The following is a 64,060-nucleotide window of genomic DNA, read 5'->3' on the forward strand; positions in this document are numbered from 1 at the left end:
TTTTCTTTTCTTTTCTTTCTTTTCATCTTTAGACCTCTGCCCCAAGGGTGAAGATCCAGAGCTGTCATAATCCCTGCCTGTCTCTGCCACCTAGACAGTGGGCACTCAATCAATGTCTGTTGACTGACTGAATATATGTTGTATATATTTATGCAAATAAAGCTACAGGATCAAAAAGAAAGGACAAAAGAGTGTCAAACACAAATTGCACTGGAGAGACAGACGGGAAGATGGAGTTTAAGATCAGTCTTGACTCATAGCAAGAGAAACCCTAAAAAAATGACCTTCACATGAAAAAAATTAAAAAGTTAAAACCAATAAATAGAAAATGCCATCTCTCATGTCAAGGGCAGAGCCTTCCCTGTATACACTGACATTACTAGGCCCCTCCTCCCTCTTGGCACCTGGCAGGACCTTGCACTGTCCTGGCATGCAGCTGGGACATCCCTGCCCCTAAGCCAGGCTATGGGGGGACACCCAGACACAGCCTGGAGACACTGGGGAACAATGAGTCATGAGAGATGACACAAGGTGGAAATCAACCAGACACAATTACCCTGAGTGGCTGTGGGGACATCTTCAGATGTGTGGGTGTGGCCTTATAGGGGCGGAGCCTGGGGCAGGTGCCTGAGGGACTGGATGTCTTGAGAGAAAGCTTGGGGGAGGGTGTCTGAGGTCAGATGTAGGGTGGGAGGGGCGTGGCCCAAGAGGAGTGGGTCTTGGGGCTCAGTCACAGGTCAGAGGCCTCCTGCAGGTGTGAGAGGGAAGCTACATCCCTAACCCTAGGTGGACAGAGCTTATGGGGCTCCCCAACCCAGCCATGCCACATACTGAAGTCAGGGAGGGCGGTGGTGAGGTGTGGGAGAACTCCAGGCTGGGGACCAGGGACTTGGTGGGACATGCACTCCTGGGACCCCTCTAGTTGGGTAAGGTCAGAATTCCTGTGCCGAAATCCCCCACCTCCACACTTAACTGGCTCACAGACAGGCCTGAGAGAGGGAGAGACCCCATCTGGGTCCCCTAGGGAGCGTCCACCCTAGACTCTCCTGAACCCATGGAAGGAAAATGGAGGCCTAGAAACCAAGGAGAGAAGGTTCTTTTGGCCTTATGTGCAGTGTGGCCAATGGGAGGGACGCTGGGCAGTGGAGATGCCCCACAGCCTTTGCAGGTGGAGAAGCTGAGGCCCCAGGGGTCGATAGGATGGGGCCAGGATCATGGAGCTGATGATGGAGGGTAAAGCATGATGAAGCCAAGACACTCATGGTCCCTTCCCTGCAATGCTGGCCCCCACTGTCCTTTCTCCATCATTGCATTTGGGGAGCTAAAATTCTACCCCAGTTTTACTCCCACAATGGGCCCAACTCCTTGGGATGAAAGAATCTTCCAGCACACCTTTAATCCCAGCACAGGGGCAGGTGGATCTTTGAGTTTGAGGCCAGCCTGGTTTACAGAGTGAGTTCTAAGACAGCCAGGAGGACTACACAGAGAAGCCCTGTCTCAACAAAACAAAAATAAAACAGATCCAAACTATGTCTAGTTGGGCTAGCCTCTTCTCCCAGGGAGAGAGATGGTTGATTTTCCTGGTGGGACTCAGTTTACCCATCTGTACCACAGGCTAGACCTACTTGATAGTTGACTAAGGAAGAATGGATCATTCCCCAGGCTCCATGTGGGGACCCTGTTAATGGGTTGTGGGTGGGGTAGGCTTTGGAGATGCCAGCCACGGGGGATTCCAGCTCTCACCTAGCACCTGGTATCCTCCAGGCCAGTTTGAGGAGCTCAGTGTTGTGGGACAGCTTTCAAGGGTCATTTCTCCAGCAGGAATGGGAGCCTGTAGTCCCTGTGGGATAGCCAGGGAGTCTGGAGTGTTTGGAGACCCCGCTGGTGGTTCTGGTTGGGTTGGGGGCTGCATGTATTCCTGTAGCAGCTCCACCACCACCACTCCCAAGCTAAAGTTAAGGTCATATCTCACTCACTCCTGCCCTATATCAATGACAGCTGGGCCCCCACACACTGGGGTGATATTAGTGTCATTTATCACACATAAACAGGACAGTGGCTCAGCAGTCATGTCTGACTATATGGGAAAACTGAGGAACAGAGAAGTCTGGTGGCACCCAGACAGAGGCCATACTTTTAGGGACTAGATAAACCTGGCTTCCAGCACCTTCCTTAACTACCTACCCATCATGGATCATGGCCCTGCCCATCTAACAGTTTCATTTTGTTGATCAGGATGATGGCTGAGGAAACAGAGGGTTCCTTTGTGAGCTGTGTGGCAGGCCTGAACCAAGGGGTCCTAGTGTCTAACACACAGCCAGCCCCCTTCCAGGAACACTTACTGAGTGTCCCAAGGAGCCTTATGGGTAGACTGAATCCGCTGGGGAAGGCTGGAGGCACTGGCCTCCTTTTCCATTGTTCACTCATCCATTGGAAGACAGGGATGGTGCTGTAACAGGCGGGGGGGGGGGGGCGCTCCACAGGAGCCAGCGGTGCTGGCTGGCAGATCTTTAAATTAAAATACATATATACACCGGATAAATAACCTGGGCCCATATCCTGGTGACAGGCAGAATTAAGTTGCCTGGTTGGGGATCCAGCAGGAGAGGACAAGGAGACATCACCCGTTCTCATGGCCCCCTGGCTGTCCCCAGTTCTATTCTGCCAGCCTTCCCACACACATCCTCCCTCCTGCCTGCTGTGGATAGATGCTGAGGGAACCAGAGTGAGATTCCTGAGCTTAAGACCCCAGATTCTGGCTCCCAAGTTCTCCAAGAGAAAGGAGGCATTAGGCAGATCACCAATCCTCAGGAGCTGCCACAGTCTGTCCCCTGGCTCACACAGGCCCAAGGAAGCCCCCAAGGGGCCCCTGCACAACTGCAGGGTCCTCCCAGCCCCAGAGCCCACAGAGAGGGGGTGGAGGGCGTCGGGAGGGGATTTTTCAATTAGGAATCAGCTAATCACTAGAAAGGGCTGCTCTGGGGCCCACTGAATCTTTTCTGAAAACCCTGTACAATGTTAATGACCTGGACAATCCTGGGATTAGGCCACTGGGAGAGGAAACCAAGGTGCGAGAGCCTGGCTGGGGGATTAGCAGATAGGAGGCTGTGGGGGTGGGCTCTGGAGGACTTCAGGCAGAGCAGTCCCAGAAGATCCATTTTCTCATTGAAGATGCCAATTTTATAGCTGGGGAAACTGAGGCCCAGATTGTGGGGGCAGGGGTCCCTCCAGGAGCAACTTCCCCAAGGCAGTCAGGGGATGTTAATTAGCTGTTCCTCCCTCGATTTCCATAAAGATAGACCCTACAGAGCAGCATGGAGTTCCAAGGACTTTGCTCTCAGGGTCCCTGAACCCCGGTTATGTCCATGTGGTCCTTCACTGTGTTCTGGTTTCCTTGAAGCTATTGCTGCTTCTTCATGGTATTGATTACGTGAAAGATCTCATACTGCTGGTGTTCGACAGGGCCAGGTGCTGAATTGGCTAACTGATGAGGGGTAGCTGTAAGCCTCATTTGGGTCCTGTGGGAACCATCAAAGATGAGTACTGGCTGTGGAGGTCCTTTCCCCAAGGCCATGGGAATGGGCAGAAGCTGAACAGACAGCGGGAGGGACCACTGCAGAGTGGTTGGCTAGAGGGAGACTAGAGGGAAGAGAAGGGTGTTTTGTGGATTTCGCTCTCTCTCTCTTTTTTTTTTTTTTTTTTTTTTTTTTTTGGTTTTTCAAGACAGGGCTTTTCTGTGTAGCTTTGGAGCCTATCCAGGCACTTGCTTTGTAGACCAGGCTGGCCTCGAACTCACAGAGATCCGCCTGCCTCTGCCTCTCAAGTGCTGGGATAAAGGCATGTGCCACCAACACCTGACTCTTTTCTTTTATATTTTGTTGTTGTTGTTGTGGTTTGGTTTGGTTTGTTTGTTTTTTGAGAGAGGATCTTATGCAGCCCAGGCTGGCCCCAAACTTACTATGTAGCTGAAGATGACCTTGAACTCCTGATTCTCCTGCCTCAGCCTTCCAAGTGCTGGGATGACATGTGTGTCACCAAGCTTGGTTTATGGGGTGCTGGGGAAGGATCCCAGGGCTTCATGCATTGCTAGGCAAGCTACAGCCTTTCTTTCCATTTATTATTATTATTATTATTATTATTATTATTATTTTTAATTATTATTTTGTCTTTTTTGAGACAGGAGGTTTCTCTGTGTAGCCCTGGCTGTCTGTCATGGAACTTGCTTTGTAGAGGCTGACCTCATATATTTATTTGTTTTTTGGAACAAGGTCTCACTCTGTAAGTCCAGGCTGGCCCAGAACTCACAACAACCCTCCTATCTTAGTGCTGGGATGACTGGTGTGTGTTAACATGCCCTGCTTCTCCTACTGAGGCTACTGGAGGGTTTTTGATCTTTAAATGGCTCTGGCATTTCTCCCGGAATTCTCTGACCCCAAGGCTTTGGGGGGGGAGGCTCTGGGTCCTGTACCCACCCCCCATCCAACCATGGCTGTAAAGTGGCCTACGGTCCTCCAGAGGGTCCCTACCTCACTGGATACATAGAGAATTGGAAGGGGTAGACCGTTTTTTGACATTCAAGAGCTGCTTGGAGCACCTGAGGAAACTGAGGTCAGTTGAGAATTCTATCTCCCGGCCTCTTGTGGGGCCTGACTTCTGGCCCAGGCCCAAACACCTGCAGGTGCAGAGAAAATGAACAGGGAGGGTGAGTGAGGGCCAGGAGCTAGCCAGGCCCAGGATGCAATGTCTCAGGTGGCACTCCCACAATGACCTCTGCGTCCAGGCCTAGGTGGGCTCCGTTTCCCTATATCACTTCTCCATGCTGTTCCCAGCATGTGGGGGTGGTGGGAGTGGAGAGAGGCTTCAGGGTGTCGGGGGCTCTGGGCCTTCCCACCCCCAGCTGTCAGTCAGGCCCACCGGGCCCCCTTCAAGTCGTCACGGCCCAGCAGTGGCCCAGGGAGGGATTATTCTGGCCTGTCCAGGGTGGATTCAAGTGGAACAGGCGCTGACGAGCGGAACGCGCCCCCGCGGGCCGGGCCGCCGCCTTTGTCCACCGGCTGGAACGGCGGCCACCTCCGCCTGAGGCTGGGTGCATTGTGCGACCTTGTCCTCGGTCACTTAGCTGAGGTCCCCGCTGGGCAGCTCCCCAGCCTCGGTTTCCCCGCCTGCAGTGTGGACAGCCCCCCTGTGTCACATGGGCGGAGGAGACTGTGGGAATGTCCCCGAGCGCCTGGGCGTCCCCAGGGCTCACCATCTGTCCTCACCGGCCCTCGGCGTGGCTTTTGTTCGGGAAATTCGTGATGGCAGGGAGAACCGATCCCCTCACAGTCTGAATGGAGCCGAGGCAAATGCTGTTGACCCCTGGCCCCGGCTCCCTAATCCCAGAGTGGAAGCTGTCCCCCAGGAGGGATCCCAGGAGATGATCTGGGACTTGACCCTCGGCCCAGGCACCGGGGGGAGGCTTCCGGGTCGGGTCGGCGTCTGCGGGCCTTCAGGGACATGGCTGCCCCCTGGCCACGTGCCTGGCCACCAGAGCTCGGAGGCTGCCCGGGAAACTGAGGTACGGAGGACAGCTGGAGCCCACAGAAGGCGCTTATTCTGTGGCCCATTGCTGCTTGAGGGTTGTGTGTCACAGCCCCAATGGCTTCCCTTCTCTGAATCATCCTGGTGACTTTCCTGTGTCACACACACTCACTGCTGGGAATAATCCAGAAGCCACCCTGAGCAGAGAGAGGAGACCCTCCCCTACAACAAGGAAGAGTTTAGCCGGGCGTTGGTGGTGCACGCCTTTGATTCCAGCTCTCAGAGGGAGAGCAGGCAGATCTCTGTGAGTTTGAGACCAGCCTGGTTTCCAGAGCGAGTTCCAGGACAGCCTCCAAGGCTACAGAGAAACCTTGTCTTGAAAAACAAAAACAAACCCTGTAAGAAAGAGCTTGCCAGCCGGGCATTGGTGGCATATGCCTTTAATCCCAGCACTTGGGAGGTAGAGGCAGGTGGATCTCTGTGAGTTCGAGACCAGCCTGGTCTACACGAGCTAGTTCCAGGACAGCCTCCAAAGCCACAGGGAAACCCTGTCTCAAAAAACAAAACAACAACAACAAAAAAACAAAACAAAACAAAACAAAGAAAGAAAGAGCTTGCCACTCTGATTGTCCCCTTTGCTGTGGATTCTCTCCATTCCGTGGACAGCCATGGACTAGGCCCAGAGCAGGATAGCTGGCTCAGCAGTTAGAGCACCGGGCTGGCTCTGCTGAGAACCAGCTCCAGTGCCTACATGGTGGCTTAGAAACACCTGTGACTACAGCTTCAGCAGACCTGACACCCCTTTCTGGCTTCCATGGAAACACACACACTCATTTTTAAAAAGTTAGGTGTGGTGGTGCACACCTTTAATGCCAGCACTCAGGAGGCAGAGGTAGGTGGAGTCCTGTGAGTTCGAGGCCAACTCTGGTCTATAGAGTGAGTTCCAGGGCAGCCAGGGCTACACAGAAAAACCCTGTCTCAAAAATAAATAAATAATTTAATATAACACACACACACACACACACACACACACACACACACACACACACAAGGTAGAGGGTTCCTGGGAGCCACAGGGCCACACACACAGACCATCATTTCCTTATTTCTGGAATGAATGAGTGAGTGAATGAGTGAGTGCTGGGAGGGGTGTCCTCCCCTCTTCCAGCAGCAGACACCCTGCTCCCTGCCCTCTGGGTCCTGGGAGGACTCTGTTAGCAGTCCCCCACCCCCTACGCTCCTCCACCATAGGCGAGAGTGTTCGCATGCTCTGATGGCCCCATGCTCCCCGGCGGTCTCATGTCTGTTCCACCCTGCTGAGCTGTTCCCCACGATCAATTTCAATTTGGCCTGGTCTCTGCCTTGAAGCCAGACCCTTCCCTGTAGGGCAGCAAGGGGGGAGGTAGGTTCACGCTTCTCTGGACAGTGGGGCGGGGAACTCTTCTGTTGCTGAGATGCTATGGGCCTCAGTTTCCCTGGATAGGCAGTCCCAGAGCCAGCCTGCTGTCACTCAGTGTTACAGCTTTAAATTTTTGTTCATTTATTCATTTTGTGACAGGGTCTCTATGTACACCCCTGGCTGTCCTGGAACTCACTCTGCGGCCCAGGCTGGTCTCAAACTTAGAGATCCGCCTGCCTCTGCTTCCTGAGTGTTGGGATTAAAGGTGTGCACCACCACTACCTGGCTTCCTCCTGTACTTACTATATGCCTGTGGTATGCTTGATTTTGTGCAGACGGCAAAGGTGGTAATCACACTGTGAAAACTGAAGGGAAAGGTGTTCAGGGAGATAGGAACAGGACATGCAAAGGTCCTGAGGCACCTGAGAGGCAGGGAGGAGCTTAGTGCTCTCAGAGAGAGGACAGAAGAACAAGGAGGTGAGAGCCAGCACCACGTGTGGCAGGGGAGACTGGAGCATGGTAAAGCTCGGTGGTAATGGTATTACTCAATATTAGTCAATAGCCAACATTGATGGAGTGCCTATTGGATGAAACATTCAACTGTCTTCATCTTATTGGGCCCACACAGCTATCTGGTTTTGTATACCCACTTTACAAAGGGGGAAGCCGAGGCCACAGTGGAAGAATGTCCCTGGAGAAGGTCAGTGCCTCAGTTTCCCAGACAAGAATCTGGAAGTAAAGTGGGACAGAGGTGTCCTCTCTGTCCCGGCCTGTGTGTGGCCCGCAGCTCCAGTGGCCACTAGGTGGAGCGAAGAGGTCAATACAGATCCAGCAGTGGTGAGCTACTGAAGAAGCCTCCAGAGCACCAGTTCAGAGAGTGGCCAGGCCGCTGGGCTCAGGTTCCCCCAGGGAAGCAAACGCCCCACCATGACACCCATCTGGCAGCCTGTGTCAGCCCGCTGCTGACACAGCAGCCCAAACGCTGCTGAGCCAAGCATGGCCAACATCCATGCTGTATGGGGAAACTGAGCCTGAATTGAGTGAGAACATCGGAGCCCTGGGTGCTGTGCTCAGTGGTGAGTGTGGAATGGAGGGGCCGGATCTACACAGACACCCTGAGGGGAGACCAAGGCCATGGTTACTTCCTCAGGCATTCATTTGGGCAACATTTATTTGGCCCAAATGTAGGCCCCTCTCAGAAATGTGGCCAATGGAAACACACTTTTGAGATACCTTAACAGTTGCAGGGAGCTGTCTATTTCTCAATAAATGTCGGAAAAAGAGAAAGAGGGGAAGGAAGGGGCAGCCGAAAGAAACTGCAGGGCCTCCTGTGTAATTAGCATGTCTGAGTCCCCTCTATGTAATTAACACCCGGTTCTCTTCCCTGTGTTAGAATGTATGTGTCCTCCTTTGTCACTGGCACATGGAGGTTTCCTGCTAGTATTAGCACCCATGGCATCCCTGCTGTGTAGTTAGCACACGGGTTTCCCTGCTTTCTGACCCCAGAACCCCACTGCATCATAGCATCAAGACAAAGTTGTCCCTGTCCCCAGGCCTTTGCATAGGTGTCTCCCCCATGCATCACCCTTTGAGTGCTGGGGCTAAGGGCTGCAATGTCAGGTTCTATCATGCTCCAGAGTGAGGTGGAATACATGCCTGTGCACACATGCAGGCCAGAAGACAGCTTTGCAAGTCACCAGAGTCTCCACGTGGGATGTTTCCAGGATTCCTCTACCCAGCCTCAGTCAGCGGAGGAATGGTGTTCTCTTCTAGTAGGCTGCTCTCCGCCCCAACCCCCACTCGCCCACCGTAATAGGATTGCCACTTTTGAAGTTAATAGGAAATGAGAGAGAAGCTCCCACTTCGAGAATATGGGGTGTAGGGATGTATGCAGGGGCTTAGGGAGCCCTTGTGAGCTGGGCTGGGCTCCTTCCAGCCACAGGCTGCTGTGATGAAAGGGCCATGAAATCTGAGGTGTCAGGACAGCCCCTGCGAGACGGGGTCTGAAAAGAAAGGGGGTAAATTGCAGAGTGTGCATCTGGGTGTGTTACTGAGCCCTGGCCCAGCAGGGGGTCTTCTCAGAGGAACACTGCTGCTCAGGCCCCTCCAGACCCCCAAGTGAAGTAGCAGCTAAGAGTTTGGGGGATTACTAAGAGTGATGATTGGGGGCCAGCCCTTGCTACCCAGAGCTTCCATACTGCCCCACAGGGCCAGAATCTCTAGACAAGGCCTCTGTTGGCCAGGGGACACAGACGAGAGCACAGGAGGGAATATGTGTGTTTGTTCATTTTAGACTCAAATGACTCATTTTCAAGGATTTATCTTGATTTCATCTAGTTTTAAACTTTTTTGTTTGGTTGGGGTTTTTTTGTTGCTTTGTTTTTTTCAAGACAGGGTTTCTCTGTGGCTTTGGAGGCTATCCTGGAACTTGCTCTGTAGACCAGGCTGGCTTTAAACTCGCAGAGATTCCCCTGCCTCTGCCTCCCGAGTGCTGGGATGAAAGGCGTGCGCCACCACCCAGCTATCCTCCACTTTATCATTTGTGACCTGGTCTCTCACCCTGAACCCTGCACTTTTTGGCTCCCATGGAATGGTTGCAAGGGAGCTCCAGCATCAGCCTGACTCCACCTCCCCAGTGTTGGGCTTCCAGGCCCATGTCACCTCTCCCACCTCTTCACTTGGGTGTTGCAGACAGAAACTCACACCCTCATGCTTGCATGGCAAACATTAGACCCACCAGCTGTCTCCCCAGCAAAGCTGATGAACTTTAAATTCATGTTTCAGTGACTAGGGAAGTAGCCTGGACTCGAGGCCTTAGTCACTGGCCCTGATCCGTGTGCCAGTGTGTGACATTCCCACCCTGCAGTGGGAGTGACACACATTCATAGAAATGTCCTTCTGCTTTCGGGACCTCGCTCTGCTCCATTGATGTCTTACTTGGGTACCTGGATCCGGTCCAGGCCGACTCACTGACACAAGTCCCCATACTTTGGTGGCCAGAATTCACTGTTCTATTGGAATGTTTACAGCAGCGACACACTCCCTACCTTGTCTTCATTTTCTTTTGATTTTATGATACATGCTGTCCTCTGGGGGAGCCTGGAACTCACAGCCATCCTCCTGCCTCAGTTTCCAGAGTGCTAGAATTACATTGTCCAAAAGCACACCTGGTTATTTATCGTCTCTCTTTTCTTCATTTAAAAACATATTTGCTTTCTTTTTTAACTGTTTTTTTTTTTTTTTTTTTTTTTTTTTTTTTTTTTTTTTTGAGCCAGGCAGTGGTGGTACACGCCTTTAGTCTGGCCACTTGGAAGGCAGAGACAGGCGGATCTCTGTGAGTTCGAGGCCAGCCTGGTCTACAAGAGCTAGTTCCTGGACAGTCTCCAAAGCCACAGAGAAAACCTATCTCTAAAAACCAAAAAAGAAAAAAGAAAAAAGAAAAGTATTATTTGCTTTATTTTATGTATATATGTGTGTGCCTGAGTGCATATATGTGAACCATGCTGTACAGGAGCCCACGTGAATCAAAGGCGGCCACTACAGACCCCAGCCCAGTGTTTTGGTTTTTGTTTTTTCGAGACAGGGTTTCTCTGTAGCTTTGGATCTACACCGCCCAGCCTGGGGTCACTTTTCAATCGACCCCTCCTCTGCCGTGTGTCCAGATCTGAGGTGTCTGTCTAGATAGGAGATAGAGGGGTGACTTGAAGGGAGGGGACAGGAGAAACTGAGTCTCTCTGAGACCCTGCTTATCCTCCCAGTGTCACCGGTCGGCCTGGTCCCCAAGCCCTCCATCCCAGTCCCGTCTGCTCTGAGCTCACTGCTTACCTTTCACAGTGATAGCTGCCGCTCACAGTAACTAGAATAGGGCTGCAGACTGGGCACAGATTCTTTTCCTGAACCCCATATTCCCTCCAGGATCCCCCACACAGTGATCAAAGTGCCCAAGATCCCCATCAGGCCCACCCAGGGCATCTTCTCAAGGGGGTTGGAGGTTTCCTCCTAAAACCCTCATCTTTAAGCCTGAAGTCACCTTGGCAACAGTATGAGGCTGACCTTTGTGCAGGAAAAGAAAAAGTGACCTTCCCCTAACTCCCCCAAGCCATGTCCCCTCCCATCCCCCCACCCCGGGTTGAAAGCTGCTATCTAAACAATGAACTAAGGATTTTGGAGCTGCCCAGCACAGAGGAAGAACTTCAGTAAAATCCTCGGCATCTGCTCCTGAACTTGAAACACTGAGTGACAGTGATGAAGTGCATCACCAATCAAACACACACACACCACACCACACACACCACACACACACACACACACACACACACACACACACACACACACACACACACACACACACACACACACACACACCACACACACACACACACACACACACACACACACACACACACACACACACACACACACACACACACACACACACACACACACACACACACACACACACACACACACACACACACACACACACACACACACACACACCACACACACACACACCACACACACACACCACACACACACACACACACACACACACACACACACACACACACACACACACACACACACACACACACACACACACACACACACACACACACACACACACACACACACACACACACACACACACACACACACACACACACACACACACACACACACCACACACACACACACACACACACACACACCACACACACACACACACACACACAATACACACAGAGAGAGACACATACACACACATAATACACACACACTCGCACACATATAATACACACACAGACACACACACAATACATACACAATACACATACTCACACACATAATACACACACACACAGACACATACACACACATAATACACACACTAGCACACATACAATACACACACACACACACACACATGATACACACACAATACATACACAATACACACACACATAATACACACACAGAGAGACACATACACATAATACACACACTCACACACATACAATACACACACACACACACACACACACACACACACACCACACACACACACACACCACACACACACACCACACACACACACACACACACACAATACACACAGAGAGAGACACATACACACACATAATACACACACACTCGCACACATATAATACACACACAGACACACACACAATACATACACAATACACATACTCACACACATAATACACACACACACAGACACATACACACACATAATACACACACTAGCACACATACAATACACACACACACACACACACATGATACACACACAATACATACACAATACACACACACATAATACACACACAGAGAGACACATACACATAATACACACACTCACACACATACAATACACACACACACACACACACACACACACACACACACACACACACACACCCTGGGCCTGGCAACCCGAGGGCATTGGGATCCCCACCCCAGCTGTGTCCACAGAGACCCTCAGGTTCCCCAATCTGTGAGGTGGGCCCAAAGTAAGAGGATCTCACCACCACCAAGGGCACAGGGATGGCTGGGAGTGAGAGTAAGGTCCCCTGTGGGGAGGGGCACACAGGTGAGGAGGGAACTCAACCAGGTTTAAAGCAGTCAGCTGCACCTGGCACCGCTAGGTCAGGGTCACCTGCAGCAGTGTGGGAAGCAGGAGGCTACCTTGGACTTTATCCACACCCAGGCCCCAGAAGCCCCAGGGGCCCCAGGCCCAACACACTCCTATCCAGTCTTGGTAGGAGAGAGGCACACACAGAAAGCCAGGCAAGACCTTGGTGGCTCAGGCCTGCCATCCCAGCACTCTCTGATGGAGAGTTAACTGGAGGCCAGACTAAGCTGTGTTGAGACCCCATGACAGGAAGGCTGCAGGGAAGGGAGGAAGGGCAAACTCAAAACAGAAAACTGCTGGTGTCTGAGCTCAGGAAGTTGTGTAAGTGAGCTGTCTGTCCGTCCGCCCTCGATCTGTCTTGGAAGACTCTGGCAGAGCAAACAGTTCATAGGAACTGAAAAGGCAGAGAGCCAGATCTCCTGAGGGTGTGGAGACTCTGGGGCAGGACCTGTGGTGGGTGGAGCTGGGGTCCTGCTGCTGCTCTGAGCCACTACTGTCCTGAGGGCCATGGGGGCCACAGCAGGCATGTGAGTAGCAGAGACCCAGCATGAGATGTATCCACACAGGCAGGGCAGGCAAGGACGACTGCCAGAAGACTAAGGAACACTCCAAACTCTTGAGGCCCCCTGAGGGCCCTGCTGTGCCCAGAGTGAGAAGCTGAGGTGAGGGTTCAGGGACTTCTTTTGCTGCTATCCCGTGATGTCAGGGTCTCCTGACATTGACGGGACCTCTTCTCAGTTCTTCCAAGTCATAACTCCTAAGGTGACATTCCCAGGTCCCAGGGGTAACACCAGGTGCCACCCCAGTAGCTCATGCATGAGACAGTGGGAATATCGTGAGAGCAGGCCCTGCCCTGGGCCTGAGCTATATAGGCTAGGTGGCACCCAGCGGCTGGAGGCTAGTGACACCAGGGAAGGGCAGAGTGCTGACACACAAGGCTGAACACCTCGGGGGCCTCAAGTCCTCACCTGGCTGGTGTCAGTACAGTCATTAAGCTGGAGTGCAGGTCAATCTCAGGGGACCATGTCTATATGTCCATCCCTATGTCAGTTTGTCTTTATCTTTCCGTATTTCTCTTTGTCTCTCTGTCTTGTCTCTTTATGTCTTTGTCTATTTCTGTCTCTTTATCTCTGTGCCTTTGTCCCCCCATCTCCGTGTCCCTGTCCCCATCTTCGTGTCCCTTTCCCTATGTCTACCTCTGTCTCTACGCTTGTCACAAGACCAGAGCTCCCAGGTCCCCAAGTTCCTACTTCCCTCCTGTGGATGGCAGTCTCCCTGGAGGCAGTCTGTTGTGAAGATTAAAGGTGTGGATGACAAACCAGCGGTTTTCAAGAACAACACCCAGGCTGCCAGACACAGCACAGGTGTAGAATCTTCCCAAGAGGACAAGCCACAGTTGTGTGCAGCCACAGGTGGATCGCACGATGGTACTGGGAACCAACTCAGCCCTCTGGGAAGGAAACAAGTGCTCTTGACTGCTGAGTTGTCTCTCCAGCCCCAGCACACGTAAAGGAGATAAATAAAAGTTGGGTGGAGCCAGGCGTTGGTGGCACATGCCCTTAATCCCAGCGCTCAGGAGGCAGAGGCAGGTGGACTTCTATGAGTTTGAGGTGAGCCTGAGAGTGAGTTCTAGGATAGCAAGGGCTACACAGTGAAACCCTGTCTCCAAAAACCAAAATCTCATCGATGTCTCATGTAGTCTAGGTTGCTCTAGAATTCACTACTGGCCTCCACCTTCCGGTGACAACTGTGCACCAGCATGCCCGGATTAGGCTGGGCTAGGGATGGGCTCCAGGCTTTGTGCATGCTAGGCCAGCATCTCTCAATTCTGTGTCCTACAGAGGCCACCCTCTTCCTCTTCCTGGCCTTATGAAACCTGTTGTGAAATGCTGCACTTAGGTGTGCCCTGGAGGCCCTAAGGACCTCTCTGTTGGGGACAGTTCCCTACAATGGGGGTCTAGGATATTGGTGACTCTTTGGGACCTTCAGTGCAGCACTGTTGGGAGTCTGGAGTCTCACAGAGCTGTGCTGGGATAACCTGAATTCTTTTTTTTTTTTTTTTTTTTTTTTTTAATCCTGAGTGCTGGGATTAAAGGCTTGTGCCGCCACCACCCAGTGATAACCTGAATTCTTCTATGATTTGACAGACCCAAAAGTTTGTTGGTATTTAAACAATTTGAGATATTTGTTTTTCCAGGGAGTTGTAGTTGTGTGTTTTTTTTTTTTTTTTTTTTTTTTTGTAGTTGTCTTTTCTTTCTGTCCACCACCAGATACTTGGTGTGTTTTGTGCCCTGTTTCCTACCTGGAACCTTGTGGGTCTTTTTGTGGACTTTTTGGTCCAGTTTAAGGGACAGAAACAAGACAGTCTGGGAGTTTTTCTTCCAAGTGCTTTTTAGGGCTGTCAGAAACTTCTAGGTCCCAGACTGACCCTGCCCAGCTTTGGGAAACTGTCCCCCAAAGTCCCCATGTAGATGGCTGTTGGGGTAGTATGGCCCCAGGAGCCAGGGAGGGGCTGTGATGAGCCAAGGGGACATGGGGAAAGAGCTCACAAAAGACCCCTTGAGTTTTTGTTTGTATTTGGAGTCTCCCCAAATCAGACTGACATGGCTGCAGATATCCTTAGACTCTCAGACTGGGGGCACAATGTCTCCTGTCGACCCGAGTTTTCTGCCATCCCTGCCCCTGTTGTCCTCTGTCTGCCCCTAGGCAGCCATGGAAACTAGAGCTGAGCCTCCTCCAGGCAGGCTGTCTTTGTTGGGGTTTTGTGTCCTCGTTGGGAGACAGTTGGGTGAGCTTTCTTTCTACCCACCCTCCCTCCACAAGGCCAGGGTGACAGCTCTCAACAGGGAGCAGTCACGCTTGATCTGTATGCTTCTGACAGCTGGGCTGGAGGACTTGAAGAGGAGGGTGTGGTGAGGTCCCTCTTCTGGAAAGGCTACCCTCCCTTTCCTCCCCCAAGAGAGCAATCTGAGCTGTGACCACAAGTGTTGCTGTTGTTTGAGACAGTTTGACTCTGTAAACCAGGCTAGCCTCAATTTGTAGACCAAGCTAGTTTCTCCTGTGCTGGTATTAAAAGCTTGTGCCAGCGCCGGGCGGTGGTAGCACACACCTTAAGTCCCAGCACTCGGGAGACAGAGGCAGGCAGATCTCTAAGTTCAATGCCAACCTGGTCTATAGAACAAATTCCAGGACAGCCTGGGCTAAACAGAGAAACCCTGTCTTTTTTTTTTTTTTTTTTTTTTTTTAAAATACCAATATCGTTCTTCACAGACATAGTGTCCTGCCTTTTTTTTTTTTTTTTTTTTTTTTTTTTTCGAGACAGGGTTTCTCTGTGTAGCTTTGGAGCCTATCCTGGCACTCGCTCTGGAGACCAGGCTGGCCTCAAACTCACAGAGATCCACCTGCCTCTGCCTCCCGAGTGCTGGGATTAAAGGCATGCGCCACCAATGCCTGACTTTTTTTTAAAGATTTTATTTATTTATTTATTATGTATACAACATGCTGCTTCCATCTATATATCTGCACACCAGAAGATGGCACCAGATCTCAAAGAGGGCACCAGATCGCATAACGGATGGTTGTGAGCCACCATATGTTTGCTGGGAATTGAACTCAGGACCTCTGCAAGAGCAGTCAGTCTGCTGAGCCATCTCTCCAGCCCCGAAACCCTGTCTTGAAGAAAACAAAAACAAAACAAAACAAAAAAACAGAATCATATGCCACCATACTCGACCAATGTGGAGTTTATCACCACCAAATACATAAGGAATCAAGGCATGTGTCATATACATATTAAAATTATTTATTTACTTATTTTTTTTGTGTGAGTGTTCTGTGCCCTTGGAGGACAATAGATGATGTCAGAACCCCAGGAGCTGGAGTTACAGTTGGTTGTGAGCCTGAGTGCTGGAAACCAAATTCTGACCCTCTGAGATCAGCCAGTGTTCTTAACCACTGAGTCGTCTCTCATATTATTATTTTTTTATTTTTTTGGTTTTTTGAGACAGGGTTTCTTTGTGGCTTTGGAGGCTGTCCTGGAACTAGCTCTTGTAGACCAGGCTGGTCTTGAACTCACAGAGATCCGCCTGCCTCTGCCTCCCAAGTGCTGGGATTAAATGCGTGCGCCACCAATGCCCGGCTCATATTATTTTTTAAATATAAAATATCTTATATTAGCTGAGCAGTGGTGGTGCATGTCTTTAATCCAAGCACTCAGGAGGCAGAGGTAGGCAAATCTCTGTGTGTTCGATGCCAGCCTGGGCTACAGACAGAATTCCAAGACAGACAAGGATAGATACACAGAGAAGCCTGTCTTAAATATATATATATATATATATATATATATATGCTCACTTGGAGCTCTTTCTGGAAGTTTTCAGGTTTTGTCTGTGTTCCATCAAGACCCTAGAGTTGTGTGTGGTTCCCAGGCCTACATGGTGTTTACATCCATTTCCAACCTCTGCGGTGTGGACAGCAGGGAACTGCCACTTTGCACCCTGTACATTCAGGCCTAGGTCTCCCTGCTAAAAACCGGTAATGGTTCCAGGGAGCCCAACTCCATGAATAAAACAGGAGGCCTGCAGTGGGCTGTCCTCTCCTGCAGTGAATGCATAATCAGGAGATAGATGAGGCCTCTCAGAGGTGCTCCAGCATCGATCAATGATCCATTGCTCTTCAGCTAATTGCTGGGGTGCATCAGACTGCAATGACCCACTCGAGATGGGCATTATGTACCTGTTGGCCCCGGAAGGCCTCTTGAGACTCTCTGGGTCTCATCTGTCATGTCACCCAACAGAGACCTGGGCAAAGCCTGGCTCAGGGCAGAGATCTGATGTCTGGGCTGTGAAGATGATGGAGACAAAAATCCCCTGATCACCCCACTGCCTGTCTGGGAACCTGGGGGAGTCCCCTGCAGTCCCCAGGTGTGTGTCTACCACTGTCATGGTGGGACCTGACAAGAGGTATCAGGTGTCCCTGATCCTGTTCCAGCTCCAGGGTGCTGGGAACAGAACCCTAGTCTTCAGCAAGAACAACAAATGTTCTTGTTTGTTTTGTTTCAGTTTTTTAAAGACAGAGTTTCTCTGTGTAACCCTGGCTATCCTTGAACTCACAGAGATCTCCCTGCCTCTGCCTCCCGAGTACTTGGATTGAAGGGACCAGCTTCCCTTTTGGCAGCCATAACGGCCAAACACGTGCTTCTGTGACCTTGTCCTAGACACTAAAAAGTCAGATGCCTGACTCGGGACAAGGAGCCAATCAGAAGTTAGCTGGTGGCGCTATGCTTTATGGCTCTGGGTGTGCTTTAATGACAAGCCCACAGCAATGATGTAGAGAGCATAGCAACCACCCTGGGAGGGCCTATGGGCCATAACAACCAGTTGACCAATCAACACAGGGCAAACCCTCCAAGCCTGGAGGCACGCCAATCCTGAGTCTGTGCATACCCCTAGATACTCCCCTTATGCTGCCCTATAAAGATCTGTGAGCAGCGGCTTCAAACTGTCTTTGCTAGCCATCCGCCATGGTGGGTGGGTCGTTAAACTACAATAAAGCCTCATGCAATTTGCATCAAGTTTTCGCCTCCATTCTGTGATTGGGGTGGCCGCGGTTCTGGGCTAAGATTCTGGAAGCCTCAGCTTTCCAAGGGTCTTTCACAGGCGAGACACTCGGAGTGCAAACTGCTCCTGCAGCATGGCGGGCGGCCGAGGCCCGAGGCTATGGAACCCGGCCGGTCCTCGGGTACTTCCAGGCGCTAGCACAGCTTACAACAAATGTTTTTTTTTTTTTTTTTTAATGAATTTGCTTTATTTATTTATTTATTATGTATACAACATTCTGCTTCCATGTATATCTGCACACCAGAAGGGGGCACCAGATCTCATAACGGATGGTTGTGAGCCACCATGTGGTTGCTGGGAATTGAACTCAGGACCTCTGGAAGAGCAGTCGGCACTCTTAACCTCTGAGCCATCTCTCCAGACCCCACAACAAATGTTCTTAACCACTAAGCCTACAGTGATGTTTTATAAGCTTAGTAGCCAGAAATATCTAGCAGTTTCTTGCCCAGAGCAGGGGGTCCTTCCTGCTCCGCACTCTTTCATTTCCTCCAGGATCAGGCTGCTCTGGAAGGGAACCTGGTCCCTGAAGCTCTGCTTGGGGTGGACAGGTGGTAGTAGAAACCATTCACAGGCGAGACGCTCCGCTCCGGAGTGCAAACTGCTCCTGCAGCATGGCGGGCGGCCGAGGCCCGAGGCCCGGGGCTATGGAACCCGGCCGGTCCTCGGGTACTTCCAGGCGCAGCAAAACCTGTCTCTTGTGAAGATGCCTGAACAAATGTTTTCCAAATTAAGGAATGTGATTTAAACAAGCCACAGGACTACAGTTGCTAGCAACATGGTACAATGCTAAGCATGTAGGTAGCTGCAGCTTCAGTAGCTGTGATGTTTACAAACACTTCAATGTTTTGGGTGCTGAACACATTTTGGATGTAAAATGAAGAATTGGTCAAGAAACCATGAACAGAAGCAAATGATGAGAATTAGTATTTTATTTGATACTAATAAATAATAAATTATGTAGAAAAAAAAAAGAAACCATTCACAGGTTGGGGCTTGCAGAAGTAACAGGAGGAATCTAAAAACTTGTTTAGGAAACTGGGTGTAGTGAGATGCACCTTTAATCCTAGCACTCAGAGGCAGGGACAGTTGGATCTCTGTGAGTTGGAGGCCAGCCTGGTCTACACAGAAACCTGTTTCAAAAAAAAAAAAAAAAAGAAGGAAAAGTGTGAGAAGCTGTCAAACAGCAGAGGAAAAGGGAGCAGGGCAGAAAAGCAAATTCCGGTGTTTACAAAACATTTACAGTTGTGTTGTACTAAAAAAAAAAAAAAGAAAGAGAAAAATCTGCTTGCTCAGGATCTTTGATTTGGGGAGACAGGATATGGAGAAAGGTGCAGCTGAGCTCCTTAGGGGGAAGATTCCCAAACCCTGTATGTTGTGGGGGTGGGGGGAGGTCACACACCAGGAGAGCAGAGGTAGGAGGGGCTGCCCAGCACATGTCACCTTTGCTGGCACCACTTTAGGGAAATTTAGCTCCTCTCAACAGAGTCCTGCTGAGACCTTGACAGCCTCTCCAGCTCAGCAGTGGGGCTTAAGCCCCTCACCGGAATTGTAGGTGGGGTTTCACCCTGACAAAACCTCAGCCCCTCACTTGGGAATCCTAGGCGGGGCTCCACAGATAGTTAAAGACCATCCTGGGCAACTTAGTAAAAGGCTGTCTCAGAATCAAGAGTAAAAGAGGCTTGGTGCTGAGGCTTTTCAGCACTGAACAAGGTTTTCACTTCAAAACAAAACAAAACAAAATAGAAAAACTCTGCTGGCCGAGCAGTGGTGGTGCACACCCTTAATCCCAGCACTCAGGAAGCAGAGACAGGGGGATCTCTGTGAGTTCCAGACCAGCCTGGTCTCCAGAGCGAGTTCCAGGACAGCCTCCAAAGCCACAGAGAAACCCTGCCTCAAAAAAACCAAAAGAAAAAGAAAAGAAAAGAAAAACTCTGATGTCTAGTGTCTTTTCTTATAGAATACAATTGGGATTTGGAGTGCTGAGAATTTTGTGTTTTCCAAGCTGATACTGTCATGGAAAGTCACTTGGAGCTTTTGGGGAAGACAGAAGAGAGGCCTGGCTGAAGGTGGAGGAAGCCTGGAGGGAGCTCCCAACAAATAGGAACTGTGTGAGCTGGTGTGGTAGGGGACCTTGAAGGAAACACAGCCACAGTAGATGAGGAAGTCTCAGGGAAGAACAAGGCGGCAGGAAGAAAAAAAAAATGAAAAAAATGAAAAACAAATCCTAGCTAGAGAGGTTTTTTTTTTGTTTTTTTGAAATGTAAATGACACTCCCAGAATTGCCTAATAGTGAAAATGAAAGACTTAAAAAAAAAAAAAATCAAAGGCAAAAGGGATGAAAACTGTATGGGGCCTAATCTTTAACTGTGCTGGGGCGGCTCTGAGGTGCTGCTGGGGCTGGGGACCTGGATGGGCTCTTCTCCATCAGAGGACGCTTCCAGAATCACAGAGTTACCAAGGCCTTCAAAGGGAGCCTTGGTGGCCAGGGTCATTTTCTGAGCGTCCCTCTCATGCCCAACGCTCAGTCCCATTCTGGTCCTCCTGCCGTTCCACACATACTGAGGGAGAATGTTTGGCTCACATGGGGGTGTTTTTCACAGGCCTTTGTTAGAAACACTGCCAAGCTGGGAATCTGCCTTAGTTAATACAGGTGCATTGCAAACATACAGTAGGACTGGCGAAATGAGGGTGTTTGTCTTTATTGCTGTCTACATGTATAATTTTTTCTGTTTGTTTGGTTTTTCAAGACAGGGTTTCTCTGTGTAGCTCTAGCTGTCCTGGCACTCGCTCTAGAGACCAACCTGGCCTCGAACTCATAGAGATCCTCCTGCTTCTGCCTTCCGAGTGCTGGGATTAAAGGCATGTGCCACCACCAACTGACTAATTTGTTTTCCTTTGAGACTGGGTAGTGTATCCCAGGCTGGCCTAGAGCTTGCTATATTGCTGAGGCTAACCTTGAAACTCCTAAGTCTCCTGCTTCCACCACCTGAGTGTCTAACTGATAACTGAGCACTCAAGTCCTGCAAAGTGAAAACTTACCCTCCTCCTCAGCCTCTGGCCTGTTCGCCCTTCCTCCTCCATGGGCTGGAATTTGTTGCCTACAGCTGCTCTTTGTGGCTTGGGAATATCCTGAGCCTTGTCACCCTGACTGCACTGGGTGGTTCTGTCCCTCAGGACTCAGGACACCTGCTCTATCCCTGTCATGCGGCAGGCATCCCCTGGCTGTTAGGTAAGGTCCAGGGGCCCAGGGTCAGGTGACAGAGGGTGGACAATGCTATCTTCTACACACTTGTGAAAATGACCATGACAGATAGATGAGCAGGGTCTTCAACAAGAAGCCAAGGCTCTCTGTGTTTGTTTATTTATTTATTTATGGCCAGGCATGGTCGTGCATACCTTGAATCTCAGGGCTAGGGAAGCAGAGGCAGGAGGATCTCGTTGCTCACACAGAGGTTCTACTGATAAGGTAGGCCCACTCCTCACTCCCCTGACATTGTAATGGGTTAAACTGTGTCCTCAAAAAGATATATCCAAAACTGGGTGTGATGGTACCTGTCTTTAATCCCAGTACTGGGAGGCTGAGGCCTGTGAGTTTGAGGCCAGCCTAGTCTACACAGAGAATTCCAGGCGAGCCAGGGCTACATAGTGAGACTCTGTATAGAAAACAAAAAAGAGGCTGGGCATTACTGGTGCACACCTTTAATCACAGCACTCCGGAGACAGAGGCAGGCAGATCTCTGAGTTGGAGTTCAGCCTAGTGTACAGAGCAAGTGCCAGGACAGCCAGAGCTACACAGAGAAATCCTGTCTCAAACAAACAAACAAAAAATTAAAACAACAAAAAAGTGATAGGTTTAGGTCCTACATAGTCCCTTAAAACCTGTGACTTTGTTTTCTTTAAATTTTCTTTACATTTGTGTGTGTGTGTCAACTATGTGTCTGGTACAACACTCATGTGGAATCAAAGGACAAAATTTGCTGAAATTGATTTTTCTTTTCTCCAAAGCTACACAGAGAAACCCTGTATCGAAAAAAAAAAAAACAAAAAAAAACAAAAAAAAACTTTTGTATTGGTCAGGGTTCTCTACAGTGACAGAACTTATAGAATGGATCTGTCTACATATATAGAAAGGGAATTTATTAGAATAACTTAAAGGCTGTGGTCCAGCTAATCCAACATTGCATTGGCTGGTTATAAATGGAAGGCCCCAGAATCTAGCATTTGCTCAATCCAGGGGGCTGGATATCTCAGCTGGTCTTCAGGATATGCAGGAATCCAAAGAAGACATGGGCTCCAGTACCAGTGAAAGGACGGATATGCTAGCAAGGCCACGAAGGGAGTGTCCTTCTTCCATGGCCCTATGCAGGATTCCAGCACGAAGCATGGCCCAGGCAGCCAGGCAGTGGTGGCGCACGCCTTTAATCCCAGCACTTGGGAGGGATTATCTTGTGAGTTCGAGGCCAGCCTGGTCTACAAAGTGAGTTTCAGGACATCCATAGCCGCACAGAGAAACCTTGTCCTGAAAAACAACAACAAAAGATCTGGATTAAAGGTATCTCTTCCTACCTCCAAGATCTGAATTACAAGGGGATCTTACCACTTCAAATTATGCAAAAACAAACAAACAAAAATCCCTCACGGTGTGCCCCTCAATTTTTTGGGTTTTAGCTAAACATTTCAGATGTAGTCAAACTGACAACCAAAAACAGTCCCAACAACTTTGTAGAGATAATTATTCAGAGTGTAGCACCCTCACTCCATAGATTAGTGACATAATGCCATTAGGGGAATTTAGGCACAGATCCACAAGCAGGGTGGAGCAGAGGCAGGGCCAGCAGTGAACTGGCCAGCGGCCAAGGGATGCCTGGAGCCGGCAGAGCCAAGGGTCAGCCAAAACCTTCCTTAGGGGCTGGGGCCTGTATCCCTGTATCAGAGTGCACCATCTGATTCATTTCTTGGTATTTGGGACAATGAGAGTGTCAATTTCTCTCTGTGACTTGTTACTATGTCACCTTCAGGACTGTTATTCTTTTGTTTAAAAAGAAGAAAAGAGAAATATTGAGATGGACATATTGACTATAAGTTTATTATAAGGCAGAATGGGGAGACCAAGAAGAGGGACAGGGTAATGGCTGACCGCCATGGCCGGTCGCCATAGAGAGACAGAGCGGGGAAACAGAGAGAGGGGACAGAGAGCAGGAACAGGGAGAGAGAGAGAGAGAGAGGGCAGGGGCCTATCTTTTAAAGGGGTCCTCTGCACCTGTGTACAGACTTCTTTCCCATGGAACCTTGGGCTGACCAGGGTATTGCCTGAGTGGATTCCACCAGGTAACAGGGGCAGGCCAGCATAATGCCTGAACCTTTCAAGGACAGTGTTAATGATCTCTGCTTGAGCTGAAACTTGGGTGGGGTACCAAAGTTGAGGTACCCTTAAAACACATCCTTGGGGCAGAGTGGTGGTGGCAGCAAAGCTTGCCTTTAGTCCCAGCACTTGGCAGGCAGAGCCAGGCAGATCTCTGAGTTTGAGGCCAGCCTGGTTTATAGAGTGAGTTCCCGGACAGCCTCCAAAGCTATAGACAGAAACCCTGTATCAGGAGAAAGAAAAAAAAAAAAAAGTCCTTGGAGACAAAATAAATCATTGGCTGATATCACTATGTTCTAAGTCTCATGGTTCCCCATACCAGATTGCTCAGTGGTCTTCAAGTGCCGGGTGAACAGAGAGGCTAGCCATCTTATGTGAGACTTCAGGCCGTGATGAAAGAGGCAGGATGATGGCTGAGGCAGGCCTGGGAGCACACAGTCAGTCATTCCCGACCCTCCCTGGCCCTCTTTAGACTTGGTGATAGCGTTCTTCTAGGCCATCAAGCCATCTCCCCCTCCCATGGAGAAGCCCTGAAATATTCAGACCCCAGCAGGTGAGACAGCTGCTTAGGTACCCCTTATGTCTTAAAACAAACAAACAAACCAAGGTTTCTCTGTGTAGCCCTGGCTGTCCTGGAACTCATTCTGTAGACCAGGCTGGTCTCCAACTCAGAGCTCCTGCCTCTGCCTCCAGAGTGCTGGGATTAAAGTCAAGTGCCACTATCTATTTTTTTTTATTTATTTCTTCCAGTAAGAAAATTACTGTAGGTCCAGTGTAATCAATGCAATATGATGGCCAGAGACAGCAGAGGCAGGTGGAGTTCTGTGAGTTCGAGGCTAGCCTGGTCTATATAGTGAGACTCTGTTTCAAAATTAGCATCCCCCCTAACTGCACACACACACACACACACACACACACACACACACCTATCACCAAGAGCTATGTATGGTACCAGCACTTTTTCAGCAATTGACGATTTATCTGGGTTACATGAGACATTTTCTTGGAAAATGAATGGAACCCACACATACAACCGTCCCACAAAAAAAAAAAAAAAAAAACAAAACAAGCAAAAACAAAAACAAAAAACCCACAAACAAACAAAAAAAAGCCAGGTGGTGGTGATGCACGCCTTTAATCCCAGCACTCGGGAAGCAGAGGCAGATGGATCTCTGTGAGTTCGAGACCAACCTGGTCTAGCTAGTTCCAGGACAGCCTCCAAAGCCACAGAGAAACCCTGTCTTGAAAAACCAAACCAAACCAAACTAAAACAAAAAACAAAAAAAAACAAAACAAAAAAAAACAAACACCCGTCCCAAACAAAACAAAGGGCAAGCCTGGGCTCAGTGGATAGAGTACTTATGTAGCCTGCACAAAGTCTTGGGGTCCATCCTGAGACCATGTAACACAGCTATAGTGAAATGGTTGTCATTTGAGCACTAAAGAGTGGCAGGCGGCAGCAGCAGCAGCAGCAGCAGGAAGCCACAGGAAGCCACAGGAGACCTGCTCCCTCCCCAAACCCCTGAAGGATATTTTTGTGTTTTAGTCACTTGCTTGCTGTTCCTGCAGTGTCTCATGAACTCAGGACTTTTGAATAACCATTGTGTGGGAGACAGGCACGTGTCACGTATCTGTGGATGGCACGCTGGGCTGGCTCTGGCAGGGCACCGGGTCCTGTCTGTCTCACAGTCCCCACATTGCAGCCCCAAGGCCCGAGACTGAGATTCTGAAGGTCGTGTGACACCCCATCTGTCCCTGGCTCTTGATCTCTGGTTCCTGCCTCTCCGAGTTTGCTAGCTTTGTGCCAGGGGCTGCTGTGTTCTCTTGTGGAGGATGCTGGCTGTGTCTTTGCGGTCCTTTTCATCTTATGTCCTTCGGGCCTCCCTCTCTACCCTCAGGACTAATTAAGGCATTTTCCTAAACAAGCCTGGTTGCATCTCAGAAAATGAATTCTGAAGCCAGCTGGTGACATTAATTCCCTCCTCTATCTTCTATCAGAGCAGAATGAGTGACACTCGGGGGCACCCACAGCAGGCCAATGGCCTAGGCACCAGGAGACTTCAGACCAGTGATTATATCCAGTGTAAGAAGGGGCCCATCTGTGCCACTAGGCTGGTCAAGGATGATAACAAGCACCACCAAGGCTTACTAATCAAAGACAACTAAGGAGTTTTTAAAATTTTATTTCATTATTATTTTAAGTTTTGTTTTGAGACACGGTCTCAATTAGCTCAGGCTGGCCTCAAACTTAACTAAGTAGCTAACAGGCATGGTAGGGGAATGTCTTACCCCAAGTCTCGGCTGCAGAAATTGAGTTGGCCCTTTTCCAGGTCATGGCACCATGTGACCTACCCAGCTTTGACCATTAATCATTCTGTTCTCAGGGTGACTCTCCAGGAGAATTTCTGGCTCTGTGGGACTACATTTAGAGAAGGCATTTGCCAGGCTAAAGCCAAGATGCGGGAAGGAACCAATGTGTGCTGTGCCCCTGTGGCCCCAGCCTGACACCCCATAGGTGGCCAAGGGGATGTTTCTCCTACCTTAGACTTGTGTGTGTATGCATGTTCATGTGTGTGTGTGTGTGTGTGCGCGCGCGCACATGGAGGTCAGAAGTCAATCCCATGTCATTCTTCATGTTCTTCCCACTCTGTGTTTGAAGACACTGTCTCCCACTCACCATGAGCACCCCATCAGCAGAGGTGGGCCAATTAGCCAGCTCCAGGCATTGTCCTTCTTGGTCTCTCCAGAGATGGGTTTAGAAGCATGCCTCCACCACATCACATCTGGCCTTTTGCTATGAGTTCCGGGTCAAACTCAGGACCTCATGTGTAGCACCAATTCTAATTGTTTTTTTTTTTTTTTTTTCCTTTGAGATTGGGTTTCTTTGTGTAGCCCTGGCTGTCCTGGAACTCACTCTGTAGAACAGGCTGGCCTCAAACTCACAGAGATCCGCCTGCCTCTGCCTCCTGAGTGCTGGGATTAAAGGCGTGTGCCCTGCGACCACCACCCAGCCTAATTGTTCTTTTTTTTTTTTTTTAAGATTTTATTTATTATATATACAACATTCTGCTTCCATGTATATCTGCACACCAGAAGAGGGCACCAGATCTCATTACAGATGTTTGTGAGCCACCATGTGGCTGGGAATTGAACTCAGGACCTCTGGAAGAGCAATCAGTGCTCTTAACCTCTGAGCCATCTCTCCAGCCCCCCTAATTGTTCTTAATAATAAAAACTCAGAGTCAGATATTGGGGTTAGTGCTGAAGATCAGAGAAGCAAAGCGGCCAGCCACTAGAGAGTTCTCACCTCTACCAATACTCAGACCACAGGGGCGATTCTGTCCTCAGACTGACTCCTCAGACTGCCTCCTCCCTGTCTCCTCCCACCTTACATTCCTCTCTGTCCATCCTGTCCACTTTTGTCTCTACCTCCTTAGTGCCGGGATTAATGACATGTCACTCCAAGTGCTGGGATCACCTTTGTGTCAGCTCTGTTTCTCTTTTAGACTGGATTAATTTCTTGTAGGCTTGGGTGGCCTTGAACTAACGGAGATTCACCTGACTCTGTTTCCCGAGTGCTGGGATTAAAGGTGTGCACCACCACTGCCTGGCCTCTATGACTAACTAGTGTGGCTAGCTTTGCACTCTGATCTTCATGCAAGCTTTGTTAGATCATAAACAAAGATCAACAGGGACAGCTAGCATTCTGCCCACTAAGCTATCTCCCCAGGGTGAGAATGTAGCAGTGAACCATGAACTCAGTCTAAGATAGAGTCCTGAATGGCTCATCTGGTGAGCTTCCAACTATGGACATTCTGTCTCTGAACTGAGGTGGCATCGGTATTCCCTACATCCAAGACCCCAATTCGGCCATAAAGGAATCTCACTGGTAACCCAGACTACTCCCCAACCATGTTAATGGAGTTACAATGCCAATTCGCACTGCCCTGTGTCCCTTGCTCAAGTTCTATACAGATGCCCAATTAAAATGTGTGCAAGGTAACAAACAGCCTGGGAGTGGGCGACTCAGTTCACAAGGGACAAGACGGCCACTTGGTGTCAAGGAGCCTTTAGAGGACCCCAACAAGAAGAGACACAGGAAACTTAGCAACTGGGGTCAAGGTCTAGGTTACTTTGGGCCCAGCCCTGGCAGATCTGTTCACTGAAGACAAGAGTAACTGGTGAATGGGTTATCAGATGAATGGCTTAACTAGGGACCAAGTTAACTGGTTAATGGATGAATGGGTTAATAATGAGTGGATCAACTGGCAAGCTGGATAAACCATGAACAGGTTACTAGATGGATGCATTAATAGTTGGTTAGCTAGCAAGTTAGCTGGTGACTGGGCTAACTAATTCCTTGCATTACCATATCTGGTTCTCACTGTTTCTGTCTTGCTGTCAGAGTGTGAACCCATACAACCAGCCTTGTTGAGAGACCTGCCCATCCCACACCTACACTACTCACTCACTCACTCCACTCACCCACTCACACATTCCCCCTCCACTGGTCACCCACTCACACACCCCATCACACTGCTTACCCTCTCACCCACTCACCCACATCCTTTCCACCACACACCCATTCACACCACTTACACACATCCCCTCCACCACAACCCATTCACACCACAACCCATTCACACCACACACCCATTCATACCACAACCCATTCACACCACTCACACACATCCCCTCCACCACATACCCATTCATACCACACACCCATTCATACCACTTACACATTCACCCACTCACACACATCCCCTCCACCACACACCCATTCACACTACTTACATATTCACCCACTCACACACATCCCCTTCACCATACATCAATTCACACCACAACCCATTCACACCACTTCACACTCACCCACATCTCCACCATACATCCATTCACACCACACACCCATTCACACCACACACCCATTCATACCACTTACACACTCACCCAGTCACACACATCCTCTCCACCACTCACCATTTACAACTCACCTGCTCATACCACTCACAGTCTCCAAGCTTATACAGACCAGTAATGCTTGGTGACAATGTGGGGACCACTTCAAGAGAATTACCTGAAGAACCAGTGGCCTGTGGCACACCTCTCCCCCTTGGCCAGCGCTGTTGGGAGACCCCAGAATTGCCATCTGAGCTTCTGGGACTGTGATTCCTGACCTAGTGGGGGTGAGGACCACCATCTGGATGGAACTCAGAGTACAGGCCCGTCACCTCTCAACTGTGATGAGAATAGAAAAAAAAAAAATGCGTTTAGACAAATAAGAACAGCTTAGTCGGGAACCCCACTACACCCAGCGACTCCACTCATTCAAGATAAGCAGACTCATGACGACCACTGGACAGTCTATAAGCAGAGGCCAAGAGCAACGCTCTGCTCCACACATCTTCAAGACTGCTGGAGATACTGGAGAGACGCCACCTTGACCTGCTTGGCGGCTGGAGAGTTTTCCCCGGGGATCCTGATCCTGGAACAGGACACCACCTTGAGAGATTGGACCCAACACAGGAGCAGCCTTGAGGAGACAAACTGAAGAATGTAGTTAAGGCCAGGAGTGGTGAGTGTGTCCTGGTGGTGGTGCACTTTGAGTTCAGGGCCAGCCTGATCTACAAAGCGAGTTCTAGGACAGCCTGGGCTACAACAGAGAAACCCTGTTTCAAAGAACCAAAAAAAAAAAAACAACTCCAAAAAACAATACATAACTTATTATATATAATGTTACAAATATATATGTGCATATAATTTATTATGTCAGCTACTGCTTGCAGTATCAAGGTCTCGTGTCATAGCCTCACTGTGGGCAGCCATACTGGAGACTTTCAGCTCTAGAAAAGTCCATGGAGGTTCTGGGTGCAGCCCCTCCCCCAGTCACCAGTTTGGCGCCCAAACACACTTGGACGCCTAGGGATCACCTCACATCCTGTTCCCGCTCCGGGACAGGGCCTTCCTCACTGGATGGCTTTTTCCACAAGGGTGGGGTACCTGCTTCCCGGGGTGGGAATCGAGTCACCCCAGAAGGTACTAGAAGGTTCCATCGGGGGCCATGTGCAAACGAGCTGGTGAGGCCTTGTCTTTCCAACACCGACCGACCCCTCCTGCGTCCACAGGCGGGAACCTAACCGGAAAGGGACCTGCCTGCTCTACCATTCAGACCCCATCGCAGGCTGGGAAAGTCAGGGGCGTGGCCTACAGCCTGGGGCGTGGCCTAGCGAGGCCTCCGTCGTCTTTGGGAGGGGCCAAGACGTAAACTCGAGCCTCTCATTGGGCGGCCCGCGAGGTGTGCCCTGCCTCAGGCCCAGGGGGAGCCCCTCTAGGCGCACACCACAAGTTGATGGGCAGGAGGGAAGGCGGTTGGGGGCGTGGCCCGCAAGGAGCCGCAGGTACGCACCTCCCACCGGGCGGGGCTATGGGCGGAGCCTGGCCCGCTGTGAGGTAGGCTCCGCCCCTGGCCCGCGGGGATCTGCGCGGCGGTGGAGGCGGTGAGCGCGCGGGCTTGCGGCGGCGGTTGGCGGGCGGGCTTCCGCCGTTGGGACCGCCGCGGCCTGGTCGCTCAGGCTCGGACGCCGCGTCGGGCGGGCTGGGGGTGGGTGAGCCCGCTGCGGCCTTGGGTGGACCGGGCGGTTGCAGGCGGAGAGCCTGGGGAAGGGCGGCGGCTGGGCCGGACCCGCTGGGCCGCGTCCGCTTCTGCGCAGGGCCCATGTGCGGCCGAGCCCCGTGGGAGCTGAGAACCTCCAGTTTCCTGCTGCGGACCCTGTATTTCTTACCTGAATCCATCCCCCTCTCTAGCCTCAGTCCCTGTCCCTCCGAGAGCCCCGTATTTCCGGCCTGGTCCCTATCTTCTGCAGCCTGAACCCCGTGTTTTCTGCCTAATCTCCCCCACTCTTTGCAGCCTGGACCTGTGTCCCTGCTGAGATCCCGAATTTCCTGCTGGAAGCCCCGTATTAACCCAATTCTGCTCTACCTCTGCATTGTGAACCCAACATTCCTTACTCGACCCCCCTCTCTGTAGCTTGAATGGCGAATTTCTTGCTTGGTACCACATTTCTGCAGCCTGAATCTGTGTTCTCAGCAGAGAACTCTGAATTTCTTGCGTGAACCCCACTGCGAATCCTGAACCCCTATTTCTTCCTTTTGGATCCCCTCTCTGCATTCCGAACCCAAAATATCCTGTTTGAACCCTATCCCTGTTGTGAACCTAGAGATTCATGTCAGAGGCCTAGTCTTTGCCTCCTTTGCTACCCCCGTCCTTAACTTGACCTCATCGTTGGTGCAAACCCTGTATTTCCTGTTGAACTCCCAATTTCTACAGCCTAAATCTCAGTCCCTTATATGAATCCCATCTTTTCTTCCCGTTACCGCTCTCATTCTGTGAACCTGGTTCACATCTCCTGCCTGACTCTTCTCCCTGAACCTCCTCGCTATGAATCCTGTGTTTGCTTCCCAGACCCTCTGCTAAGAGCCCCCCCCCCATTTTTTGTTATCTGAATTCCCATACCTGCTTTGAAGTCCTTATTTGCTTCCTAAACTCCCATCCCTGCTGCCTGTACCCCTCTGGAAACCTCTCCTGCTTCTATGAACCCTTCTACTACGCAAACCCTTGTTTTTGCTGGTGGGTCTCCTCCTTGTCCCTGGCGTCCTTCCTGATGCTTTAATCTCTCCTCCCCCATCTTTCCATTTCTGTCCACAGCCCTGGCTGCCTCTGCCAGGGATGTCATGTCATGAACGCCTGCATCTGTCCCTGTCCTTCCAGGGAACGGGGCAGCTGTGTGTGCCCTGTGTGTGCTGCAGTCAGGCCCGAGGCTTGGAGGGTTGTGAGCTTTGACTGGAATGCCTGTTGCTGCTGTGGGTGTCCTGGGTGCTACCTTGAAGCTGGAGGTCGGGGAAGGGGGAGTCCATTGAGTTTTACTTAGGGAAACAATTCAGCCACTTCCCCAACTCCCAGGACCCTGCACTTGACTGTCTCGTGGCTGGGTTCCTGATTGACCTATCTCCTAAGGCTGTGTGTGAGACCAGCTTCTGCCCTTGAAGCTCCTGTCTGTGTGAATGCCACCCAAATGCAAGCAAATGCCTTTCTAACCCATCATACACATTTTGTTGCAGGGCACCTCTGGCATCAGGCCCTGTAGCACCGTGAGCATAGCGACTCTCTTTTGCCACAGCTCTGAGTCATGACGGATGCCAAGTATGTCCTCTGCCGATGGGAGAAGCGATTGTGGCCTGCAAAGGTGACAGCCCTTATTCTAATTTGTGGAATTAGAAATGACTTTTGGTGACAATAATTAAGTTTTTATCAGGCTCTGCTCCCTTGGAGTGATTCTGGAAGAAAGAGTTGAGCCTTAATGCTTGGCGTTCAGATCTGCTGGCACAAGTCCCAAGGTTCCCTTCACTCCACAGGGTTTTGGTCTGGCGCTCAGGAGCCTCTCTATCCGGAATTGTATTTAATTATCTTTCACACTAAGGAAAAAAAAATAACCAGACTCAGCTATAAAAAGGTGTGGAAGGCTTCGACTATAGGAAGTGTCTAGGAGCCCCCAGAAGGGGAATAATAACTGTGGTGTTTCGGGGGTGCTTTCTGGCAATTTAGCAGGAAGTGCTAAGCCTGTGCCCTAACCTGGGATGGCCATGGGCTAATGTGCCTCTGTTTCTCTTAGGTGTCTAAGTCCTGTGGCCATCACTTTGGGAAGGGCTTGCCACATGTTGGTCCCTTCAGAGTGCCATAACAAGAATTCTTTTTTATGTTTTTTTACACATAGGTTTTGGCCATAACTGAGACTTCAGTGAAAAACAGGAGAAAAAAAGAATTATTTCTAGATGTTCAAATACTCTCGCTAAAGGAAAAGTTAAGTTTTTTTTTCTTTTTTTTTTTTTAATACTATCTTTCCCCTTCTGTCTGCGGTTTCCAAAATGATTCTCACAAAAGGAAGAGAAGCCTGCTTCTTCTGGGCTTATTCCTCACTAATAGCCTCGTGGAGAGGACAACGGGTTTTATTTGACACCAATTTCAAGTTGAAGGTCTTATATGAGGCGCAGGGATCTGCAGGGAGAGGGGTCTCAAGGGTGAATATGTAGAAATTATCCCCAGGGAGCCATGCTGGGGTCTCTCCTCTCACCAAGGACCAGAGTATCCCAGGCTGCTCTAGGCTCACCGCACCACTAAGGGAAAAACATTTCTCCACACCGGAAAGGCAGATGGGTGGCAGGACTCTATTGTCCTGCACTTGGTGACCTTTCATGGGTCATCTGCAAGGACGATGTGGGTGTGGTCTGCATACAGTCCCTTGTCACAATCCTCACTTCTGAAGAGTCCATTGGCCGCCTGTCTCCTGGGTCCCCCGGCCTGCTCCTTCCTGCTACCATCTTCAGAGCCCGCCACCACTCAAGAGTCCCCAGCTCCCTCTCTCCCTGCGGCAGGGAAGGTAATTGAATACTTGAGTTTAAAAGGAAAGCGCGTCCTTTAAACTAAAATGCGCCTGCTGGGCTGTAAACAGCTCTCAGTGACATTAGCGGCTACTCAGAAAACCTAACAAAGGAGTTATTTGTGCAGTTGAAAGTCGGATTTGCCTCATGAAAGTCCCAATTTGAATTTATTTTTACTCTTAACTCCAGCCGACCTTTTCTTTCTTAAAAGCAGGGGGTGGGGAGGAAAAAAGCCATATCCACCCTGGTTGGCTGCCTGTCACCTCAGGCAGTGTGTCCCTCCCTGTCCCTTCTTCAGTGTGACTTGGTGTGAGTGGAAGGTTGAAAGGGACATCTGGACAGTAGGGTTTGCAGGCTGATGGCACTAACTGGCTCTTTGTCGCCGCAGGATTCAGGTGAAGAGCTCTGCTGTGGAGGCACTGCAGAAGTCACACATTGAGAACATCGCTGCCTTCCTGGGTAAGGGCTCCAGCCAGGCCACCGCGGTGCTGTGTGTGCATCGTGACGGTGGTCCATCCTCTCCACACGTCTTCATATGGGCAACCTCACAAAAGAAAAAAATGGATTTGCTTGCTTTTTTTTTTTTTTTTTCATGTAGCCCAGGTTGGTCTTGAAATCACTGTATAGCAGAGGCTGACCTTGAACTCCTGATCCTCCAGGCTCTTAGTCCCAGTGTTGTGATGTTGTGTTCATGTGTCCTGGGGACAGGACCCAGGGCCTTGTGCATATCACAGGTATTTGCTCCCAATTGGGCATCTGCTTTATAAGCCCTTCCAGAGCCAGCTAGCTCTGTTTGCTTGTTTGTGGCTTTTTGTTTGGGCAGTGCTGGTGGTGGGAGCCAGCCACAGAGCTGTGTTCTCTGCTTCTATGTTTTTCTGTGTTTCTTAACTTTTGAGAGTCTCATACTGCAGCCCAGGCAGGTCTGGAAGTGGTGGCAGTCCTCCTGCCTCAGCCTTTCTAGAGCTGGGATCACAGGTATTGAACCCCAGGCCCAGGTTCCAGCTGGAGTCCTCCACACACCAACTGCTTCTCAGACCCCCAGCCAAAACCAGACCTGCCAGATGTGAGCCTTGTGATGGGCAAGGAGGATGGGAGAAGACATCTGCTCCCACAGGAGCAGACAGCTGACCATCCCCTGAGCCCCAGAGACCATGATATGGGGATGGGAATGGCCTTGAAGTGTGGTGTCAGAAGGACTGGGAAGGCAGAGTTAGTGGGATCGAAGATCCCAGGCCAGCCAGCCTCTTCAGTAGTAAATACTGGGCTGGGGCCGTAGCACTGTGATAGGAGCCCTGCTCGCATGAAGCCTTGTATTTAGTCTTTGGAACCACTGCATGCATACACAATAGACAGCCAGACTTAAGGGACACACATGCATTCAGAACATACAGACACATATAACATACATGCAGATATACATATACACATAAATTGCCAATTAAAAAGCCCAGGGGAGCAAGGACAGAGTGGTCAGCCTTCAAGCTGCCACTCCCGTGTTACCTGCATGTACTGCTGGTGGGATGAGTCTGGCTGCGTGTCGGGGAGAACTCTGCTTCCTTTGTGTGTGTAGTGCCTCAGTTCAGCAGCCTCCACCCCTTCCTCCTGTGGCTGAGCTAGACTTCTTGTGCACCCCACTCCAGACCTGGTGCGGGCACACACAGCAAGGGTCCAAGATGCAGGCAGTCACACCCAGCAGCGCCAGTGTCGGGCTCCTTGCGCTCGGATTGAGAGTGTGAGTCACAACAGCAGAGATGGGGCCAGGGCAGCCAAAGCGAGGGCTTTATCTCCTGGAGCCCACAGCTGTCCAGGGTGCTGGCCACCTTGCTGAGAGAGCAAGGGCATCCTCAGTGCTGCTTTGGAGTATTGAGGGCTGCTTGCTCGTAAGTACCTTTTAGTATTTATTAAGCAGGCAGTGTGCCCGAGAGTATGAAGCCGTCCCCGATAGATACTCCATTCAAATAAACAGTGCAACACACTCAGGTATGTTTATACACAGCATTGTTTTAGAACTTGGAGGGATTTTGCAGTCAGCCAGTCAGGCTGAGGTCATTCTGGGTGTGTGCTGTTCTTCGATCATAGTCCAAAGTGAATGTATAGCCATATCTTGGCTTTGTCCTCTTTTTGTGGGGGACACAGCAGAGCAGTGCCAGGCCTGCCTGTTACTTGGTAGAGACGGGTGCCAGGCACATGGTGTGGTCATGGAGTCTGCCGCCGTATGGCTGCAATGCTAAGCCCTAGGCACTTGAGTGGAGGGGTTCTCATTGTGTGTATCTTTGTCTCTGTCTCCACAGCCTCTCAGAATGAGGTCCCGGCTGCTCCCCTGGAGGAGCTGACCTACCGACGCTCCCTGCGAGTAGCCCTGGATCTCTTGAATGAGAGGACCAATTTGAGTCCTGAAAGCCATCTGATGAAAGACGAGACCACATTGTCCCAAAAAGAGAAGCCACACGCAGATATGGCCTCTTGGATCCCCAGTGCTCCCTCTCTATCTTTCCACGGTGAAGATGGTGAAGACGTGGCTGCTCAGCGCATATCCAAGAGTAGGTGGGAATATGTCCCACAAAGCCTGTCAGGGTTGTCTGCATCCGAAGAGGACCCCAGGTGCAAAGTGGACCGTAAGACAGGCCTCTCAAAGAATGGAACCCCAAGGGCAGCATTGCTTTCCCCCACTGGAGATGGGTCTCGGGACAGTTCTGGGTCACGACTGGACCGTGGACAGGAGGACACAACCAGTAAGAGGCGGAGGGATTTGGGAGAGAAACCTACCCGGCGCCACAAAACCGAGTCTCGCCTTTCTAAGGGAGAAAGTGTTGTAGAGAACGAGGGACAGGCAAGCAGCTGTGTGACCCCAGCTTCACCAAGGTTGCTCTCCCAAACCTGGGAAGAGGACCCCTGTGCTGGGGTGAAAGGCTTTGACCGGGTTGTACCATCAGGCAGCAGCAGGCTGCTCCCGGCCTCTGAGAGAGGCAGACGACACCCAACAAAGAGGCCACGCTTGGATGGAGGCCAGAACCCACAGGCCAGGCAGCTGGGAACTGGAACTGTGGGGGCAGTGCCCTCCCTTAGGAGCTGGTCTGGGGAGGCTATGGTACTGCGCAGTGCTGGTGACAATGACAAACCAGAAGAAGGTAACCATGGGAGGGGACACCTGCTGTGGGGTTCTGTAGTGTTTTAACAGGTTCTTCTCCCAAATATTTGTCTTTGTGTTTGAGTAGAGTGGGGACTCAGGCAGAGCTGGGGGAGCAGTTAGTGTTGTTAAAAGCATACTCCCAGCAAGTGACGGGGGTGCTCAGGACATTAGGAAGCTTAGATTCAGGAGCTGTCAGAAGTCATTCTGAAACCTGTGTGTGGCTGCAGCCAGGGACTGGTCCCATCTAAACCTGTCTTGACCCACTGAGCTCTGCCAGGGGCATTCAGGAATCAGTTGTGTAGTCTTGGGGACGTAGGACACAGTGGGGCCCTTCACAAGGCCATCCTGTGCCTGGCCACGGGCTGCAGGGTACCCGATCCCCTGCACTGTGTCTTGGGGACTGTCTCTGTCCTTGTTTACAGTCACCTTTTTGTTCTGGGGCCCATTCTGTGTGTATCCACATGGCAGATAGAGTTGCCACCTGCATTTCCCACTCTGTGTCTCTGAGTGCTGCTCTCCATTTCTCTTCCTGTTTATTTTAAGATGAAGTACATCTTAAAAGGCTGCAGCTCAGAGCTAGAGCACTTGCAAGGGAGACTCCAGCGCCAGAATTTAAGCAGAAAGGAGAGGCCAGTGAGGTGGCTCAGCCGGTGAAGACACTTGTCACCAAGCTCAGTGACTGAGTTTTTTATTTTAATGTTACATTTTATGTATGAATGCTCTGCATATAAACCTGCACACCAGAAGAGGACATTCGATCCCATTACAGATGGCTGTGAGCCACCATGTGGGAATTGAACTCAGGACCTCTCAAAGAGCAGCCAGTGCTCTTAACTCTTGAGCCATCTCTCCAGCCCCTAGTGACCTGAGTTTGATCGCAGGAACCCACAGGGTGGAAGGAGAGAACTAACTCCACAAAGTAGTTCTGACCTCCATGTGTGTGCTCGAGTGCACACACAAACATGCACACATAAGCATGCACAGACACAAACATACAACATGCGCTCACACACACAAACATGCTTAGACACACATGTATGCATACACAGACCTCATACAAGCATACACATACACACAACACGTATTCAGGAGCACACACAAGTACATGTAGACAGTTTTAAAGACAAACACAGACCTGACCACGAGGTGCTCCCTTGTTGAATTCTGTGCAGGCTCTGTCCTTTGTCATAGAAGGCCCTTTGTCTCTAGCCCTTTGCAGGGTGAGGGGTGGCCATCAAGTGGTGTCCCCCTGTCTCAGCAGATCCTGTGTCATCAGAAGAGTCCACGGGGTTCAAGTCCATCCACTCCCTGCTAGAGGACGAGGAGGAGGAAGAGGAGGAGCCACCCCGGATCCTTCTGTATCATGGTGAGAGGCTGCTCTGCTTGAGAGTATTGGGTGAGGGCCCCACTCTGCACAGCCCTCCATAAAGCCATCTCGTTCGGTGCTGGTGGTGTTGTGTTTTTAGACAGGGTCTTTCTGTGTGTCTCTAACTGGCCTGGAACTTGCTGTGTAGACAAGGCTGGCCTCTGATGTCAGTGAGATCCCCCTGCATGAAGGGTGTGCACCTCCATACCTGGCACTATGCAGTTTTTTTTTTTTTTTTTTTTTTTTTTTTTTTTTTGGAAACAGGATTTCTCCGTGTAGCTTTGGAGCCTGTCCTGGCACTCGCTCTGGAGACCAGGCAGGCCTCGAACTCACGGAGATCCGCCTGTTTCTGCCTCCCTAGTGCTGGGATTAAAGGCGTGCGCCACCGCTGCCTGGCACTATGCAGTTTTTATGCTCTGACCTGAGACCTGTCGCCGGCAGAGGACTTAGGAGAGAGGTAGCAGCCATGCATGGAAAGCCAGCATTGCCCCTACTCCCTTGCCGGATACAGACATAGGCTCTGTTGCCCTCAGTTGGGCAGAGCTACTTTTGCCAGTGGAGCAGGGACCCGTGTCCATCCAGGGAAGTGCAGGTCCTCCCTAAAGTACTCCATGGATGGGGTGTGCAGCCGAGAATGATCTGTGAATCAGGGCTGCTGAGTGCACAGGGATGGCTCAGCCACTGAGGAACCCCGGGCCTCCCCTCAGCCAAGCTGCACAGTGTGGCCCAGATGATACAGGGCAGCTGAAACTGTCAGCAGCCTCCTGGGCAGGTGACGCCTGCAAGAGTGCCAGTATTAGTGAGGCACTAATCCATCCCCAACTCACCTCCTGTTCTTTCTAAGTGTGCATGAGTCCCAGGGCTGAGTACACGTTGAGCACCTAGAATAATAGAGGACCTGGGTGCTTGTGTGAGCTGTACCTTGCAGGTCATCATTTAGGTCAGTCCCAAAGATTAGAGCATACTGACTGCAGAGGGACCTCAGCTTCCAGACATTAGGATCTTTGGCATCTGGTGTCCTTCCATGGCAGGCTTGAACTGATAGCTTCCTAACCCACCAGACCAAGCTCACCACAATTGCCAGACCCCAGCCAGGGTCTGTGAGTTGCTTGGTGCCTCTTCTGGATGGGTTGTCACCTTCCTCAGAGCCATGTCACCTCTTCCCCAAGTACCTGCCAGCCTCAAGGAGCCTTTCATAGCCTTTCGTGGGAGGCATGGCGACGTTCCTCCACTTCTGCTGGCTTTCCTGGTGCTTAAAGCTTTAAAAGTCAGTTTATACCAGGCTCCTCATTCTGGGACTCTTGGTGAATAGAAAATGTTAAGCTTATGCAGAAAGCTAAAGACAGGGATCCCTGCAAGTTGAAAGCCAGCTTGGGCTACATAATAAATCCTGCCTTAAAAATAAAAAACAGCTGGGTGTTGGTGGCGCACACCTTTAATCTCAGCACTCAGGAGGCAGAGGCAGGTGGATCTCTGTGAGTTCAAGACCAGCCTGGTCCACAAGAGCTAGTTCCTGGACAGGCTCCAAAGCCACAGAGAAACCCTGTCTCGAAAAACCAAAAAACAACAAAAACAAAAAACAAAAAGCCGGTCAGTGGTGGCGCACACCTTTAATGCACTTGGGAGGCAGAGGCAGAGTGGATGCTGTTACCTAATGTCTAATTTTTGAAGGACATTAGACTTAGAGATGGGTTTTATAGGGTGGAACTCATCCATCCTGCTGCTGACTTCATCTCTGTGAGTTCGAGGTCAGCCTGGTCTACAGAGCGAGTTCCATGACAGCCTCCAAAGCCACAGAGAAACCCTGTCTCAAAAAACCCGGATGGATGGATGGATGGATGGATGGATGGATGGATGGATAGAGAGAGAGAGAGATAGCAAAGTCACGGCTGTGGCTCTGTGGCAGAACACTTGTCTGGCACTGATAAAGCCCTGGTCTCAGCTCTATCCTCAGTACCCCATAAATCAGGCATGGTTGCATGCCTGTCACCCTAGCACTTGGGAGGCCGAGGCAGGATCTCTGAGTTCCACGGCCACCTGATCTACAGAGACCTTCTCTCAAACCATAGCAAAGAGTGACTTTTCCTCCTCTGAGAATATTGTGTTTCCTGTATTTTGTGACCTCAGTTTCTCGGATTCCTTGAACTTGGTGTTCCTGGGAGGACAATTTATTCTGTGAGCCATGTGATTATATAATCTACATTTTGGTGTCGAGCTGCACCTGGCATGGATGCTGTTATCTAAATGTCTAATTTTTGAAGGACATTAGACTTAGAGATGGGTTTTTTAGGGTGGAACTCATCCATCCTGCTGCTGACTTCATCTCTGGCCACAGGACACACACAGTCATGGCCTCATGGCCCATCACGGGCTCTGAGACTCCCATTCTGTGAGTCCTGTGTCTGCCCCCAACGTCTTGGTTTCCTGGTAGATCAGGTTAGAGTTGGGTTTAAATAATGCTGTGGTGGGCTGGGCGTAGGTGGCACACGCCCTTAATCCCAGCACTTGGGAGGCAGAGGCAGGCCGATCTCTGTGAGCCTGGTCTACAGAGAGAGTTCCAGGACAGCCTCCAAAGCAATAAAGAGAAACCCTGTCTCAAAAACCAAAAAAAAAAAAAAAAAAAAAAGATGCTGTGATGAATTCGGGTTTTCTTTTTTTCTGTCTATAACATACTTGAGGTAGATTTGACTCAGCCCTTCTTTTCCTTCCTTTTAATCCTAGAACCACGATCGTTTGAAGTAGGAATGCTGGTCTGGCTTAAATACCAAAAATACCCGTTCTGGCCAGCTGTGGTAAGTGTACCTGCCGCCTGCTGTGGGCATCAGGTCCCTCATCTAAGCTCCTCCCCTTACTCAGACATGCAGGCTGGTGGCTCTGGAGGCTCAGGCCCTGATGACTGATGACTCTGACAGGACCTGGTTAGTTGATGAAAGCCAAGCCACCTCCAGGAAGCCTGTGTGAGCATGCGCATTACCGAGCTTCAGGAATGGATGCTTCAAGTTTCCTCCATCCCGACCCCTGAGTTTAGGTCCTTTGATGCCATGGGCTTGGTGGCACACGCTTGTAAATCCCTGCACACTGGAGGCTAAGTCAGGAGGATCCAGAGTGCAGTTTTCAGCTACATGAGAATGTTGGAGGCTAGCTTGGGCTACATGAGAGCTGTCTCAAAAGCAAAATAATTTTTTAAAAAAGGGTGTCTTAGCCCCACGGAAGGTCTGTTATGTGTCAGGTGAGCTTGCTGTGACGAGGGCAGCCCTAGGTGCATTCATGCCCCGCTGCCCTCACACCTAACTATCTTTTGGTGGTGTTTTTTTGTTTTTCAAGACAGGGTTTTTTTTTCTGTGTAGGCCTGGCTTTCCTGGAACTCACTCTGTAGACCAGGCTGGCCTCAAATTCAGAGATCTGCCTGTCTGTTTCCCAAGTGCTGGTATTAAAGGCGTGCATCACCGCCACCCAGTTTACATGAGACTAAAAAGCAAACTGGGCATGCTTGGTGGGTAAAGTGCTTGCTGCACTAGCATGAAAGCCTGAGTTCAGCTCTCAGAGCTCACAGAGAGCCAGGCTCTGTGTGCCTGCTATCCTTCGAGGGGTAGAAGGCAGGGACAGGGGAACTCTACAGATAGTCTGGTACATACACTGACAAAGAGACCTTGTCTCAAACCAGTGGACAGCAAGGGCCGAGGCTTGAGGTTGTCCATGGCTTCCACACATGTGCCCTGCACATGTGTGCATGCAAACTCTGCACATGTGTGCATGCAAATATTTAAAAGCAAGACCCAAATGAAGAATTGGCTGTATTACCTCATAATACCACCGAGCCTGGGATTACAGCTGTGTTCCACCACAGTTACCCTTTTAAAAAATTGGCTTGAAGTTAATGCGGAAGAAAGCAAAGCATGTCCATGCACCAAAAAAAACAAAAAACAAAAAACAAAAAACAGAGTCCCAGGAAGCAATGGGGGCCTGAAGCAGATCACATCCCAGCACCAGGCTGGCAGGCCCAGTCCCAGAGAGGGCCTCAGAAGAGGTGGAGATCACCACCTCTGCCCCTTATCATGCTGTGTTGTCCCAATTTGCCCACAGGTCAAGAGCGTCCGGAGGAGAGACAAGAAAGCCAGCGTGCTCTTCATTGAGGGCAACATGAACCCCAAAGGCCGAGGGTTAGTACTCTAAAGGGCTTGGGCAGGGGCGGAGACCTCTGTGGTGGCCCTGACTGGAGCTGCTGGCACAGTCCAGCGTCCACAGTGCCATTTGGTGCTTCAACCAGATAGCTAGAGTCTGTGCCCAGGTCCCCATGTCATGTTGCACAGCAGCAGAACTTCAGCAGAATATGGTTCTTGGTTGAACTAGATCTGGCCAGTTTGTCTCAGGGTCCTCCGCCATGCCAGCAGCAGACATGAGCTGACCAGCCTCCTCACAGTGATCTCAGAGGCCCCTCAGTCACCTTACAGATGGTGACCCTGGGCACTTGTGTATACCTGAGGGTGGCTGGTTGTGGTAGGGACCTGGACCCCAGTGCCATAGAGGTGCTGCAGCCCACAGTGGGGTTAAGTCTCAGAGGAGGGGGTACCTCCCCTGGGATGAAATTACCTGTGCTGACCTTGGCCTCTGTTCTGTCAAGAATCACCGTGTCTCTTCGAAGGCTCAAGCACTTTGACTGTAAGGAAAAGCACACATTGCTGGTAGGTGGTGGTCTATGGGGTGTGTGTGTGTGTGTGCACATGCGTATGTGTGCAATTGTGTTGGTATTTCTGTTAGTGTGCTGAGGCCGCCCTGTGGAGGTTAGAGGACAGCCTCTGGTGTTGGTCCTTGCCCCTTGTTTTCCACTGTGCTGTGTGCCCCAGGCTCACTGGCCCTCTGACTCTTTGGATTCTCCTGTCTCATCCTCGGAATGCTCTGCCACATCTGATTTTACGTGCTTCTGGGGATTTGAACTTGCTTTCCTGAATGAACCTTATCTGCCTGGCTAGGAACACTTATTTTGTTCTATTTACTCAAAGACCAAAGCACCAGGCTGTGGGGTCTGTACTGAGCAGTTGGGTGCTCCTGAGCATGGCCATTATGGTCGGTCCTTTTGAGTGGCATCCTTGGAAAACAGTAGGCATTGTGGGCACTGAGGCTATTTTGAATGAGTTCTGTTTGATGTAGACACACCTGGCATGTCATCATTAACATTGAGTCAGTAAAGTGTACCAGAATGAGGGCCTGAGTGTGGTTCCCAGAACCCACTGGAAGGGGAACCCACTGGAGTGGTACATGGCTGTTCCCCCCCAGCCCTGGCAGACAGAGACAGGAGAATCCCTAAGGCTCACTGACCAGCCAGTCTAGCCAAGTCGGACAAGCTCCTGGTTCAGGGAGACTGTCTCAACCAAGAGGTAGATCAGCTGAGGACAGTACCCAGCAGCCACTGTGGCCTCCACACATGTGCGCAGCATGCACACAAATCTGGGTGTGGGATACAGCATCCCCAAGGTGACTGGGGGGGTGGCCCATACCCACAGGTCAAGTGCGGGGTGCTAGTTAGAAGCTGAGTAGGGTTAGGAGTTGAAAGGCCTGCACTGGTTATAGACAAGGCCTGGGCTACATGAGACTCTGTCTAGAAAAGAACAAAAAGGTCAATTTGTCAGTCTGGTGGCTTGCTGGCTGCTTCACCTGAAGAGGCTTGTCTGTCATACCCCTGATAGGGCCAGGTCACACCTGCCTCAGTCTGGAGCCAGGAAACGAAGGCTTGGTGCCTTTAGGGCTGCCACAGCCCCTTGTGCCCTGCTGTTGGTTTTGTAGGAGAGAGCCAAGGAGGACTTCGCCCAGGCCATCGGCTGGTGTGTCTCGCTTATCACTGACTACCGTGTGCGGCTGGGTATGTGGGCTGTACCCCAGGGTGTGTGTGGGGCTGGGGAGGGGGTGTGCAACACCATTGGCAACTCTTGAGGGCAGGATGGAGGGGCTGAGGTGGATGTGGTCCCTGTCCTACATCCTGTCTTGGCCTGGCTGACCTGTGACGATACTGTTTCTGTGGAAGGTGGGAGCAGGTGCAGCCCTCCTGACTGAAGGCCCAGCTTCTCTGCACGGCACTGCCTCTGTGGTGACTGGCTGTCACCTGAGCCCCTGGCAGCTCCTTCCTGGGGCAGTGGACAGACTCGCACCCCACAGACCTGCCTCAGGGCCAAGCACAGACCAGAAAGCTCCTGCCCAGGAGTCCTGAGCCACAGGACCTGGCAGGGCACAGTCTGAGCACAGCCCTTTCTCGTGCCCTCCACAGGCTGCGGCTCCTTTGCTGGATCTTTCTTGGAATATTACGCTGCTGATATCAGTACGTATAAGTGTTCTTCAACATGGGTCCTTGAGAGACTGTCATGTTGAGTTCCTGCTGTTCTTGGTACATGCGCAGAGCTCTGTGACCTCAGCTGCCCCCTCTGCCCTGCATCCCTGTCAGGTGGGCAGCTGTGTGTCAGGTCTGAGGAGTGCTACCTTCACACTGGGGCATTTAGCTGGTGCACCTGATGGTCCCCAGAGCGAGGATTCTCCTCATGAGCATGAGACTCTGAAGAGAGTTGGGAGCTGAAGGGACACAGCTCCCAGTGTGTCTTCCCCTTGCAGGCCACCCTGTGCGCAAGTCCATCCAACAGGATGTCCTAGGAACCAGGTTTCCTCAGCTGGGCAAAGGGGACGCTGAGGAGCCTGTGGGGGACAGCCGGCCAGGACAGTGGCGGCCATGTAGGAAGGTGCTGCCCGACCGCTCCAGGGCTGCGCGGGACAGAGCCAACCAGAAACTGGTGGAGTACATTGTGAAGGCCAAGGGTGCAGAGAGCCACCTGCGGGCTATCCTGCACAGCCGCAAGCCTTCACGCTGGCTGAAAACGTTCCTGAGCTCTGGCCAGTACGTGACATGTGTGGAGACATACCTGGAGGATGAGGCACAACTGGATGAGGTGGTAGAATACCTGCAAGGCATCTGCCGAGACATGGATGGTGAGGTGCCTGCACGCGGCAGTGGGGACCGCATTCGCTTCGTCCTGGACGTGCTGCTGCCTGAGGTAGGTGCCCCAGGACCCATGCTAAGGGTTCCAGGAGGAGCAAGTGCAAGTCAGTTAAAGAAGCTGGCCAGCTTGTGACCCTGGACAGACCTTCATCTTCACAATCCAGTTGCTTTATTGCTATGGGTAGGGCTGTGTGCTAGCTTTGTAACTTAGGCTGGCCTCAAACTGAAGGTCCTCCTCCTCAGCCTCCTAAGTACTTGGGTGGTGTGTCTGATTTCCACACCTGGCCCCTGGAGTCACCCAGAACTACTTCAACGTGTAACTTAAAACTGGGTGGTTTTGTCTGTCTCAGGGCTTCGTAATGCCTGGGGTTGGGTATGACGATCCCAAGCAGGGAGCTCCTGATGGTGCAGGTGTCCTAGATACCGCTAAGCCTATGTGCCATAGGCCTGGGGGCTCCTGCAGAGGACAGCTTCACTCCTTATCCAGAGTGAAGGGCCGAAACCTCATAAGAAAGACCCTGTCACCAAGGTGTGGTTGTGCAGGTCTGTCATCCCAGCACACAGCTGCTGAGGCAAGAGGCTTCTGACTTCCAGGCCAACCTAAACTGCAATGAGACTTTTTTTTCTGTGTTTTTGTTTTTGCTTTTTGAGACAGGGTTTCTCTGTGTAGCCCTACTGTCCTGGAACTAGCTCTGTAGACCAGGCTGGCCTCGAACTTACAGAGATCACCTGCCTCTGCCTCCCGAGTGCTGGGATTAAACGTGTGCCACCAACGCCCAGCAAAGACAATTTCAAACAACAAACATATATTTGCCAAAACCACAGTGTGACTACCTTCAAAAAATTAACTCAGGTAGTTCCCTGAGTTCCTGATTGTCAGAACTGTTATACAGTCAGACAAGGTTTCATGTAGTCCAGGCTGCCCTTGAATTTGCCATGTAGCTGAGGGTAACCTTGATCTTCTGCCTCAGTGTCCCTAGGGTCTGGGGTGACAGGTGTGTGTCACACCTGGTTTATGTGATGCTGGGTGTGGACCCCAGGGCCTCATGCATGCCAGGCTGGCTCTTTGCCTGCTGAGTCCCTCCACTCTTCCCCAGGCAATCATCTGTGCCATCTCTGCAGTGGAGTCAGTGGACTACAAGACAGCTGAGCAGAAGTACATCCGCGGCCCGACACTTAGCTACCGGTAGGTCCCCTTGCTGCTGTGCTGTGCTGTGTCTCCCAGTAGCCACAAGGTGGTGCAGATCCTGTGTGTCAGTTCACAGGGGCTGGACGGAGGCCCAGGTCTGCAGGCTGTTTCTCTGAGCCAGGCTGGATGCAAGCCAGGATCCTGGGGCTGGGCAGCAGCTCCCCTGTGGTCGCGTGTGCTGCCTAAGACCCCTGTAATGTCCTTGTGTTGGGCAGTGTGGTCTCTGCCCCACCTGCTCTAGTGTGGCTGGTGATGGGCACAGAGCGAGATTAAGAGGCAGTGCAGCCGTCAGCAGTGCAGCCGTCAGCAGTGCAGCAGGATGAAGACACCTCTCCCGTCAGCCTGCTGCACTCCTGAGAAGTGTGGCCTCAGAGCCTCTAATCAACCTCTGGGCACGCTGCCAGACCTCAGTGGGAGCCAGGCGGGGCAGGGCAGTGAACAGGCAGAGGACGCCGCCACTGCAATAGGTTCTCTATCCTGAGCCGTAAGCCAGGCCCTGGCATGTTGGAGCACATTGCCCCTAATGAGTCGGCATCCCCAGGCGGCCGTGAGCCACTGGCAGGGCTTCTCAACGTCACAGCAGCCAGGTTAGATGGAGGCTCCCATGGGCCCACTGCCCAGGGAGGGAAGCTCCTGTCATTTTCAAGATCCAGACACCAGGTTGACATTGCAGCAAAAGCCCTGGGACCAGCGCTCAAGGCTGCGTCCATCCTTCCCCAGCTTCCAACAGTCAAGGGCACCGTACTTGTTCTTATCCCAGTGTTGGAAGCCTGAGGTCCAGGCCAGTCTGGGCTACCCAGGCTAGAGGATGTCTCATTCCGCCATTAAAGTGCTGGTGTTGCCCAGCGCCCGTGTAAGAAGCTGGGAGTGGTTGTGTATGCTGATAGTTCCAGCCCTGAGAAGGTGGAGACAGGACGACACTCTGGACTGAAGGCCAGCAGCCTAATCAGCAAGGACCAGGTTCAGTGGGAGACCCTATCTCCAAAACCAAGGTGGAGATGGCGGGACAATGTCTGATGTCAACCTCTGGTCTCCATATTGTGAGCGTGTGTGTATGTGTGTGCCTGTGTGTGCTTGGTGAGCAAGGCCCGCCCACCACTGTGCGCTCTGCTGATGTAGGTCTTTGTTCCTACAAGGAAGTGCTTACTGCCCAATCATGCCCAAAGTAATCCTCTACTTTTAGATGTGCCTGTTTTATGAATATGAGTCTTTACCTGCATGTGTGTGTGTGTGCCTGGTGCCTGTAGGTGTCAGAAGAGGGCATTGGGTCCCTTGGGACTGGAGTTATAGATGTTTGTGAGCCACCATGTGAGTGCTGGGAACTGAACTTAGGTCCTTGGCAAAATCAGCAATTTGTCCCAACCAATGAGCCACTTCTCCAGCTCCTCAAATAATATTCTTTAGAGTAAGTGTGGGCAGGCAGAGTGAAGCAGGATTGCTGTAAGCTCAAAGTCAGCCTGAACTATGTAAGACACACATAAAAAAAAGAAAAAGAAAAAGTCACCCTGGGGTTGATTTTCATCTAGCCTGTATGAAGTCCATCTCAAGTTCACCTGGGAGAGTTGTGGGTTTTTTTTGTTTTTTGTTAATGTTTTGAGACAGGGTTTATCGGTGTAATGCTGGCTGTCCCGGAACTTGTCTGTAGACCAGCTGATTTTTGAGCTCAGAAGAGATCCGCCTACCTCTACCTCCTGAGTGCTGGGATTAAAAGCGTGCACCACCACCACTTGGCCCGTCTTTGTTTTCGTGGCCTTTTTCTTTAGTGCATAAATGTACCAGCTCAGCCTGCATCGCCCCACTGGTTGTATGATTGTAGATGCCCACTTGACCCTGGCGTCTCATGGCCATCTCTTGTTTCCTGAAGGGAAAAGGAAATCTTTGACAATGAACTCCTGGAGGAGAGGAACCGCCGCCGTCGCTAATGCTGCCATCCAGCCAGTGAGGTTTCCACAGCCTGCTGGAGAGAGCTCTTCAAGAATGTACTAGAAGCAAGAGGCCCAGGAGTGTGTTGACTTTGAACTGTGGGCCCTGTGTCATCAGTATTGTGTCTGTGAGATCAAATGTCATTGACACACCAGAAGCCTGCTAACAGCTACAGACAGCCACTTTCTGGAAGTTTCTGTGCGTGTATGCGCATGTATGTTTGATTTTTGTTTGTTTTTTAATTGTTACTATTTGGTTTATAAATGAGTTTGAATGCACATGTGTCATGGTTACTGCACAGTGTGCCCGGCGTGTGTGCTTGGGTCCCACGTGACTTAGTATGTCAACCCTACAGAAGTTTCCGAAAAGACTGATTTGAACACTCAGCTCCCAGAGCATTGACATGTTTCCCTGGCATTGTTTTGTTTATTTCTTCCCTGTGTTTCTGGAATCTTTCTGCCACTCCAGTGTGTTGAGCAGGAGGTGGAGAACCCGGTAGCATCAACAGTCTTTATAAGTGGGATGTGTTTGGGAGGTGGGGACACGTTTGCTAAGTGGCTTCTGTGTGTCCCTGCAAGTACAGGCAGGTCTGTTGCACTCAGCCCCAATACTTCTGTCTCCTCACAGCCTTGGTAATGTATTGAGATAGTTGTCACCAGTTTCCAGCATGGCCACCCCTCCTCCCCCCACCGCTTTGGGGCTGGGGGTGGTCCTGAGGCCTCTCCTGCTTCTGTCCACACTGGTGGCGTGGTCCTGAGGCCTCTCCTGCAAGTTGGTATCCTACAACCCTATCCCTAGGCTCCCTGGTGCCATCTACTGGTGTTTTCCCACCTCCCATACCTCAGGAACCACAACCCTGTGTCAACCTGACACCCAAGCCCTTCCGTGATGAAGACTCAAATATCCCCTCGCTCCAGCACAGAAAGGCCTGAGTGAGGATCCTGATGCTCAGGCACCATGGAGACTGGACTGTGTGTCATTGATGCTATGCCATGCTAAGAAAATGGGAAGTGTCCCTAAATGCATCTTGCCTGTCTGTCGTGTGTGGCTGTGTTCCTCCTCCGTTCTGCTTCCTCCTCCTCCTCCTCACCTCTTCCTGGGCCACCACCACCCCCTTGCTGGCCCACAGCTGTTCATGGAGCCTCAGTCTGTCCCTTCATCCCCTCCCCATGTGTTTTCTGCAGTTCTGGGCTCCCAAGCACTACCCTGATCCCCTGACCTTTGACTCCTGGCCATCTGCCAGGCAACACTGACCAAGCCTCTACCGGCCACTGCTACAGGACATTACCCAGAGCCTGGTGACAGCAGCTTGATCAAGAGGCCAGGCATGGAACATATATCAAGAATGAAGGCTTGCAGTGATGAAGATGAACAAACATCCAACTCATGCCTTGCCACCAAGTCATATAATTGAAATATATTGCATTTATTGTGTGTGGGGGCACAGATGAGTGGGAGTGGGTATGTGTGTGCCAATTTGTGCTTGAGTATGTGAGGCGAGAGAGGCACCTCATGGGAGTCAGCTATCTTTCTCTATGTGGACCCAGGGTTGGGACTTAGGCTTGGTGGCAAGTGTCTCTATCTACTGAGCTATCTGCTGTGCCTCCCTTGGGTTAGTGGGAATCTTACTGTCATTCCAAGTTTGCTCAAATACTAAGTAACACAAGGTGGTCTTGAATTCCCAGGAATCCTGTCCTAGTCACTTTCCCTTTCTCTTGAGACCGCCCTGGCTGTCCTGGAACTTGTTGTGTAGACCAAGCTGGCCTCAAACTCAGAGGTTTGCTTCCTTCAGCCTTTCAAATGTCAGGATCCCAGTTGGGTGCCACCATAGCCAACCCAGCTCGTCCTCTTAAAAGTCATCCACTAATGCCATGTTGGAGATCCCCAGCACGGCAAATGGCCCCCTCAGATTACAGTCACACAGGTCTGTGGGTGCTGAGTTTCCAGCCCATTTGTTTGCATCATTGCAAAGACACCAGGAAGAAAATGAGGGGCTCCAGTAGAGACAGCCTCCAGCTAACTAGGTCATGCCTGATAAGGACACAAGTCATTATCACAGAAGGTGAGGGGTTTGGGTGTGGCTCAGGCAGAGCACCTGACTAGCATACATGATGCCTCAAGTTCCGGGGCTGGAGGACCTCACACAAATGAAATATTTAAAATATAATATGGCTCAGATGACTGTGGCCTACTTAGGAATCCTCTGAACTATCTTTGTAAGTTTTCTGTAAATCTAAAATTCTAGATGGGCATGGTAGGGTAGAGGCATGGTAGGGTCCAGGCTGGAGGATTGCCATGAAAGCCAGCCTGGGCTACAAAGTGAAGCTCAAGACTCAAAAGCAAATGGACAAAAAAAAAAAAAAAAAAAAACCTGAAAGATTTCTTCAGGCTGTAACTCTCGCTCCTGGCCATATCTAGTCTTGAACATGAACATACAGACACATACACACACACCTCTGCCTGCCATCTCCAGAGTTTGTGCCTGGCGTGGAGTTTTGGTTTCACCATTTGTGCACTGTCCTGTTAATTTCAGTTTAGTGTTAAGACTTATTTATGTTTGGTTATGTGCGGTGTGTGTGTGTGTGTGTGTGTGTGTGTGTGTGTGTGTGTGTATGCAAGGCATGAGCCAGCTGGTGATAGCCAGGCGGGGGACAACTTTCATGAATCAGTTCTCTCCTGCCACCTTGTGGAATCCAGAGATCTAGAGTGAGGCTTGGCAGCAAAGTGCTTTTATTCACCAAACCATTGTGCCAGCCTCTATTATTTTTTAAGACAAGGTCTCATGTAGCCCTGGGTGGCCTTGAAATTGCTGTGTAGCCAACAACAATCTCCCCAGTGCTGAATCGCCGACATGCTACACCCTGCCCAGTTTATGGGGTGCCGGGGATGGAAGCCAGGGGCTTATGCATGATAGTGGAGGTGCTCTGTCCACTGAACTTTGCTTTCCTAGATTTGATTCATTTTAGTTTCTTTATTTTCTAAATTCTGTATCTATTAAATATTTAAATTATGTATGCATTATTTTTGGATTTTTCAGAATGTTTCTCTGTGTAGCCCTGGAACTAGCTCTGTAGAGAGAGCATGGTTTCAAAATCAGAGATCTGCCTGTCTCTGCCTCTTGAGTGCTGAGATTAAAGGTGTGCTCCACCAGCACCCGGTCTTTATTATTTTTGTTATTGTTATTTTATGTGTGCTGATGTTTTGTCTGCCTGAAGAAGTCAGAAGAGTCATCAGAGAACTGGAGTTCCAGATGGTTACGAGCCACCATGTGGATGCTGGGAATTGAATCCCTGGTCCTTTCAAAAGAGGAACCAGTGCTCTTAACGACTTGCTGAGCCATTTTTAAAAATGTTATTACGTATTATTATTATTATCATTATTACCATTATCACCATGGGAAGACCTTGACCTCAAACCCATCTTCCTGCTTCTCTGAGTGCTGGAATGACAGGTGTCTAACGACTCACCCTGACATTTTAGATTTCATATAGTAATGGCTTTAGCCCTACCTATTTATTTATTTATTTACTTAACTTTTTTGGTTTTTCGAGACAGGGTTTCTTCTCTGTGTGGCTTCAGAGGCTGTTTTGGATCTCACATTGTAGACCAGGCTGGCCTTGAACTCACAGAGATCCTCCTGCCTCTGCCTCCAGAATGCTGGGATTAAAGGCGTGTGCCACCAACGCCCGGCAGCCCTACCAATTTAAAGAATATTAGATTGATCACCAACATCTAAAAATAGTTAAAAAAATTAAATGTCGGACTGGAAGAATTCAGCGTTATGGGTTAAAACGAAACAAATACTGAAAAAAAAATACATTAAAAGAGGGGGAAAACAGAAAAAAGAAACCCTGCCGAAACCCGGGATCGAACCAGGGACCTTTAGATCTTCAGTCTAACGCTCTCCCAACTGAGCTATTTCGGCCGCGTAGCTGGCCATTGCTCCCGCCCGGACTCCGCCCCGTGTGGAGCTGGTGTGCGCAGGCGCACTTCGCAGCCCGCGTGCAAAGCCTCGTAGGGGTATACTGGAGCACTCTCGCCAAAGCTGTCTCTGTGGCGCAATCGGTTAGCGCGTTCGGCTGTTAACCGAAAGGTTGGTGGTTCGAGCCCACCCAGGGACGCTCGCGCTTACTTTTTCCCTCAAATCGAGGCTCTTGCTTTTGTTGGGGTTTCCTTTTCGTCCCAGGAGTCCGGGAGCGCGCACTGCGCCCGCGCAACTACAGGCAGTAAGCGCTTCGGAACGACTCCGCTTCACTCCTCCGGTTTCCGACGGTGCCTGTTTGGGCGAAGGACCAGAACCGGAACGCTTTGGAGGACGGATCGCAGAGGTTGTCTGAAGGCCGAGGCCAAAATGGCGTTGATGTCGGGTGAGTGGACCGTGAACTCGGGATAGCGGGGTGATAGCGGGGTGTCTTGGGATGCGAGCCCGGGCTGCGGGAACCTTAGGCCTGAAGCGCCGGAATGAGAGACGTCGGAACGTCAGAAACATGTGGGTCAGCCCTCAGCCATCGATAATGTCGGGGTCTGGGGTCGGGCCGAGGTGCGCGTGGATCCAGTCAGCGATGAACCGCCTCCTCTTGTTTCACACAGTACAGCCGGGGACGCTGAGATTGGTTGCAGGAGCCCGCCTGATGCCCCTGAAACACAGAGCGCGCGCGGGACAGGGACAGGGAGGGGGCCCAGGACTCTCCGTCCCAGCCCTGGACAGCCTGGGCCTCTAGCACTGCAAATGTCTCAGTTTTCCCCGTGGAAGCCTTGTCATCTCCCTCTTTATATACAGGGATTAAACGCTAGTGCAATCTGGCAAACGGAGCGACCGTTAATAAGAACCTTATCGTAGGTCGTATCCCCTAGATGGTGGCCCTGTTCACCAACTCTCGAGGTCGAGACCGGGGTGACACGCGTGCACCATCATGTCCATTTATGGAGCATGCTAAGGACTCTGCCAACGGAACTGTTTATTTTTGAGACAGTATCTCTTGTGTGTGAGGCTGACCTTGAATTCCTGGTCCTCCAGCCTCCACTACCCTCCAGTTCTAAGTGCTAGGGCGTTTCTGTTTGGTTTTTCTTTTCTTTTTTTTCTTTTTTGAGACAGGGTTTCTCTGTCCTGGTTCTCAGGCTAGAGACCAGGATGGCCTTGAACTCACACAGATACACAGATCTTCTTGCCCTCTGAGTGCTGGGATTAAATGTGTGCACCACTTCAGTCTGGTGGTTTTGTTTTTCTTTTTTAAGGTTTAGTTATTTGTTATGTATACAGTGTTCTGCCTACATATATGGATCTCACTACAGATAGTTGTGAGCCACCATGTGTTTGCTGGGAATTGAACACAGGACCTCTGGAAGAGCAGCCAGTGCTCTTAACCTCTGAGCCATCTCTCCAGCCCTGTTTTGTTTTTCTTTAAGATGGGGGGGGGGGTCTTCCGACAGGGCGGTGGTGGCGCGCGCCTTTAATCCCAGCACTCGGGAGGCAGAGGCAGGTGGATCTCTGTGAGTTCGAGACCAGCCTGGTCTACAAGAGCTAGTTCCAGGACAGATTCCAAAGCCACAGAGAAACCCTGTCTCAAAAAAACAAAACAAAACAAAAAAAAACAAAACAAAACAAAAAATGAAAGGGGTCTTCCTGTGTGGCCTAGGGTTCTATGAAACTTATGATCTCATGATGCTCCTGCCTTTGGGAGTTCCAGCTGTGTTGTGGACACTATGAGGAATGGAGAGCATGGGTTTGTGGTGTTGACTGCTGTTTCCTGAATTCAATCAGGACCCCTGTGCACTTGCCAGTGAACAGTTAATAAACCCTATTACCAATTGCTGTGTTTCGCTGCCCACAGTCAGATTTGAAGGAGAAGCAAATTTTCTTTAACACATTAGGGGCAGCAAAGAGGATGCTTTTGGTAGAGCATTGTGAGGTACAGCTTCTGATGCCAGCCCTGGGAAGGCTGAGACAGGAAGCTGATGAACCCAGTCATCACTAGGCACTGAGACCCTGCTTCAAAAGGATACTTGGGACCCCTGTGAGTTCTAGGTGAGCCTGGTTACCTAGTGAATTCCAGGTCAGCCAAGGGTACATACTGATACCCCTCTAAAAGAAAGAAAGAAAAGTAAGCAAGCAGGAAGAGGAGAAGGCTTGGGAATGTAGCCCAGTGTTGAAGCACTCCTGAATGTGTTCAAGGCTGCATGTTTGGTTCCCAGCATGACAGCACAAAAGTGTGGTCCAAGCCAGGCTTAGTGGTGCCTGTATGCAGTCCTTGCTGCTCAGCAGGCTCTCTTGTGGTCGGAGTTCAGAGCTAGCTGGGCAACATAGAGAGACCCTGTGGCAGTTAAAACCAAAGCCAGATGCTGGCACCCCAGCCACTTAGTAAGTCATTTACTTTGCTGTGAGTTTATTCAAAGTTTATATTTTCTTTCTTTCTTTCTTTCTTTCTTTCTTTCTTTCTTTCTTTCTTTCTTTCTTTGATTTTTCGAGACAGGGTTTCTCTGTGTAACAGTTGGCTGTCCTGGAAGTAATTTTGTAGACCAGGCTGGCCTGGAACTCACTGAGATCCACCTGCCTCTGCCTCCCAAATGCTGGGATTAAAGGCGTGCACCACAACCGCCAGGCCAAAGCCTGAGGTTATGTGGCCCTCAGACAGAAAGTCTAGACCCTTTCTTTGGTCTGAGCAGTAGGCCACAGTAATGACTGTGGGAAGCAGTATCCCTTAGCAAGGTTGAAGTCAGAGTGAGGAGGGCTGAGGCAAGAGGAATAGATAGCATGGAAAGTGGCTGTAAGCAGCTGTCCACCCAAGGTCTTGGAGGCAGGGTATTTCTCAAATCACGGTGGAAGGCCCTCTGTGGTCGGAGTTCCACCTTTCTGTCACACAGGGCTGTCTCAGATGAGACCTCCTTCCTCTTTTTCCTCAAAGGCAGGGTCTCACTACTTAGTCCTGCCTGACTGGAACTTGATATATACACCAAGCTGACTCCAAATTCACAGAGCTCTACCTTCTGCTTCCTCAGTGCTGGGATTAAAGGCGTGAGTCTCCACATCCAACCCCAGATTACAGAAATTTACCCCATATTCTCTGAAGCTGGAGTCCAAGATCAGGCTGACACAGGACTGGGATTTCATGAGATCACAGATGTCATCTCCCCCGTATCCTCATGAGGTTATTTGTTTTTTTTTTTTTTTGTTTGTTTTGTTTTTTTATTTAATTTTGTTTTTTTGGGACAGGGTTTCTCTGTGTAGCTTTGGAGCCTATCCTGGCACTCACGCTGTAGACCAGGCTGGCCTCGAACTCACAGAGATGCACCTGCCTCTGCCTCCTGAGTGCTGGTATTAAAAAGTGTGTGTCACCACTGCCTGGCAAGGGAGGTTTTTCTTGTATTAATCTCTATATATCCCTGGTTGCTTTTTTGTTTGTTTGTATGTCTTTAATGCTGTTTGGGTTCTTCCAGTGTGTAAACCAGGCTGTTCTAGGACATGTAATCCACGTGTCTCAGCAGTCAAAGTGCTCGAATACCATTTGTACATCGTCACACCTGGTTCACATCTGTCCTCACAAGAACATCCAGTCCTGCTACCTCAGGGCACATCTTTTTTTTTTTTTTTAATTTATTTATTATGTACACAACATTCTACTTCCGTGTATATCTGCATACCAGAAGAGGGCACCAGATCTCATAACGGATGGTTGTGAGCCACCATGTGGTTGCTGGGAATTGAACTCAGGACCTCTGGAAGAGCAGTTGGTGCTCTTAACCTCTAAGCCATCTCTCCAGCCCTCAGGGCACATCTTAGTGTCCTCATGGTGAGAGGCTCATGCAAACCGTCCCATTCTGAGTTGCCAGGGTGAGGGTGCTAACCCATGACTCCATCCTGCCCTCACAGCTACCCATGCCTCTCTTCATGCTTCTAGCTGTTCCTTCTAAAAAGTATCCCTGGGTTGCATCCTGCTGTGTGCAGATGTAGGATAGGCTATTCAGGAGCAGCTGACTGGGGTTATGGCGTGGGTGCATGGGGCGTGGGAGGTGACTTATAGGGGAAGGACACCTTGGTGTGGAGTCTGAACCAAGGGTCAGAGGGAGGCTGTGCTGGAGCCCTCCAGGGAAGGACCAGGACCCAGAACTGGACCCTCCTGGGGCTAGACTGTTAGACTCAAGCCACTGTGCTTCTCTCTATAGCTCCTGGTCTGCTCTGTGTGCGGATCCTGGGCCTCCGGTGAGTGTGTGTCCTGTCTGTCACAAATCTAACTGACTGTCAGGGAGCAGCATGGAGCTTCAGGGCTCGGAGCCAGGAGGGTCCCTCAGCAGTGTCCAGGGAAGGGACTGCTTGGCAAAGGTTGCCCAGCAGATTCAGTGAGGCTGTCGCAGTGTCCTCCTCACATGGTATGTGGGGACGATGACAAAGGCAGGACATCACTGTCCACAGGCTCCAAGCCCTCATAGGTCATATATTGCAAGTCCCAGCAAGGTGTTCTGTGAGCTCTCCACCTGTCCCTCTACAGGCTGGCTGCCTAGGGCCAGGCTGTGAAGGTCACCAGCCCAGGGGAGTTACCAGCTGTCCCCTGGGCTGCAAGCACAGCACCTCAGGACTGTTCTGGCTCAGATATTTGACAGCCTGTTGAGCCACTGGTGTTCTCAGAAGTAAAGAGGCTCTGCTTACATCTGGGAAAGAGCAGGGCAGCCCAAAGATGAGCAGGGGACCCTGGGTGGCTTGGAGTCACTTGCAGGTGGGGATGGTGGGAAGGAACAGGCCTCTCACTTTTGTTCCTGTTTGCAGCTCCAGCATAGACACAGTGGCCCAAGTGTGCAGAGTCCATCAGAGTGTGGCCACAGAGGGCTCGAGCAGGTAATCCAGTCTTTGGGGAAAGGTTCCGGTGCTGTATTCTAGGGCCTGCACTCTGATGCTACCTGCACCCCACCCCACCCCACCTGTGGCCCTGGCCTCTAATCTTCCCTCCCAAATGTGGCCACTGTTCCTTTCTCTGTTGACCAGGTCCTGGGACCCTGTGTATCCCTCCTCACTGGGAAACTGCTCTGGCAGGATCTCCAGAGAAGACAATGGGGTTACCTGGCTAACTCTTCCCCCATGCCCACGTACTCTGTCCTTAGCATACAGTCTGCTGTGCCCAAGGCTGGAGCTGGAGCTGTGGTACCCAAGCCCTCCCATCTCCCCAGAAACCGGGCCGAGTATGTGGTTGCCAAGCTGGATGACCTCATCAACTGGGCACGCCGGGTAAGTCTCCCTCTGGTCAGACCTGCAGCATCCTCAGGGCTCTCCTGAGGCTCCTTCCCAAGGTCCCAGCTGCCCCTCCAGCCACCACTCAGAATGACTAGGCCCTTTAGTAGTCGCGCGCGCGCGCGTGTGTGTGTGTGTGTGTGTGTGTGTGTGTGTGTGTGTGTGTGTGTGTGTCTTCTTTTTTGTTTTGAGACGGGGGTTTCTCTGTGTAGCCCTGGTGTGTGTGTGTGTGTGTGTGTGTGTTGTGTGGTGTGTGTGTGTGTGTCTTCTTTTTGTTTTGAGACGGGGGTTTCTCTGTGTAGCCCTGGTGTGTGTGTGTGTGTGTGTGTGTGTGTGTGTGTGTGTGTGTGTGTCTTCTTTTTTGTTTTGAGACGGGGGTTTCTCTGTGTAGCCCTGGATGTCCTGGAGCTTGGTATGCAGGCCAGGTTGGCCTCAAACTCACAGAGATCCGCCTGCCTCTGCCTCCTGAGTGCTGGGACTAAAGGTGTGCGCCACCACCACCTGGCGTGTGTCTCTTTTTAAATATCAATCTTAAATTCTTTTTCGTTACATTTATTTATCTGTTTTTATAAGTGTGTGCATATGCATGCTTATGCACCATTGTGTGGTGTGTGTGTGTGAGAGTGTGTGTGGGAGGGTGTGTGTGTGTGTGTGTGTGTGTAGTGTGTGTAACCCAGAGGACAACTTGCAGGATTCGGTCCCCTCTTTCTACCATGTGAGTCCCAGGGGTCAAACTCAGGTTGTCAGGCTTGGTGGCAAGCACCTGTACTCATTGAGACAGCTCAACAGCTAATAAAAATGCCTTTTTATTTATTGTTTTCATTGAGACAAGGTCTTTACATAGCCCTGGCCATCCTAGAATTTACTGTGTAGACCAGGCTGCACTCAGAGATCTACCTGCCTCTGCTTCCTGAGTGCTGGGATAGAAGTAGCCACTATGCCTGGCTTAAAAAAAAAAAAAAAAAAAAAAAAAAAAAAAAAATCCCTTTTAAGGCCAGAGGGTGATGGTGCACCCATTAATCCCAGTATTCAGGAGGCAGAGGTAGGCAGATCTCTTTGAGTTTGAGGCCAGCCTGGTCTGCAAAGCTACACAGAGAAACCCTGTCTCATAAAACAAAATAAAGCAAAAAACAAAACAACATGCCTTTTAAGCTCACCTCTGTGGCAAAGTCATGAGAGCCATAGGTCTTCCACAAAGCTCATAAATGGCCTCCATCTCTATGCCTGTCCCTAGTGGTCCCTACACCATGTCCCCCTTATGTGTGCATTCTGGTGTCTAGCTCACAGTTGCTGGGTAGCTGTGCTTGGTTCCCATGCCTGGATGTGACAGCCTGTGTCTGACAGTTGCCCAATGGCATGTCCCTGGCCTGCCTTGTTCTCCTGTGCTGTGCTTAGGGCTCTGGGGGTTCCCTGCTAGATCTTGAAGCCCCTAGAACAAGGTGCCTACTATAGGGGCCCAAGGATAATGCAGCAGGCAGGAAGAGGCAGCAGTCTGTTGAAGGGGACGCTTCAGCCCAGACACCAACTGCACCCTCACATCTGCCAGGCCCCAGGGCCACTGCTGGGTCTCAGATGCAAGTGCAAGACAAGCTGGATTCATGAGGAACTTAAGCACTAGTGGACAGAGGACACTGAGGGCAGCAGCCAGTCCTAGGCGATTTCTAAGGGCCAGTTGGGCCAGTCTAAGGATGCCAAGAGGGGATATTCCTGGTAGCCAGAGCAACAGCTAGGCCTATGTTGCTGCCAAGCACTCGGTGTCACTGTGCCCACAAGATGGAGGCTGTGTTGAGCTGGGAGTTGCCATCAGATGGTCCTGCTCCGCAGCATGTCACTGGTGGAGGGACAGTGCCTGGACACACAGCTGACTATTCCTGCCTTCACAGAGCTCCTTGTGGCCTATGACCTTCGGCTTGGCGTGCTGTGCTGTGGAGATGATGCACATGGCTGCTCCGCGCTACGACATGGACCGCTTTGGTGTGGTGTTCCGTGCCAGCCCACGTCAGGCCGATGTGATGATTGTAGCTGGCACGCTTACCAACAAGATGGCCCCTGCACTCCGCAAGGTATACCTGGTCCCCTTGGTTCCTTCCACTGCCCAGGCACCCGCATCACCTGACCTGAGTGTCTTGTAGGTGTATGACCAGATGCCTGAACCTCGCTATGTGGTTTCCATGGGGAGGTGAGTGTCACATTCCTCCCAGTTAGCTGTCTTTGTAGACTTAAAGTGCTGCAGGCAGTCCCAGAACCCCTTCCCTCTCCCACTCTTCAGTTCCTTCAGCAACTGTGACTCGCCCAGGACCTTGCACTCTGCCTCTGCACTACATAGGTCCCAGCCCAGCCGCTACACTTTGTTGTAGTGGAGGCTATGGAGGGTCCCCCTTGGAATCCCAACTGTCTGCCACAGTACTCCAGAGAATCCAATCTCTCCAAAGAAAAGTAACAGGGTGTGGTGGCCAGCACTCTGGAGATAGAGGCAATCAGTGCTCTGTGAGTTCAAGGCCAGCTTGAACTACATAGTGAGATCCTGCTTCAGAAGATAAAAAGTAAAAGAGAACCAAGTTTGGGTTAGAGGTTCACCCAACATGTAGGAACATGGGTTCCATCCCCAGTGCCAAGTAACCCTGGTCATCTTGCTGTGTAGTGAATTCCAGACTTTTGTGAGGCCATCTTAGATCCCACAGTCCCACCCCAGGTCCATCAGCAGAAATGGTTTGATTGAAGGTACTTTTCCATGTGTTTATCATTGGCACTTGCATCCTACATGTCCCATGGAAGGTTCTGGGAGCCCCTTTTATCCCACCCAGTTCTTATCTGTGATGTAGGGTTTGGCCCTTGCATTTTCTCCTGTCCCAGGGCCAGGGTGGGGGGTTGGGGGGGTTGGATATGCTTCTGAACTGCCTCACCCCTCTCCCCAGTTGTGCCAACGGTGGTGGCTACTATCACTACTCCTACTCAGTAGTGCGAGGCTGCGACCGCATTGTGCCAGTGGACATCTATGTACCAGGTGAGGCCAGCCACCCCACCCTACCCCACCATTGTCTCCAAGCTGCAGAGCCAGCCTGGGTAGGGGACCTTTATGTCCCGTGTCCTAGAGGGCAGAGAAACAGATGTGACATGCATTGTCTTTTGTCCTGACCGCCCCAGGAGTGCTGGGCATGTTGGCTTCCCTTTGCTGCCCTGGAAGGGTCTTGACTTAGCTAAGTTGCAGGTCCTTCTAACAGGCCCAGTCTGTCTTACCTGTGTGGTCACTTGCCACTGCCTCCAGCTGGGCTGTCAGCAGATGGCTGGGCACAGGGGCCAGCTAACTGGGCAGGGGTGGGTTGTGTGGGGTTTCTTTGGCTGCATTCCTGAGGCCTCTGGCATTCTGAGACCTGTAATCTCAAGCTGCCGCCCTGCCTTTGGCATAAACTTCCTTCCCATCTCCCTGACCCGAGTGGTCCAGTTTCTGTCAGGGACTGTTCCTGAGGACCTGGCTGTCACCAGAGTCACAACCTGGGCCCTTTTCTATGTGGAGCCACCAGCAGTTCAGGAATGGAGTGGGTATCTGAAGGCCAAGAATAGCAAGGACACTTGTCCCTTCAGAGCCAACCCCAGTGTACCCTGAGAGTCCGCCATGTGGGCTGGTGGGGTCTCAGCTGTGTGTGTCCCTCAGGCTGTCCACCCACGGCCGAGGCGCTACTCTATGGCATCTTACAGCTGCAACGGAAGATCAAGCGTGAGCAGAAGTTGAAGATCTGGTACCGCAGGTAGAGCTGCCGGGCCAAACACCACAGCCCCAGAATCCCAATGTGAATAAACCCATCCTAACCCAGTGTGTGCTCTGTGTGGACTGTGGCCCAGCAGGCAGCTGTTACATGGGACATGCACTGCATGCATGCTCTGTGAAGACTCCTGGCCTTGAGGGCCTGGCTGAGGGGAGTGGGAGGCTGGTGGCCCCTCAGTCTCAATGGCTTGTGTGCTAGGACTGATCTCTGCCGGCTGTGCAGCTCCGTCAGTCACCACCCATTTGTGGTCAAGTGAGGCCAGTGGGGTTTCCTCTTAAATAGAAGACATCCCTGGCCAGCTGCCCTGTAGGAGCTGTCTGCCCACCCAGCTTGACACCCTCTTATGTGAACATGGGCCTAGAGTCCACTTTCATGACTCAGCCTCTGTGTCATGCAGATTTGCACTCTGTAGCTGTCAGCTTGGGCCCTCTGTATGACAGGAATGGGTCTGGGATCTGGCATTTCCAGCTGATGGACTGGGGTGACACACCATGGTGACCCAAGACTAGCCCAAGGGGAATTTTTTGTTTTGAGATGGAGTTTCTCTGTGTAGCCTTGGCTGTCTTAGAGTGTTGCTCTGTAGACTAAGCTGGCCTGGAACCCATAGAGATCCACTTGCCTCTGCCTCCCAAGGGCTGGGATTAAAGGCGTGTGCCACACCATGTGCTTCTCTAAGCTCTGCCCCAGGCAGAGAGAACAGCCTGTCCCTGCCCTAAATGCTGAACTTGGCCTTAGTGCTGGGGAAGGGCTGTGAGAAGGGTTTCCCCCAGCAGAGTGGTCTCTTGGAGCTGGGTATAGGGCACAGGCTGAGGTAGGCACTCCCAGGGCCAGGCAGGGGTGGGCTACAGTGTGGAGCCAATCAGTGCATTTGATACCAGAGATCTCTAGAGTAGGGCGATATGGTGAGGGTTGTTGCATGGCTTGATGAATGCTGGGCTGGGCTCCCTGTTGAAAACGGACGGTGGTTAATTGGTCATGTCTGGGCAGGGCAGGGGGCACCAGGGACCAGTGTTGGACTAGCTGCCTCTGCCTCAGATGTGTCCCTCCAGCTCACTGCCAAGCTACCAGTATTCTTGTTAGCATTTATTTTACCCCTGAGCTGTGGGAAGAGAGTGGGGCCAGACAGAATGTCACACTGCAGAGATAGCTGAGAGGCTGGAGCCTACACTCCAGCCATCAAGGCACTGAAGAGGACATAGGCTCGTTCATTCCAACCCTGGGCCAGTTGCTCAGTGCTTGGTGACCAGGGGTGTGATCATCTGAGGGAAGGCGTAGTAACGGCAGTCCGCGGGCGGCACCAGTGCCATCACCTCAGTGCGGATGTTTTCTCTCCGGAAGCCCGCCTCTTGCAGCGCAGGCACCTGTGTCTCCTGTAGGGAGGGGGCACAAGTCACCCCAGACCACATGGGAGAGGACCTAGGTCTGGGTGTGAGGTAACCTTGGGGGCTAGTCCCTGACGTGCATCTTTGCACAGGCCCACAGCCAGCCTCAAGCAAGAGGAGAGACTCATGGGCCCCAGCTGATTCAGGGTCCTGCTGGCCCTGGCACACCTGGCAGGCAGTTGAAGACACAGCCTGTAGGCCCAGAAGAGCATCAGCCTCTACCTGTGCATGGCCGCATGGGTAGAGAGCAGTGAGCAGGGCTGTACCGAGGCACTGGGGAGCCTTGGGAGGCTTAAACTAGTAAGGGTGTTTGTTCCTGATTCCCAACTCAGGGGTCAAGATCTCTGACCCCCGAGGCCCATGAGCAGAGTGGGGCCCTATGTCACAGGTCACTGCCAGTCACTATCAGGTGGTCACACCTCAAACATGGTGGTGATGTCTGTGAACTTGGACTTCAGGAGCTCCCCCCAGGATGTGAGGTTGCAGTAGGTGAGGATGCCACCAGGCTTCAGCAAACGGAAAGCATGCTTCTGCAAAGAGAGGCCAGTGCACATGAGTGGGTAGAGGGAACATGGGAAGAGAGGTGACAGTCTATAGATGTCACATGCCCTGCCCACCCACCACCCCTGGCCCTACAGTCCCACCTTAATGAAGTTGAACTGGTGAGTGTGCCAGGTCTCCTCAGATAGTGGGTATGTGTCATATAGGATCCCTGCAGAGGACACATGCCTGCCAGTGAGGGCACACACAGCCTTGCCCCGCCTCATCTGACCAGCCCACAGCTGTCCTTAGCAATCCTGCTCTCTCTGTTTTCATGTAGTCTATTCCCAAGGGCTCGGTCCCCAGGGTACATTGGAAGTGCACTTGTTGGGGTAGGGAGTGGGGGACACATGCAATCAGAGGACAACTTGGGGGAGTCCATTCTCTTCTTACATCATGTGAATCCTGGGAACAAACTCAGACCCTCATTCCTGATGCCCCACCAAGCTAAAGAGGTTATGGTAGTGCAATGGTAGGCGCAGGCTGCCAAGAAGGAGCCGGAGGCCAGCACAGTCCCTGAAGCTTGGCCCCTTTGCTGGGCTCACAGAGCCCCCTCACCATTAAAATGGCCATCAGGCAGTGTAGGTGCCACCTCCTCCCATAGGCCTTTCAAGGGAACAACCTTGGAAGGGAAAAGGACAAGAGAGAAGGTTGCAAGGGTTGGGTCACATTGTCCCCAGGATCTCCTAGCTATGGGGGTTACTCCCAGGTTGCCACCCCAGCAGTACCTTGTGTGGCTGTCTCAGGGCCCAGTCTTGTAGGCGCTGGAAGACGCCATCATTGCATTCAATAATCCAGTGTTCTTCTATGGGGGCCTCCTGTACCCTGGAGGCCGCAATGGCCATACCAAAGCCCACTTCCAGGACACGACCCCCTAGGAGTACAAAACACATGACAGCTGCCTTGGCTGGGGGAGGGGAACGTGGGGGTGGGACCTGGCTGCCAGTCACACGCCTCAAGGACAACAGGGCCAGCAGGACCATGTGGGTGGACAGAACAAAGTAACAGAATAGTATGGGCCCTGGACATCTGCCAGGCTGGCCTGGGAGGCTATGGACAGGCCAATGATCTTGAGCCTAGCCCCGGGGATCCCTGGACTCTGAGCGCCTGCCCACACTATTTGTGCTGTGGCCCTTCTCTGTGGGGTTAGCAAGGACCAAGGCCGGCTTGGAGGCCCGACACTTGCAGCCCCCCCCCATTCATTTATCACCTGACACTAGGTCCCCATCTGCCCTGGGTGAACTGGAGGCCCATGGTCCATTTGCCCTGTTTGCGACTGGGAAGCCCCAAACACCCATTGTCCTCTCTCACCACAGCACCCAGACAGCTGCTTCTCTGCTCAGTTTTCCCAGGCTATTCTTAGCCACAGCCCGGAGAGGCTCAGACCAGCCCCAGCCCCAAGCCCCTCCACTCTGTCCCCTATTTCCCCTCAGTGTTGTGGTCGGAAGACCCATCCTTCAATCCAGCCCCGGGGAGAAATCTTTTCCCTCTGGAGAGGAAGTCCCAGTTCAGAGCAGGCTCCTCTTGCGCGTGTCCACATTTTGGCAACACCCTCCCTTCCCGGCCAGGGGGCCCCA

General features: G+C 51.2%; 3 protein-coding genes and 2 non-coding genes across 10 annotated transcripts; 3 read left to right on the forward strand and 2 right to left on the reverse strand.

Annotated features, from left to right (window-relative positions):
* The first annotated feature begins 29,980 nt into the window (after positions 1 to 29,980).
* Positions 29,981 to 47,858, forward strand: Pwwp3a (PWWP domain containing 3A, DNA repair factor). 5 transcript variants are annotated; one of them, XM_027419383.2, is made up of 14 exons: positions 29,981 to 30,055; positions 31,677 to 31,801; positions 32,330 to 32,415; positions 33,382 to 33,452; positions 35,285 to 36,121; positions 37,382 to 37,489; positions 40,211 to 40,281; positions 41,573 to 41,649; positions 42,111 to 42,171; positions 43,271 to 43,346; positions 43,749 to 43,799; positions 44,087 to 44,523; positions 45,566 to 45,654; positions 47,522 to 47,858. In XM_027419383.2, the coding sequence occupies exons 2-14, from the start codon at positions 31,745 to 31,747 to the stop codon at positions 47,577 to 47,579; spliced, it is 2,079 nt and encodes a 692-aa protein (XP_027275184.1). In that variant the 5' UTR covers positions 29,981 to 30,055; positions 31,677 to 31,744; the 3' UTR covers positions 47,580 to 47,858. The 5 variants fall into 5 exon arrangements, with proteins under 5 accessions (XP_027275184.1, XP_027275186.1, XP_027275185.1 ...); XM_027419385.2 differs by having other exon boundaries at positions 37,385 to 37,489; XM_027419384.2 differs by having other exon boundaries at positions 30,030 to 30,159.
* Positions 47,859 to 51,432: 3,574 nt separating this feature from the next.
* On the reverse strand, positions 51,433 to 51,505 carry Trnaf-gaa. Its single transcript has one exon. It is a non-coding gene; the product is annotated as a tRNA-Phe (tRNA).
* A 122-nt stretch (positions 51,506 to 51,627) lies between these two features.
* Positions 51,628 to 51,701, forward strand: Trnan-guu. The gene has a single exon. It is a non-coding gene; the product is annotated as a tRNA-Asn (tRNA).
* Positions 51,702 to 51,795: 94 nt separating this feature from the next.
* Positions 51,796 to 60,609, forward strand: Ndufs7 (NADH:ubiquinone oxidoreductase core subunit S7). Of its 2 annotated transcripts, XM_035445479.1 has the most exons (9): positions 51,796 to 51,947; positions 54,577 to 54,725; positions 55,741 to 55,777; positions 56,339 to 56,407; positions 56,555 to 56,794; positions 58,681 to 58,860; positions 58,930 to 58,976; positions 59,713 to 59,801; positions 60,450 to 60,609. In XM_035445479.1, exons 2-9 carry the CDS (start codon positions 54,721 to 54,723, stop codon positions 60,545 to 60,547), a joined length of 765 nt encoding a protein of 254 aa, XP_035301370.1. In that variant the 5' UTR covers positions 51,796 to 51,947; positions 54,577 to 54,720; the 3' UTR covers positions 60,548 to 60,609. The 2 variants fall into 2 exon arrangements, with proteins under 2 accessions (XP_035301370.1, XP_027275181.1); XM_027419380.2 differs by lacking the exon at positions 54,577 to 54,725 and having other exon boundaries at positions 51,810 to 51,947; positions 56,671 to 56,794.
* Positions 60,610 to 61,629: 1,020 nt separating this feature from the next.
* Positions 61,630 to 63,357, reverse strand: Gamt (guanidinoacetate N-methyltransferase; the record flags this gene model as incomplete). Its single annotated transcript, XM_027419381.2, is given in 5 exon segments — positions 61,630 to 61,931; positions 62,363 to 62,473; positions 62,588 to 62,655; positions 63,042 to 63,105; positions 63,212 to 63,357. Coding segments are annotated over 5 exon segments (530 nt in total), but the record flags the coding sequence as incomplete, so codon positions are not given.
* Between the last annotated feature and the right edge of the window lie 703 nt (positions 63,358 to 64,060).

The sequence above is a fragment of the Cricetulus griseus genome, chromosome 5 (assembly GCF_003668045.3).
Source record: "Cricetulus griseus strain 17A/GY chromosome 5, alternate assembly CriGri-PICRH-1.0, whole genome shotgun sequence".
NCBI classification, from domain to species: domain Eukaryota; kingdom Metazoa; phylum Chordata; class Mammalia; order Rodentia; family Cricetidae; genus Cricetulus; species Cricetulus griseus.

Excerpts from the sequence above, each read along its gene's own strand:
- Pwwp3a (XM_027419383.2), top strand. The coding sequence starts at position 31,745 with ATGACGGATGCCAAGTATGTCCTCTGCCGATGGGAGAAGCGATTGTGG. Across the intron at positions 32,416-33,381 it reads ATACTCTCGCTAAAGGAAAA|GATTCAGGTGAAGAGCTCTG; the intron begins GTTAAGTTTTTT and ends TTGTCGCCGCAG. Across the intron at positions 40,282-41,572 it reads ACCCGTTCTGGCCAGCTGTG|GTCAAGAGCGTCCGGAGGAG; the intron begins GTAAGTGTACCT and ends ATTTGCCCACAG.
- Ndufs7 (XM_035445479.1), top strand. Across the intron at positions 56,408-56,554 it reads GCCACAGAGGGCTCGAGCAG|GTCCTGGGACCCTGTGTATC; the intron begins GTAATCCAGTCT and ends TCTGTTGACCAG. Across the intron at positions 59,802-60,449 it reads AGTGGACATCTATGTACCAG|GCTGTCCACCCACGGCCGAG; the intron begins GTGAGGCCAGCC and ends TGTGTCCCTCAG.